The 57,960-nt window shown below is 35.6% G+C and overlaps 4 protein-coding genes and 2 non-coding genes across 6 annotated transcripts; all 6 read left to right on the top strand.

Annotated features, from left to right (window-relative positions):
• The first annotated feature begins 8,664 nt into the window (after positions 1-8,664).
• On the top strand, positions 8,665-18,727 carry LOC132281652 (uncharacterized). The gene is made up of 6 exons (XM_059783336.1): positions 8,665-8,802; positions 8,917-9,311; positions 16,307-16,443; positions 16,620-17,909; positions 18,029-18,292; positions 18,411-18,727. Exons 1-6 carry the CDS (start codon positions 8,665-8,667, stop codon positions 18,725-18,727), a joined length of 2,541 nt encoding a protein of 846 aa, XP_059639319.1.
• A 197-nt stretch (positions 18,728-18,924) lies between these two features.
• Positions 18,925-26,068, top strand: LOC132286700 (uncharacterized). The gene is made up of 4 exons (XM_059789066.1): positions 18,925-19,367; positions 21,832-22,276; positions 22,660-22,775; positions 25,443-26,068. The coding sequence occupies exons 1-4, from the start codon at positions 19,058-19,060 to the stop codon at positions 25,862-25,864; spliced, it is 1,293 nt and encodes a 430-aa protein (XP_059645049.1). The 5' UTR covers positions 18,925-19,057; the 3' UTR covers positions 25,865-26,068.
• A 2,103-nt stretch (positions 26,069-28,171) lies between these two features.
• Positions 28,172-28,253, top strand: TRNAS-CGA (transfer RNA serine (anticodon CGA)). Its single transcript has one exon. It is a non-coding gene; the product is annotated as a tRNA-Ser (tRNA).
• Positions 28,254-29,336: 1,083 nt separating this feature from the next.
• Positions 29,337-36,367, top strand: LOC132286701 (peroxisome biogenesis protein 2). The gene is made up of 8 exons (XM_059789067.1): positions 29,337-29,614; positions 30,268-30,381; positions 30,501-30,654; positions 31,709-31,845; positions 32,005-32,105; positions 33,130-33,247; positions 33,542-33,708; positions 35,931-36,367. The coding sequence occupies exons 1-8, from the start codon at positions 29,477-29,479 to the stop codon at positions 36,058-36,060; spliced, it is 1,059 nt and encodes a 352-aa protein (XP_059645050.1). The 5' UTR covers positions 29,337-29,476; the 3' UTR covers positions 36,061-36,367.
• A 3,398-nt stretch (positions 36,368-39,765) lies between these two features.
• On the top strand, positions 39,766-43,870 carry LOC132286702 (transcription factor bHLH68-like). Its single transcript, XM_059789068.1, has 9 exons — positions 39,766-40,311; positions 40,897-41,239; positions 41,517-41,594; positions 41,788-41,853; positions 42,102-42,167; positions 42,329-42,385; positions 42,583-42,627; positions 42,938-42,982; positions 43,396-43,870. Exons 1-9 carry the CDS (start codon positions 40,118-40,120, stop codon positions 43,528-43,530), a joined length of 1,029 nt encoding a protein of 342 aa, XP_059645051.1. The 5' UTR covers positions 39,766-40,117; the 3' UTR covers positions 43,531-43,870.
• Positions 43,871-57,362: 13,492 nt separating this feature from the next.
• Positions 57,363-57,469, top strand: LOC132287345 (small nucleolar RNA R71). The gene has a single exon (XR_009473001.1). It is a non-coding gene; the product is annotated as a small nucleolar RNA R71 (small nucleolar RNA).
• Positions 57,470-57,960: the final 491 nt, after the last annotated feature.

Here is a 57,960-nt window from a genome sequence, read left to right as displayed (position 1 = left end):
ATATTGAGAAGAGGGCTGATTTTGCCGCCCTTAGTTTTGGAATTGGGAATTTTGTGGGGCTTGTTGCCGCCACGAGAAATTCGGATGATCTCGCCAACCCGGATTGTAGGTGTTGGAATATGGATTATTCCCGGGCCGCGAGAACATGGCATTAGCTTGCTCTTGGTTGGGATTGGGAAATTGCTCCGGTGTGGGGCAATCTTCCGAGAGATGGAATGGACTAGTACATGAAGCACAAACTGAACTTGCCGAATTTTGAGACAATGAAGGAGGAAGATGTGGTGCCATCAGTTGGTAGAATTTATGAGTGATGGCATCCACTTGAGATGATTCCTCCCTTATTGATTTTGGTTGACAAGGGTTGGTGTTGTTTGGAGTGGTTGAGGTCGGAGCCCTACGAGAATTGTGCTGAAGTGAATTTTCACTCAAATTCTCAAGTAAGGTCCAAGCCTCATCCGCATTCTTGGACATGAACATCCCACCACACGAAGAGTCAACCATGAATCTATGGGTTTTGGTCAAGCCAGCATAGAAAGCTTGCACTAATTGCCATTTTGGGATCAAATGATGAGGACAATTTCGAAGAAGATCTTGTAGCCTTTCCCAAGTCTCATGGAGTGGTTCTCCATCAACTTGAGAAAAACTTAGAATGGAACGCCTCATTTGGTTGGTTTTACTCAACGGATAATACTTCTTAAGAAATTCTTGTTGCAATTGAGCCCAAGAAGTAATAGAGTTGGGAGCGAGGGAGTTCAACCAATATTTTGCCCTATCCTTTAGGGAGAATGGGAAAAGATGGAGATGAAGTGCATTGTCCGGAAAACCTCTCAACCGGATGGTCGAGCAGATTTCAAGGAACTCATCAAGATGCTTGTATGGATCTTTATTATCAAAGCCATGAAATGATGGAAGCATTTGAATGGTACTAGACTTGATCTCATATTGAGCTGCATCGATGTTTGGCATCACTATACAAGAAGGAGAAGCATAGGTGGTAGGAATGAAATGATCTCTAAGAGTCATTGGTTCTACATTAGGAATTTCAGCCCTTTCATTCCCCGGATTTCCTACGTTATCCCCCATTATATGGAATTCAGTTTCAAGATCCCTTGTAAGAGTGGGTTCCCTAAGGTTCCGTCTAAGAGTTCTTTCAAGTGAATTTATATCAATAGGCGAGTCAAGTGTGGGTAGAGAGAGTGACCTACAGCCAAACATCAACAATTCACAACAACATCATCACAACAAATCTTTATTATTAACTCCACATACGATGTTCCCTTTCTCCTCAATTATCAAGACAGATAATAAATGGCCACGACAAGGACCGATGCTTGGAATTGAAACTACACAATTGAAATAGCCCCGACAAGGGCTTGCAATTTATCTACTTCTAAGCTTAACACATGCACGATATTCACAATTCGAAACTAGAAGTCACGAGACTTACCTGGGGTCCTCTAGACTTACAATTTGCTAGCAATCCCACGGCGAGCTTCGAGTCCCTAGAATCTTACAACATGAAGATGATCAAAACACACAAGGAATATTCACAAGACACAATATGCACAATCAAACTAAAATTAACCCTAGAAACTTCGGTTGCTAAACCGTTTGCAGTCCCAGTGGTTCGACTTACCCGACCAATAGCCCTATTTTACAATGATTCGTGCTATTGCGAAGGTTGATGTTTAATTGACCAACCGATCAATTTTTGGCGCCGTTGCCGGGGATCGAACCCGGGTCACCCGCGCCAAAAATTGATCGGTTGGTCAATTAAACATCAACCTTCGCAATAGCACGAATCATTGTAAAATAGGGCTATTGGTCGGGTAAGTCGAACCACTGGGACTGCGCTAGTCTATGGCAACCTAAGTGTCTAGAATTGTTCTTAGAATGATAAGGGGTTTATAGAGGTTTTGTTGGATGTCACTTAAGCTAGGAAAGTAAAAGTGCATAAAACAATAAATTGCAAGAATTCAAGGGAGTGAAGTACAAGTAAAGAAGGCTAGGGAAATGATTCCACCTCCATCCCTATACACATGCTAGGTTAAGATTAATTTAAGGGAAAAACAACATATATGATAGTCATGATACATAACAATACTAGGTTACTATAATATCCTCAAGAAGTTCATTTAAATAGGAAGGCAAGAATAAACCATCAAAGGTTCACATGATCAACTACCTAAACTAAAATGTAGCTTAGAACATGCTTACTAAGTCAAGGATTATCAAGCCCTAATTTAAATGGTGAATGCACATAAAGCAAAGAATCAAGTATAGACCATCAAAGGGAAACCCTAAGCCATGAACTATCTAGGTTCTCCAACTCCATGCCATTAAAACCATTCCATGATCTAACTTCCATTGTCACCATGGAAGTGCAAGCAATATGATTAAGAAAAGTAACCATCCAAGACAAGATGAATAACTCATAATAATCATTTATAAACATTCAACATTCATTACAACAAAAATGAGGCTCTTGATCATGGAAAGACTATCAAAAATACATTGTAATCCCCAAAAATAAACTATACTAACACATGCTTACAAGGGAGGGGTTTCATCACCTCCCTAGATGAGGTTTAGTTGCCCATTGGTGAGCTAGAAGAAGGAAGAAGCATCATCCTCATCTTCATTTTCGTGCACCCTCTTTGGAGCTTGAAGAACCCCTCTCTCTTGCTCTCTTCTCTCTCCTCTCACTTGCTAGAATATATGATATTGTTTTGTGTGGTCCTTCCTCTCTCTTATCAAGCTCAAGTCAAGGCTCTCTCTCCTCCAAGGAACACCTCCAACCACTTCATAAAGAAGGAAGATGGCATTGAGGAAACCAATGTGCAAGTGGCTGAAATTGAGCCATTTCCGAGTGCAATCTGCCTGATTTTCGAGCACTCAAAGAGTGGTCTCAAGCACTCTAAATTAGTGTAATGTGTAACATGCTCTTCTTGCTCAGCACTGACCTACTTTGGTAAAACTGATATAACTTTGTGCCCCGAACTCCGAATGATCATCTGTTTGAAGATTTGGAGAGCTAATTCAGTGCTTTAAAAACTTCATGTTTTGATAAAGACCCAATTCTCAAGTCTAGTTGGTCAAAAATGGGGAGAAAGGCAGTACTTCAGTGCTGCCAGGCAGTTCTGCGCACCTCTGTTAAGAAGATCATAACTCTCTGCTCCGAACTCCGAATGATGAACCGCTTGAAGATTTGGAAATTTGATTCAGAGCTCTAAATCTTTCATGTTATGATGGAAGTCCAATTCTTGAGTTTACTAGGTCGAAAATGGCGACAAAAGTCAGGATCTACTGCTGCCAGAAATTCAGAATTGGCACCCTTTTTGTTCAAAATTCCACAAGGCATCATTTTTGCTTCCTTTTTGCACTTTAACCTGAAAATGCACAAAAACATGCAAATGGAGTTAATCTACATAAAATAATCACTTAATGGACTTTGTTAATGTAATTTAGGGCGCTTGAATATACAGTATTCAGCGTTTATCAAGTCTCAGACTCGTCGGTTAGGGTGCGTATATGCAGTGGATGCGTAGCCGGCTATAGTAGGTTAAGGTGTACTGTGATACCCCTCGGATCCGAGACACGGGTTGATCAGGCCCAGGCCCAAACCCGAGGGATGTCAAACAATTAATATGTAATCGAACACAGAATTCCAGATAAAATAAGAATTAAAAATAATAAGCTGAAAGAATGCTAATTGAAAATCCTTAAAATAATATAATTATTTAAAATCCGTTAAATCAAACCCCATAGGTTTACAACTTGGGAATCCATCCATTGGACCCCTTATTAAAGATTCTCAAACCGGAACTAAAAATAATAGAAATAAAGACCAAAGCTAACATAAAGGAGATTCCTACGTAGTCGGAGGAATGAATATCTGTATCTGCCCTGCACGTCCAAGCTCTAACCCTGGAATTGACGAACACCTGAAAAATAAAGAAATGGGTCTGGCTCACATGCAAGTCCTGATCTACTACAATCCAAACAGTAATCCGATACGCAGATACATCCTAGGAAGACTCAACAATAACTAGAGTAGTCCATATAAGTATATAGTACACACTATAGGACGTTCGCTAGTCCAGTAGGTCTGTCTCAGCCTGAATAGAAGGCAATTTGCGAATACGCACCTGAAGGTGGGCATGAGTACCTAGACCTACCAGGGAACAACACCTATGTCCAGTTATCCATCCTAGGCGATATACGCCCCCTAACCATGGTCCTGAGACTCAAGCTCATACCATGGTACATATAATATATATATAAAGTCCGTACTCCTAATACAAAATATCATCCATCTGCATAGTGGTTTGATATATGTATAACAAATCCATCCTGAAACCATAATAGGTCATTCAATTTATTTGATTGACATGACACAAGTAGGTGATGGACTTAACCTTTATGGTTAATCCATACCTTAATCCAAATTAGGGAGGACTTAGTGTTTTGAACTAATCCATTCCCAATATAGGTAGGTCTTAGTGTTTTGAACTAAGCCAGCCCTAATATGACACCGTCCCGTACCGGTTCATATATATCCATATAAGTAGGACTTAACCTTTTTATGGTTAATCCAACTCATTCCAAATTAGGTAGGATTTAGTGCTTGAACTAATCCATACTAGTATGTTACCGTCCCATACCGGTACATACAATCCTCCAGTTAACATAGTTGACAAAACAATATTAAATAGTCATCAACCACATCCCATAGTATGCACAAGATAAGTTAATCTATATACATAAATATTAGGTATTCAATACCGAGCCTAAAATCCAACTCCAACAATGTAAATTGCTACATAATTTGCACACATTTACATTTTCCAGCATAATCCATGAATTGATACAATTTAGTACAATTTAAGTATCAAATAAACCCAAGTTAAGCATAGGGAAAACTCAGTTAATTCACTAGACTTCAAGTACTATAGAATTATGATTTAGACATATATTTAAATCATACACAACAACCTTGCCAAGCTCCGGTATATCAACTTAGCAAATTCTCCAATATAGTCCCCGAATTGATACAGTTAAAAGAAATTTAAGTATCAATTAAATCTAACTAAGCATGGTTAAAATAAAATTAATTTACCATCCTTAACATACTGAATAAATATATGATTATATATAATTAAATTATATATAAAAACCTTATTCCGTTCCAGTATACAAAACTAATAAAAACAGAGAGCAAACTAACCATGTTCTCTTAGGTTCATCTTGCTCTAACTTTTAATCCAGCTATGAATTTATATTTTTGCACCATAAATCTAGCCTTGAATAGTCCCACACATCATTTAAACCAATTTAAATTAATTGCAAAAATCCTGAAAAACCAACAGTTTTAACAAAATGCACGTTACAGTGTTTTTCAAGAAGAGCAGGCTCTAGAAAAATGAGAGCCTGCTCCATATTTGCACCTAGAGCCGGCTCTAGGATCTTAGAGCCGGCTCCATGATACATAGAGCCAGCTCTCCCCTTTGGGAGCCGGCTCTAAGAGGTTTGGAGCCCTCTCTCCTTCCTCTTAGCAGCCCTCTCTTCGTTCTAGCTTCATCTGCTTCAACTCCGGTGTTTCCCTAGACCCTCTGTGATGTTTTTAGTCCTTGTTCTAGGTTCCAACTCAATCCTAGACACACCTTAAACCACTAACATACAACCATAACATGTATTGAACACAACCTTTTAAAGCGACGATTACAAAAACTCAGTTATAAACTTAAGCGATTCAAAACAGATTTCTTATGTGAAAATTGAATACTGTTTTTTTTTAATACTTATTTCAGAGTTCAATCTTAACCCCAGATTGATATCTAGTCCTCAATACATAATCATGATCCCCATTTAATCAAAGCTTAACATAAACACCGAGAAGAAACAAACAACAGAAACAACAAGGATTAGGCAAACCAGATTATCAACGAGACTAAATAAAAATCATATATGCATAAAAGACTTGTTATTACTTTTATTTAAGTCCGTTTTAATCTTTATTTAAATCCCTGGAGTCCAACTAGGCATGCATAGAACACGAATTAATGGGAAAGTGAAGAACAGAGACTTGCCTGCAATTCCAGATTTTGAAACTGAAATCCTCTGTCTCTGAATGTTCCGTTAAAATCTTAGACTGTAGTTCCACCTCCGTTGCTATTGGTTTCACCTATAAGCAGCCTCTCCTTCCTCCTTCTTGGTCCAACCTAGCCTTCCTCTCCTATCTCTCTTTCTTTCTCTCTGTTGCTCTCTCTGTATCGTGAACAGAGTTTTGTATTTTCTAAAACCCACATAAGATTATATTTATAGGCTTAATACTCCAACCCTAATCCTTGTATAATTAGAGCCCTAACGCAACTCTTAGTCAGCCCAAGAAAACCTTTTAATAACCTATGTCGGTTAAAACCAAAACCCTAAATTCTTAAATAGTGAATTCACATAAGCACGTAATTAATTAAACTTGAGAACACATTTAAATTAATGAAACAAGCCAAAATACAATTTAAGCAATTGATTAAAGAAAACACAATTAATTGAATTAAAAATAAAATAAATCAAATAAGCAAATAATTTATTTATCAAAACAAACAAATAATCAATTAATTTAATAAAAATACAATAAATAATTAAATTAAATTCCAGGACTGTCCTTTTAAAATTAGGGGTATTACATGTACCCTGTTAGGTCTAGGTACTCATGCCCACCTTTGGGTGCGTTTTCGAATGTTGCCTTCTATTCAGGTTGAGACCCCTACTATAGACCAGTGAATGTCCCTTAGTGTGGATATATCTATATGTATGGATTATATAGCTATTGTTGAGATATCTATGGTGTATCTGTGTATCGAGTCACTGTTTGGATTGTAGTTAGAAAAGAATTTGCATGTGGGCCTGACCCACTCTTATTTTTACCGGTGTTCGTTAGTTCCAGACTTAGAGCTGGATCGTGCTGAGCAGATACAGTCTTCACTCCACCGATGACCAGGATTTTATTTCATATTTTAGACTTGGGTTTCATTTCCAATCTTTTGAGTTCAGTGAGATGTTTTAGGGGTCCACTAGATGGATTCCCAAGTTGTAATAGAAATGGAGAAGTAGGATGTATCAGAATTATTTTTTTTTTGTTAATAAAATTTTATTCTGAGATTTTTGGATTATTATTCTAGTTTCTTTTCAGCAATTTAATTATTCTTGTTTTCTTATTTGTATTCTGTGTTCGATTATTGCTAATTGATTTAATATCCTCGGGTTATCGGGCGTGGGCCTGGCCAACCCGCATCCGAAAATCCGGGGGTATCACAGGCAGCACCATCACCACCACCACCGATCTAATGAGATGATGTGTCAACAATAGAAGTAAGAAGGGGTTTCAGTCTTCAATGGATGATCAGCAGTATTTGATAGCAATTTGAGGTGGTAAAGAGAAAAAGAGAAATGAGCTGGTGTGGCGTCGGTTTTGGTGATAGGAGAGGATGATGGGTTAGAGGAAGAAAGAGGGGGAGTACAGTAATTTTGGTGGGAGAAGTGGAGAAAGTAATTTTTGTCTACAATGGAGAAAATAAAGAAAGTATCAAATTGTCACTTTCTCTTTTCTTCATTAAAAGATAAAGTACTTTCTTGAAGTTGAAAAAGTGAAATTACTTTATTAAATATGATTTTTACTTTTGCTTCCTTATTTTAGGAATTGGCAGTAAAAAACATGAATTATTCCCATTAGTAAACAGGCCCTTAACCATGTTCGGTTGAGTAATTTAACCTCTGTAACCCGTTTATGATCCATTTAACTCAACATGTTATAATCGAGAATATGACCTATGTAAAATGTTACATGTTGAAACCCAATTACTATCAATAGTTAAGTCATTTCAACATAAACATTGTCTATGCCTTATGATTTTTCTTTTTATTTTGAATATTTGAGTTAATTATGACAATTTTTTTTCTATTAGTTAATATTTGATTAAATAGTAAATGTCTCATTTTGATAAACAAATCAACGGATTAACACATTTACTTGTTTAATAAACGAATTGGAAACGGGTTGGGTTAGTGTCGAAGATTTTTGATACGATTATTAAATGGATTAGATTTGAGTTTACGTATTTATTATAATACCCTTAGGGCTAGTTTGGTATGGGGGAATGAAATAAGGTAGGAATGGAATAAACCAAGGCTAGTTTGGTTATGCATAGCTTAAAAAGGAAAACTAATCTATATTTATACCTAAATATATATTTTCGATGTATATTTGGAAATTGAGAAGGAAATATCAAGAAAAAGTTGACTTTTATGAGATGTCGTTGTTTGAAAAAAGTGTATTAGCAATCACATTGTTGAAATAAAGTGATTTTTAATATTATTTTTACTTCGTATTTTTTTAAGTGGGAAAGAGAGCAGGGAACAACTGAAGGAAGAATACGAAAGCTAGGTTAGAGAGAGAAAGTTAGAGAGAGGTGGGAGCGTCTTTGTAATTGGTATAGAGTGTCTAACAAAAGAAATGGTGCAACAAATATTCAAGAACGGTTGGATCGTGCATTAGCTACGGAGGACTGGTGCTTTGCTTTTCCTCGTTCTACCCTGCTACATCTTTTGGTTGTGGGATCTGATCATCATGCCTTGCTTCTGGATCTTTTTCCTAGTTCCCAACTGATGAAGAAGCAGTTCCATTTTGATGCCCGCTGGATTTTGGAGGATCAATGTTGTGATATTATTGCCCGTGCATGGTGTTTTCCTGCTTGTGGCTCTCATCAATTTTGTTGGGTTTCAAAGTTGAAATCTTGTAAGCAGGCATTATCTTAGTGGGCTCGTAGTCGTCCATCAAATTCTAAAGTTAAAATCCAGGCAGCCGAACATAATTTGCAATGTCTGAAGGAGAACATTTCTGATTATGATCATTCTCAGTTGCAGAGGGCAGAATCTCTTTTATCTTCCTGTTGGCTTGAAGAGGAGCTATATTGGAAACAGAAGTCTCGAAATCAATGGTTGCAATTTGGTGATCGTAATTCAAAATTTTTTCATGCAACTACCAAGCGTCGTCGTGCAAAAAATGCGATCATTGGTATTCGGGATGATTTGGGGTTTTGGCAAGAAAAGGAAACAACAATTCATTCTACTTTCTTGAACTATTTTCAGAATCTTTTTCAGACCTCTAGTCCAATGGCGGTTGATTCTTTTCTTCAACATGTGCCGTGTAGAATTTCAACAGAGATGAACAATGCTCTTTTGGGTCAACAGACAAAGCTGGAGATTAAACAGACAGTATTCAGTATGGCTCCTCTTAAGGCTCCGGCCAAATGGTATGACCCCACTTTTCTGATGGTAAAATATATGCTTCATGTGACATTTAAGATATAACAAACCTTATACTAATATGTCATGAGATAATTAACAATATGCTAAGAAATCATTAATTAAATATGCAACTCTATATTTAATTAAATATGCAAAATAAATTAATGAAATAATAATTATAAATAAAGAACCTGGACCGAGGCTAGTACTGGATACTATGTCCTTAAGACAGATTTGCCCTGCTATGGTGCTAACGGATTCAGTGGCGTCTATCTCCCAGGATACAACGGTCTACATCCACCAGTAACAGCACTACAAACTCGTGGATACAGCAAACCTTCTCCGTGTAATACTCTCTGTGACTCAAAAATGCATTTATGTTATATAAATGCTGAATTGGGTGCAATTCGAATCAAATAGTTCGGACCAATCTTAATATGGCTCGATCAAATTGGATTAGGGTCTAAGTGGCTCAAACCACTTAACCTATGGTTTGAACCCACTTAGGTTGGGTTCAAGTCTAGAGAGGGAGATAGAAGAAAATGAAAATGAACAACTTGCAAATGATCCAAAGGGGGGTATTTATAGAAACAGAAATGCCTTTTCGGATTGGGTGTATCTCTTCATTATTGGACACAACCATTGCAATAGGTTACAATGGTTCACATGGTGTCTGTTCACTACTAGACACATCTATTCCAATAGGTTGCAATGGTTCACATAGTGTCTGTTCACCAATCGACACATCCATTCCAATAGGTTGCAATGTGCCTTTTCGAGTGGGTGCAACCATGGATTATGATGGTTCGGAAAAATGTGTAACCCTTTGAAAAAACTAAAAAGTGGTTTTTTAATTTAAAAGGTGTAACCCTTTAGAAAAACTAAAATATGGTTTTTTAATTTAAAAGGTGTAACCTTTTAGAAAAACTAAAAAGTAGTTTTTTTAATTCAAAAAACCAACCACCCAAAAAACCCACCCATTTGTGAAACTCATTTAAATAAGCCCAGCCTAAAATTAGGCCCAATCTAAAATTCCAAAAAAGAATAATCTGGACTTTACAATTAGGCCCAAGCCCAAATCCTAAACTCAGCTTATTTAAATTTTAATTTGTTTCAACATTTTTTTTTTTCTTCATGTGGGACAAACACTTCCCACTTTTGCATACCCATTTAAGCTTATCAAAACACCACACTTTTGAGCTAATTTCTCATTCACCCGGAAACGGATTTCAGAAAGTAAATATACCACGTTCATCTCCTTACGGAGAGAAATGCGCTCGTCTAGAGATCTGTAAAAAATTATTAGCGGAATCTATTCCAAATCTCATCCAAAGTTTATGTTTTTAATGTTCCCGTTTCCAACAATCCCCCACATGAATGGAAATTTGCGTACAATGTAAAAGATGATCATGCAGACACTAGAGAGAGTATAATCGGAAAGTTACTGCATCAGGATAGATAGCTTTTGGTTTTGAACCTTCCCTAGTGTATTGCTATCGGATTTACTGGCTAACTAGTGAACGCAATGTCTTGAACTATTCAGCCGTTTATGTAAACCAAGACAATAACAAACACACAGTACCTTTCCTCACAAAATTGGTTCTCATTGTTGTGTTCATTTTGGCCCTGAACAACTCCTGGTATTCAATGAGTGCTCCAAAAAACTTAGCCTTTATAGTTCTCATAAAAGCGGCCCCACTTCACACTCATATAGGTGACTTCTTATTAAGAGTATCCTACCATACCCCACTTGAATTTTCAAGGTATAAGAGTCATTAAAAGCGTAGCTTATCCTAATCCTCGCTGTAGGTAGAACTGTCTCATCATAGAAATGGGCAGAAGATTTATATCTTCCCAGTGCTTTTGGTGAGTCACTCAGATTTTCTGTTGTCCCTTTGAACCTAGATCTTGGGATCTCCAGTCAATTAGGTTGGGTTTCCATTAAGGTGACTCGTTAGCTTTCGGCTTTTAATCCCATTCCCCTCGATGATCTGTACAATTGCTCTCTAGTACAACCCTCAATTTTATATGTGGCCACAAGGTTGTGTTTAAAATATTACACTCTGTAGAGATTTCTCCAGGTGAGAGCAACTGTATACTTTATGCCCTAAAATTGCTTATTGTTAGCAATATCATTTTCTTTAGTGGCACAGAGTAGACTTACATTGAAATGTCCTCTAGGTGAAGTCTATTGACTTTCCTATTTGATTTATTCAAAGTTTCTAACTTTGAGTTATATTAAGAATATACAATTACACCTTTAATATAAAAGACATATCCACTCTTGGATTTGAAGTCTTTAATATCCCATATCCAAATTACATTACTGTTACACCTCCAATTTAGTTAGATACCTCGATCTATGCAATATTGGATTTAGGGTGTATTTCAACTACCCAATTTATTATTTTTCAGTGACCGATCCTGGATTGAAAATGTGCAATTAAACACAGTTATTAAGATGCCTTGCAATCTCAACCAATGATGTATTTTGACTAGTATTTATATTTGAGATTTATATCTACAAAAGTTAGCTAGGTTTTTGTTATCATAACTAGTATTATCTCAATATCACTCTATTGAGAATATACTATATTATCAGATGTTAAATCTTTCATATCAAATATACCAATCAGTATATCATTTATTTTTTAAGGCATACAATGACTTACGCATCACATTTATATCATTGTCTCGGTAGTAGCTTTAATCCATTCAAGGACTTGTAAGCTTGCACACTTGACTTTTCAACTGGAACAAATAACTCAGCACTTCAACTGAAAAAAGAACTCTTCTAGTTGTTCCACAATATTTTCCTCGTAGGAAATAATATGTACTATTGTTATAATAATATAAATGATTTTTGGTTCTATCCTAAAGCTCTTAGGACTTGGAACCCCCCACATTTATAAGTATTTCTGTTAAGATGAGTGACTCGTAACAAATTTCATCTATGGATAATATCTCCCCACAACTTAGGAATAATCCTGAAATTTTATCTCTAATGTATTTATTATGATTTTTCAACTATGAAAGTACCATATATTAAATACTTCACCTCATCTATCTTTTCAAGGTTCCATATTCGTTTCTCAACAAGTATGCATAACAGTCTCTAGTGCATATGTATTCACTTTATCTATAGCTTGTTCTTATAATATGTCACAGACGTTATTGTGAATTAATACTAGAAATATTAATTACAATGGGTTTTAATTAATATTTGTTTCTACATCTCTTGTATTTATGAATTGAGTTATTCATGTTTAGGTTCATGTTAAGTCAGTCATCTTAACATGTCATAACCTTTCATGTGTCACACATCACATAACTCAACCATTTAAGCAAATAACTCACTTATTGTTTAAGCTTTGGATACATCACCATAAAGTGAGCACTCACTTCTCAACTATTATTACTAGTTAAAAGTGAGTTTTTTTTTAAGCTCTCATTACTAGCTTAGATTAAGCACACTCTTCTCATTAATTACTACTAGTTTATAATGAGAACCCACTTCTCTGCTATTACAACTAGCTTGGAGTTAAGTTTGCTCAGTTATCAATTCTAGTAGCTCTTAACTTTAGTACACACTTGACTAAGTAGTTTACCTTAGTAGTAGAGTAATTTGTTTTGAAAAATATTCTTCAAAAACTACTACTTTACAAGTAGTATTATTCACTCCTACATGAGCAGATATGATGTATAGCTCAAATAGCTTATGGCTAAAATGGCTACTCATCACCCTCGTGTTTTTTTACTACCAAGTAGAGAGCAAGAACCAACTAACAGATTTTCATCTTCCTCTTAGGTTCTGTGCATCTCATTAATTATTTTAACTTATGGCTAAGCTAACTAGTTTGCAACTCAGTAACATTTTAGCTTTCAGCTAAATTGTACATTATAGCTAACTAGCTTGATTTAGCTTGTCTCAGTGTACTTGCTTACTGTATCCATAAAATTTTCCATTAAACACTTTAAAATTATCGAAAAATCTTATCTTATTCAGCACATTCATAGCTATACGTGTCTTTAAACACTAGTATAGATCTTTTTCCCTTGACTATCGGGAGAATTGATATAGCTAGACTAGTCAATTTTTGTCTGTTGTATTAAATACACAAACCAGTCACTCATACAAAATTAATAATAATCAACTATATTGTAAAATTAAATTACTATGCACATTAAGTAATATTATAATCTCAATTGAAAGTAAGCACTTATATAAATAATATTGAACTCACATAAATAATATTATACTACATGATTAATTATATCACATAACTAATCTAAGAAATAATAATATTTAGGAGAAAACTTTGCTTTTTCAAAGCTTTGTGCCACATTCTCCAATAAACATGGTAGAAAATCAGGACCAAAAGATGTAAACGTTCTAGCCCACAAGAAAATGATATACACTGATGTTATGAGCATAACCTATCAAAGGTTTTATGTAACGATCCACTTCACTACATAGTATGATATTGTCTGCTTTGGGATCAAGCCTGCACGATTTTGTTATTGGGTTTTATCTTAAAAGGCCTCATACCAATTGGAGATAATACCACTACATAAAATTACTTTACCTTTCCCTTACGTAGATGGTGTGGGACTGTGCACCTGTAACTTGCTCAGTGTGATAGCATGACAGTGCCTCTTGCACCCGCCCACGGCACACCCACCCACAAGGTTGCCATATTATAGGTCCCACTTTAACTTTTTTAGAAATAGGAACTGCAAACTTAGTTAGACACCCCCACACTTCTAGAATTTATAGGAAGGTTTTTTTTTTTTTTTTTTAACCTTTCCATAATTCATATGATATCACATTAGTTTCTTTTGAGGTATTTTATTGATAACATAATTTGTGGAAAGCAAAACTTTCCCCCACAAATTCTGAGTTAAACCAGAACTTGTCAACATAGCATTCATCATTTCTTCGTGAATGATATAATGTTCTGAATAAATATCAGCAAATGATGATTCGTATTCACGAACTCTATCATTTCTTAACACCTTATCAAGTTGATTCTCAACCTCATTTTTGTAATGTTTAAACATTTCTAAGGCTTTATCTTTGCTTCGTAACAGATATAGATAACATCATCTTGTGCAATCATTGATAAAAAGAATGAAATACCTTTTTCTTATCTCTAGTTGGCACAAATTTAAGATAATATAATATACTACATAATATTATATTACAAAATTAAAATAATTCAACCAATATTGAATTATATAAATAATTCAATAATTTAGTAATGTAACATGCTTCAATTTCACATAATATTGAACACATCAATATTTAGCATATTATCATATATAACATTATTTTATTATATCTCATTTATTAGTATAATCTCTACTTGTTTATATCTTAAATAAAAGCATACAATAAAACATACGCAATGGGCGAATCTGTTTTAAGAATGATGGTAAAATATATACTTCATGTGACATTTAAGATATAACAAATCTTATACTAATATGTTATGAGATAATTAACAATATGCTAAGAAATCATTAATTAAATATGCAACTCTATATTTAATTAAATATGCAAAATAAATTAATGAAATAATAATTATAAATAAAGACCTGGACCGAGGCTAATATTGGATACTATGTCCTTAAGACAGATTTGCCCCGCTATGGTGCTAACGGACTCAATGGCGTCTATCTTCCAGGATACAACGGTCTATATCCACCAGTAGCAGCACTACAAACTCGTAGATACGGCGAACCTTCTCCGTGTAATACTCTCTCTGACTCAAAAATGCATCTATGCTATATAAATGCTGAGTTGGGTGCAATTCGAATCAAATGGTTCGGACTAATCTTAATATGGCTCGATGAAATTGGATTAGGGTCTAAGTGGTTCGGACCACTTAACCTATGGTTTGAACCCACTTAGGTTGGGTTCAAGTCTAGAGAGGGAGATAGAAGAAAATGAAAATGAACAACTTGCAAATGATCCAAAGGGAGGTATTTATAGAAACAGAAATGCCTTTTCGGATTGGGTGTATCTCTTCATTATTGGACACAACCATTGCAATAGGTTGCAATAGTTCACATGGTGTCTGTTCACCACTAGACACATCTATTCCAATAGGTTGCAATGGTTCACATAGTGTCTGTTCACCAATAGACACATCCATTCCAATAGGTTGCAATGTGCTTTTTCGAGTGGGTGCAACCATGGGTTATGATGGTTCGGAAAAAGGTGTAACCCTTTGAAAAAACTAAAAAGTGGTTTTTTAATTTAAAAGGTGTAACCCTTTAGAAAAACTAAAATATGGTTTTTTAATTTAAAATGTGTAACCTTTTAGAAAAACTAAAAAGTAGTTTTTTTAATTCAAAAAACTAACCACCCAAAAAACACACCCATTTGTGAAACCCATTTAAATAAGCCCAGCCTAAAATTAGGCCCAATCCAAAATTCCAAAAAAGAATAATCTGGACTTTACAATTAGGCTCAAGCCTAAACCCAAATCCTAAACTCAGCTTATTTAAATTTTAATTTGTTTCAACTTTTTTTTTTTTTTTTTTTTTTTTTTCATGTGGGACAAACACTTTCTACATTTTGCATACCCATTTAAGCTTATCAAAACATCACACTTTGGAGCTAATTTTTCATTCACCCGGAAATGGATTTGAGAAAGTAAATATACCACGTTCATTTCCTTACAGAGAGAAATGCACTCGTCTAGAGATCCGCAAAAAATTATTAGCGGAATCTATTCCAAATCTCATCCAAAGTTTATATTTTTAATACTCCCGTTTCCAACATTTTCTATCAAAAATTATGGACTTTAATTAAAAATGAGGTGGTGGGATTTGTTTGTAGTTTTTTTCATTCTGGTTATTTATTATCTTGTATTAATCATACAAATATTGCTCTAGTTCTTAAAACTGCTTCTCCCACCGTGGTTTCTGACTTTTATCCTATTGCTCTTTGTAATGTTGCTTATAAGATTATTTCAAAAGTCATGACTAACAGGCTCAAGAGTATTATTCTGATCACTCATGAGGTCTTGCATTACTTGAAGAATAAGAGGAAAGGTGAAAAAGCCTTCATGGCTCTTAAGCTTGATATGAGTAAAGCCTACGACAGGATCGAATGGCCTTTCTCACTCCGTATGCTTGAAAAATTGGGTTTGATGCCCATTGGATTCAATTGATTTCTACTTGTATTTCCACTGTATCTTACTCAATTGTTGTGAATGGCACTCTGGTGGGATTCTTTAAGCCTTCTCGGGGACTCCGCCAAGGCAATCCTCTATCCTCATATCTTTTCATTCTATATGCGGAAGCTTTATCATTGGCTCTTCATCGTGCTCAGCAGGCAAGAGTTCTCACTGGCTTGTCTATTCGTTGGGATGCTCCTGTTCTCTCGCACTTGTTTTTCGCCGATGACTCCATTATTTTTTATCAAGCCTCCATTGAAGAAGTTCAATCATTGAAACATATCCTTAATTGTTATAAACAGGCGTTTGGTCAAATGATTAATTTTTCGAAGTCTGCCATTTTCTTCTCTAAAAATACTAGTCGATTTATAAGATCTATCATCAGCCATTTGCTGGGGATTTCAGTGGAGGGTTTCCATGCTCGTTATCTGGGAGTGCCTGCCTTAGTGGGGCGTTCTAAGCGAGATGTTTTCCAGTTTGTTCTTCATCATATGCAAGATAGACTTGCATTTTGGAATAAACATTGTCTTTCAGCTGGTGTTAAGGAAATTTTAATCAAGGCAGTGCTTAGTGCCCTCCTTACATATCTTATATCTTCTTTTCGGTTGCCTCGCTCTTTATGTTTGGATCTTTCTAAATGTGTACGTAATTTCTGGTGGTGTAAAAAACAGCAATCCTGTTTAGTGCATTGGGTAAATTGGGAAGATTTGTGTGCTAGTAAAAATAGTGGGGGCCTGTGCTTTCGTAATTTTGAAGCTTTTAACTCTGCTCTCATGGCTAAACACGCCTGGAATTTTCAAGTTACTCAACGAGGTATTGCTTTTCATCTCCTTAAAGCCAAATATTTTCCATCTTATTCTTTCTTGGAGGCTTCTTTGGGATCTAACCCGTCTTGGGGATGGCAGAGTATTTGGTTCACACAAGAGCTTTTTCGTAAGGGCTTAATGTGGTCCGTCGGAAATGGTCAATCCATTGATATTTGGAATGATAGATGGATTCCAGGTTTTTCTAAGACACATCCATTCCAACCTGCTGGAGCTTATTTATTCAAGGTTGCTGACCTTATTGATATGCAACAGGCCTCGTGGAATAGAGATATTTTAACTTTAGTTTTCTTGCCCCATGAAGTGGTAGTAATTTCTAAATGTCAATTTAGCCTCCGTAATAAAACTGATTCTTATATTTGGGCTCTTGAGACATCGGGTCGCTTCACTGTTAAATCTGCTTATCATTTAGCTATGTCTTTGCATTGTCCTACTCTAGTTGGTGTGGGGAAAATTTGGAAAGAAATTTGGCACTGTAAAACTCTTTCTAAAATTAATCATTTCTTATGGCGCTGTTGTCATGATGTTCTTTCATTGGGTTCCACACGTCTTCATAGACGTTTCACTAATGATGCAATGTGCCCTCATTGTGGTATGGAGGAGGAGACTATTCTCCACTTTTTTTTTTTAAATGTTATCACTCCTTGCAGACTTGGAAGCTAACTCCACTTTGCTTGGATTTTTCTAATTTGGTTGTGAATTCTTTTTCAGAGTGGTTGTTGAGTCTTCCTACTCTTGCCTCTGGGCGTATGGAGTGCACTTCTTTGATGAGCTTGGTTTCCTTTTGCTGTTGGTTTTTATGGAAAGCTTGCAACATGTTGATTTTTGAAGGTGCTCTTTGGAATCCTTCTTTTGTGGCCTCTAAGGCAGTCCAAAGCTTCTGGGAGTTTTTTGATTCGCAGAAATGTTGGTTGAATGTGCATTTGACTCCTAAACCTTCTGTTTCCCCTGTTTCTTGGTCTCCTCCCCCTTTCGGCAAAATCAAATACAATGTTGATGCATCTTTTTTTAACCGGCCTTGGGGAATGGGGAGCTATTTTTAGAAATTCGGAAGGCTTGGTTCTTCAGACAGTAGTTTTTAAACAATTTTCAGCTTCATCTCCATTGGTGGCTGAAGTTTTCGCTTTTAGACTTGCTGTCATGTGGGCTCGGGTTTTTGATTTTCGGCACGTCTGGTTTGAATGTGATACTAAAAATCTTGTGGAAGCTTTGCAAGTAGCTTCTCGGTACCCTTCTATCATCGCCCCATGTATCTATGATATTCGCACTGATCTGGACCTCTTCTCGTGGGTTAAGGTGTCCCATGTGCGGTGGCAAGGTAATCGAGCAGCCCATGCCCTTGCATCACTCTCTTCTTCGTGCTTGTGTGCTGATTCTGTCATCTCTCAACTTTCGGTAGAGGTGCTTTAGTTGGTGGAGTTGGATTAGTATAATTTTATCTGTTAGTTTTTATTCTATTTGCTAGGAGGACCAAGAAAAAAAAAAAAAAAAAAAAATCAAATATTCGTATATTCGTGTTCAATTTTGCCAAGGTAAAAAAACAAAGCCCAACATACAGTTCAATCAAGCCCAACCAAGTATGAGAAAAACACTCTCCACGGCCCACACATAACTTGCTTAATCCCACCGCCATCACGATCAGAAGCCAACGTTTCTTCTTCACATTCATACTTCTTCTAGAGTCATCACTCATCATCAGTCAGTTCACTGAGAGACAGCACAAAGAAAGAAGAAAAGAAAATGATGCCAGACATGATGGTGCTCTCTGCGCGCAGGACGGCGCAAGTTAGCGAGGAAGGAGACGAAGACGACGAGTCCAAGACCAAAAAGCACATATCACTCGCACTGAGATTCACCAACTACTTCACCCGAACCGGTTACCTATGGCCCTCTCTCTCCCTCTCTGTCCTCTTCCTCTTCCTCTTCTCTCTCATCCTTCACACTCGCAATCTCGTCTGCATTTCTCCCTCCTCTGACCCAATTTCTCGCATGCGATTCTTTGGCCTCGACGGACTCGAATCCGATTTCGGATCTCTCGGCGTGCCCTGGTGTAAGTTTTTTACTCTCTCTCCCTCCCCCTTCTCTCTATACATATATTTATTTGTATATATTTCTGTTGGTGTATGTAATTTTAGCATTTAGTTTTGTAATTCAGGGTTTGTTAGATCTGAATTAACTATGTACCACATGCATATGACATGCACAAGTCGATGGAATTGCTGCTTAATTTAAAACTGTTCGACTACTGGGAAAATGGAGTGAAATGAAACAACGAGATAATTATATATTATGATGGGTGTGTGTTTCACCTCCCTCTTTTATGAAAGCTTAAATCAACAGAGATGGATTGTTGTATCTAGGTTCGCCTCTGCAGTTGTTTATGGATTGCTATGTAGTTTTTTTTTTTGGGGTTAGGTAAAGTGCTCACACGCACAAGCACGAGGTCACCATCATCATATCATCACTGCCTTTGTCTCATCCATGAATTGTATTTTTCCATCCTTTTTCTCATGATTCTTATTAAATTTAAAGGTTTTTAAAATCATTTGTAATTACTTCATCCTATTTGAGTTTCGGCCCGCCTCTTTGTCTTTTAAGTACCCTTGTAAATATATATCATTTTTCTTAATGGTATATGACCATACCACCTATGCGTCACTCGTAATTTCTCCTCACATGTACATGTTGATTGTTAATTCTAGCTTTTGTAGTTACTCCAATTGTCCATCTTAACATTCCCGTTTCAGTTATGTGAATGCGTTCTCTTGTTTCTTTTTTAATGCTAGATATTCTGCTCTATATAATGTAGCTGACCTTATAACTTTCATATAGAATTTGATATTCATTTTTTCATATATGAGACAACTAGTTGACCATATAACTGTCATATAGAATTTGATATTCCATTTTCATATATGAGACAACTAATTTGTCTCCATTTTGTCCACCCTGCTCCGATCCTTCTTATTACATCACCATCTTGTTGTTTATGGACCCTAAATATTGAAAATGGTTATTTCAAGTAACCCTTTGCTCTTAAAGTATGATAGTCATATTTTCATTCTCTACTACTTTGTTAAACTTACATTTCATGTATTCTGTCTCCATCCTACTTATTTTTTAGGTTTTTTCGCTTCTGAAGCATTTATCCATGTTTCTAATTTTATTGCAAAGACTTAGAACTATCCAATAGATTATGTCATCAGCAAATAACATGCATCATGGGATGTCTTCTTGGGTATCCTTGGTTATTTCATCTAAATACTGTAAATAAATATGGATATGAAAGATTTAAAGCTCAGATTTTAATATGTTTCTGTGTACTTATCAAATATATATATAACCCAAACTACCCAAATACAATATTATATTGTTCTCCCGTATCTCAGATGTAATTATTTTTGGTAATTATTATTATTATTTTTTTTTTTGTTGTTGTTGTGGTTTAGTATGTTGCTTTTTTACCATACGGGACAAAGGCAATAATGGTGATGATGATGATGATGGCAGCTCTGTTAAAAAAAAAATTAGTGATTTGGTGAGGCGACTATTAACATTGCAGTTATTGTACATGGGGTATAAAAGTGTGCTTGTACATTTTGTGGACTTTGAATTTTAAAATTTGTTCTATAAATAGATTTATGTGAATATCCATAATGATAAATGGCAGTCATTATTATAGATTATTGAAATGGCAGCTGCGTTTTTGTTCCACAAACTGGTTCTGTTCCATTGTAGTGTTGATGACTTCAGTTTTTCTTTAATGTCCAATTCAAGATATGTTATTCCTTCAAATACCATGTGAAACACAACGGTAGAATTCAGTATCCTCAGGACATTCAAATATGCCCGTCATTTTATTATTCTGAAATATTTTGTTTTGTTCAGTTCAATTTAATGCGCATTTTGGTTTTCTGGATCTGCATCTTCTTTTTAATTTTTTTTTATGGGAATGCTGCCATTGCTTCTATTTTATGCTTTTCATGTTGCCGATTATTTGGAGTGAACCCCCCCACCCCAACCCACTCCACCCAACACACACACACATACAGACACAAAGAGGGAAAAAAAAAAAAAAACAACCTACTATATTTCGTATAAGAAGTGGGCAGCCGAAGATATAGTACTGATGAGCAACTTTTCAGCAGTGCTGAAAATTTGCATTGCACATGATTTCACTATTGATTTTGTTAGCATAATCTGGCATTTCTTACCGGCCAGTGGCCACTTGGTTTGCTTCACAGTTCTATCTGTTTGATTTTTTTTTTGGGATGCTCAGTTTTCTTGAGTGTTTCTTAATGGATTTTTATACCCTTTTTCCCCATCATTTTTGTTCTATTTTGTATGTATTTGATTGGATATCGTCAAATTTGGTATTTTTAATAGGATCTTAATTAGTGAATGTTGTACCTTCAACTTGAAAAGTTAAGTCATCACTTTGAAAATTTGAGTTGAGCATGAAATCATTAAGTTTTTACAGGCCATGTTCATATAATTGTTATCTTTGGCAAAAGGCAGATCGAAACATGGAAAAACTGTTGAATGGACATCCAAGGATCTACTAAAGGGCCTGCAAGAGTTCGTACCTATATATGAAACACGACCCATCAAGAACAACATGTATGGGATGGGCTTCGACCACAGCTTTGGGCTTTGGTTCATTACTCGATGGCTGAGACCAGATTTAATGATTGAGAGCGGTGCTTTCAAGGGACATTCTACTTGGGTTTTACGGCAAGCAATGCCAGATAAGCCAATTGTGTCACTTTCACCACGTCATCCTGAGAAATACCTTAGGAAGGGTCCTGCTTATGTTGATGGCAATTGCACGTACTTTGCTGGAAAGGATTTTGTGGATTTTGGGAGCATTGACTGGGGGAATATAATGAAGAAACACGGAATTACAGATCTCAGTCGGGTTCTTATCTTCTTTGATGATCATCAGAATGAATTAAAAAGGTAATTGATTTTACTGTTTTTCCTGGTTTATAAACAGTTTCTTGTTCATTTACTACTTATACCAGTGCTTGCATGTGTTTCCAGGGTAGTGAAACTACAATTGGCTATTTACTATTTATTTTTCCTAGTTGATACTCACCCCTCCCCACCCCCACAAAAAAAAAAAAAAAAAAAAAAAAACCAAGGAATTGTTTGCAACCAAGAGAAGTCGAACCTTAGACTTGATGCTTCATGAGGCACAATAGCCAAGTGACTTAACCACTTGAGCTAGCCCATTGGGGTATTGGGTATTTACTATTTGTATGCTATTGCATTTCACTTCACCAAATTTGCTAATTGGTAATTCAATTTTCTTTTCTTCTGTTTCAATCTTTAATGGGTAGGCTAAAACAGGCACTAAAAGCTGGCTTTAAACATCTTGTCTTTGAAGACAACTATGATACTGGAACTGGCGACCATTATTCCTTCAGGCAGATGTGTGATCAATCTTATATAAGAGGTGCATGCCCTCTTGATCTACCTTCTATTAATGTAGGTGATATATGAACTGCAATTACCTTGCATTCTTAACTATAGCCATGATTTGAAGTGCATAGCTTGCCTTGTGAAAGTGAGAACTTTTTCATTTCTTTTTTTTTTTTCGTTATTTTTTTTATTTTTATTTTTATTTTCCTAGGAAATATTTTAAAACAAAGAAGATATATTCTAATATCATCCCTCTGAAAAAATCTCTGTAGTTATCAGTTTTGACCGAGAAATTGAGCAAATGGATCACTGGTGAGGGGCTTAAGATACACACTTTTCAGAGCACTTCATATGTAGTCCATCCACAAGTAGTGGGCCTGTTTGGTTTTGCTCTTTGAAAACAGTTTCTAACAACACTGAAAACAGAAAGCAATTTTAACCTTTCAGAGACAAAAAGTGTTCTCTGAAATTGTCTTTTCTTTTTCTTCTTTAAACATTGATTTCAAACAGTAGTTGTCAGAAAAAGTCAACGAAATGCATTTTAAATTCTAGGCAATCTAGGAGCTTAAACTTAGCATAGATGATTTGCATTTGTGTACTTTGACGGTCACTCCAGTATATAGTTTTCCATTTCAACTACAATCCGTGTATGCCCAAATCTTTATATCGGTAGACATGGTCTCAGCCTTAGAACCATCCTGCAAAACTGACAGGTGAGCATTAATTACACTCTAAAAGTACTTCTGATCTTCATATACTGTTCCTCCTTTTATGGGAAAGTCCTCTACAATTAACGCAACACGATGATAATGGTATCTCTTGATTCTTCCTTTTACATCCTTCTTTCTTACTAAGTGTCCTACATTTACTTACTAATATTAAAAGAGAAATGATCTTCAGTACTCCTAAAACATCATATATGTGTTTGTCCTTGCGCAAAAATGAATGTGATGTTGATGATTACATCACCTTTATGAAGGATTTGAGGCAATTGGTATTTTACCGAAGTACCTCTTCTTTGTTAGCATTTGGGACAGAATGAAACTTTTAGTTATATTTCTAATCCTTTTGGTCCTTTCTGGATTATATAATAATTCAATATTTGTTGTTAGTAACTTAGTGTTGAGTGCTTGCTCCTTGTCGCCCTTGCAAAAACATGTTTCTACTTTCTGCCATCTTTGATTCATTCTATCTTGAAAGGCAGATGTCCGTTCATGTAAAAGGGTAGCAATTTTTTTAGGAACATTGAATCAAATTGTGTTTTTTAATTTAATCCAGATTATTGGGACAATCTTTATTCTGTTTACAGGGTTGTGCGCGTTTGTATTTATATCATTTTAACATTAGGCACTATTTATGGAGTAATAAAGTTGATGTCATAAAATTCCCAGCAGCCTCTAACATAGGCACCTTATCCTTCTAATTAGGGCTGCCTTGCATTTTTAGCATGTGAATTTGCAGAGTTGTAGTCATATAGGATCCAGGTTCTAGTGAAACCTGTGACTATGATTTAGCATGTTCTCAGCTGTAGGTGGTTTCCATAAATTGGTTTCTTCTTTATTATTTTATAGAAAGTAGAAGCACAAAAAAGGCCAATAACCTTTGTGGTCAATATAGGTGCTTGTACGGTTGGACCTCACAAATTTTTAGCATTATATGCAACAAATTACTGCCCCTGGACTACCATTGGACCAAGCAATGCTCCTATATACACATAGATGCTACAATTGTTTTCTATATGCACTATCAAAGTGCTTTTGCTTCAAAGGTATTTTAATAATTGATAGTGTCATGGTGTCGCTTTCAGTATTGCCCTCATTCTTATTCCACAATCTGGTCACTTAGCCTTGACCTGCTGGCCAATGAAACGCTCCTCTTTCTGGTTGGTGATTGGTCTGGTGTGCAAGCATAGTTGCATCTCCACGGTGCATGTTCTTCATCATATCATGTTTTTGGTTGTTTCTTTCATCACGTCATCATCATCATCGTCATTATATATGTTCCATTGTTTGGCACCCATATGCAACCTATAAGGAAGGAGCCTTTAAGATTTTCCTTTTACAGTTTAATAAAAGCCATATGACCCTTTCTTCTTTTCCCTAAACCTCTTCGTCAGTATCTAAATAAATCTTATATTATTCTGTTGCTAAATCTTTGTTATGAATTTATAAAGTTTTATTTTTGCCGAAGAATATCAGCTTCCTGCTGTTTTTTTTTAGAAAAACCAAATATCTGTTTCATTACCTGTACTTGTGGGTCCTTGAATTGAGTTCTCATAACCTTTCACATATACCAATTATTGTCTAAATTTTATTAGACTGTGTGAGCATAAGTGTTGGTATTGTCTTGATTAAGAAAAACAGTAATAGAAAAGAATAGAAAAACTTGATATTTTCAGTTTTTGGTAATCTTATAATACAACTGTAAATGTCTGAGTTTTTCATAATTGTTATGAGATTGTACTTATTAATGTATTAGATATAATTGTCTTACCAAGGATCTTTGTCATTTACTTAGGGAAAAAAAAAAAAAAAAAACAAAAGAACAAAAACAGTTCTGTAACAACAACAATAAAAGAAAAAGTTTTGCTGTATCAATCACTATTATTGTTTGAACAAGTCGCCAGGTCATTTGAATATAATTATTATCTTGATATGGGAATGTGTAGATTCACATAATTTATTATGGCTATTTTATCCAGGAGGTGGTCACAGCTGCTTTAAAGATAGTGATGAAGCTAGGATTAGATCAAGAAGGAATAAGTTCTGGGAGAAGGCAGTTGATATAGAAGAACTATGTGGGCCAGGTGAAGTGTGGTGGGGTGTAAGAGGTGTGATGCGCGATGACTTTAATCACAGTAATAAGGCAATTACCTATGCAGAACATTTTCAGAACAGCAGGTTTGTAGAATCAGTGCTTGATGTTTATTGGGAGCTTCCTCCTGTTGCTGGCCCTTCACTTACTCATCAAACTAGATACGATCCTGCTCGTGTACCCTATCCCATCGTTGAAGATGGCAGGTTTGGTTTGTTCCACAGGCTTGGCTTGACTAGACTCGGTACTTCTGTATTTAACGGGTATACTCAAATGGTATATCTTCAAATATCCGAACAAGAATCTTAATGCTGTTGCAAATAGATGTGACATGAACTAACCCGCTACATCATGAAACCTTGAGGTCATGTCAATATTATGTATGCACTCTCCTTTCCTTGTAGGCTCGTAGTTGTTTAACATGTTCATTTGATATATTTAATAACTTTTTTATAAGTTTGATATTTAGAATCAATTTCTGTGATATGTTAATATATTGTTTTTGAGAAATTAGTGATTTGGCTTTCAATCTAATTTACTGCGACTGCTGTGGACGATTTGTTAATATGCACTTGTGATCTTTCTAGCAATAACATTCCTTAACGTAGTCCATGCCTCCAAAGTCCGAGAGTATCAAGTAAGTTGCATCTGTCTGCAATGTATGGGTGAACGGAAAAATGGCTCTGGATTTCATTGCATCTCTTTTGCTTTTGGCATTTGATTGCGCATGTAAGGTGTAGCGCATATGCATGTCATCATTGTCCCCATAAGGTATACCCAAAATGGGAGACACAAATGCAAAATAATATAGTGGTTCGTTAATCATGAGTTGGTGATCCGAAAACGACAACATAACCATTGGGGATTACTCATTTCTTGGATACGAGTGTGATTTGTAGGGTGGAAAAATGAAGGAAGAAAGGGTACAAAGAAATGCCCTTAATTCCTCCCTTTTCCTTTTGGCAGAAGAAAAAGGAGGGAAGTCTTTTTCGTGGTTATTCTCTAGTGGGAGGAAAAAACAAAAGTCAGGCCCAGAGGAATCGATCACTGCTCATGTGAAGCTTACGTGAAGTGCACACCCATAAATTTCTTGAAAATACCTCTTTGCTTTTATTGAAACAAAACAAATGAATCAAGACTACAAGGGATGATTTTCATAACTCGTTAGGATATTGTAGATTTGGAAAGAAAAGTAAGAAAATTACTCAGCTTGAATTTTGGATATGTTATTTTTTTCTCTTTTAACTGAAAATAGTATAAAGAGGGAGTGATTGACCTTGAATACACGGGAAGTTGAATAAAGTTTGCCTGGAAATCTTGGAAATGTAGCACACTGAAAGCAGATTTGTGGAGCTCTTGATGTTAGAGATTTTTGAGAAATTATATGGGAATCTTGATAGTTGAGGGGAATGCTAAAACAGTCATCTTCATTATCTTGGATGTAAGTGATGGAGATGACTTCTTGGATTTCTTCGTTGTCGTCGTCGTCGTCTGATGCTATTTCTCGGAGCTTTTTAGTTTGTAGGCTTTCTTGCATTGGATTGAAGCAAAACTTGAGAGAGAGACCGGAACATGAAGATGTAGAAATAAAAACTTTGCACTTGCTTGATTTAGGGTGTATTGGGTTGTGGCTGATTCCTTGAAATAGGATGTATTTTGCGCTGAATAACTGCCTATTTTAGCTCCAACTGAAACAGGATGTATTTCAATGATGATGGCACTTTCACACACACACACACACACAAAACAGTTCAATGCAGCCATAATTGCATCTTCTTGTAGCTTAAAGAAAAGATTTATATACAAAAGCCAGTCAATTTGACTCAATTAGGAATTAGAACTTAGAAATAATGAACCAAATACTTATGTTTTTATATAATTGAACCAAAACAAGAAAACCATTGTTATAATTGGGGGAGGTCCGTATTGCATCATTCAATACTGGTTGCAATTGTGGGGTCATCATCCTATGGGACTGTAACGACTGTCTAAGCCTCTCAGCAAGGAAATGGGGTTGGTAGGTCCCATTCCCGTAGGTGACCTGCACTGTCAGGCTTTTTATTACAATGAAAAACATAAATTATATAACTTCCGTTTTCTCAACCGAGACTCAGTGAGGCTACAATTAATTTGAATTGTGTATAAATTGCACATTTGGTACCGTTGTTGGCTCCATTTCATGTAGTAAAAGTTTGTTTCTGGTACTGATTCCATTGCCGGACTTAATTTTTTACATTAATGTCAGTTCTTACCCCAAACTCACAAAAGGTATTAATATACTTGCACTTTAAGCTGCAATTTTAGCAAGGAATGCACCTGATCCAATTTCATGTCATTGCAACAATATAGATGACGCATTAATGTTTAGAATATATATATAAAATATGTTTCCAGAATAATGACCTTAACAAGACAATCCTTGATGCACCCACCCAAAACTTTGAGTTAGGGAAATGTGCAAATGGATATGCAACGAATTCAAAACAATTTTTAAGTTGCAGGTAGCGTTAGCTGGAACATGTTGAATGATTGAACTCTCTTCAAAAAAATTATATATATATATCCGAATTTTTTTATTTATATAATATATACTTCTTCGCCCAGAGAATAAGGCGTGTCGATATGTCCGAGTGGTTAAGGAGACAGACTCGAAATCTGTTGGGCTTTGCCTGCGCAGGTTCGAATCCTGCTGTCGACGCTCTTTTCTTTTCTATACAGCACAAAACAGTCTCCAAAACATTATTCATGATGTGTGAGGTATCTTTTGCAAACCATGCATTTCTTCTTTTATCCATGCTAGAGAAGCAAACACGTTTTTTTTTTTTTTGGGTAATGATAGCTACTTTGGACTCTTAAATTATTTGTAATAAGTGAATATAAGCCTATAAAATCTTTATTCAAAGAAAAAATCTTTATTTTTATTTTTTTTAACCAAAAAATCTTTATTATTAGGGCACGTTTGTCATGCGCTTTATTTTTGGTTGAAACAGAAACAATATTTTTACTGTAAGAGTATTTTGTAAAAAAATTGGAAGCATGTTTGTGAACGATGTTTTGCAGAGAAAATGTCGGGTCCGTGTTGCACTACTGTTATGGTTTTGGACCATGAACAGTTGTCAAAACAAGAATAATCAACTTTTTGGTGTTTTAGTTTTGGACCACTTTTCATGAAGTGTTTTAGTAATGTGTAAAATAAAATAAGGTCGCACCAAACATACTTTTATTGCCAAAAGCGACCCTATAACTACTAAAAAAAGTAGCAGAAACAAAACGCATACTTAGACGAGACTTGAGTAATAATGTAACTTTTGACATTTTAAAATTATTTTATTTTTTAATAGAAATTAAAATTGTCAGTAAAAAAACTCATAAAATTGAATACTATATTTGAAATCACCTAATAAATAATTTAATTTTAAAATTTTAAAAAATACTGTATGATTAAAACCTTTTTTTATGTATAAATTCAAAGACAATCATTCGGTGTTCCAAACACACAAAATAAATTTTCCGCTTGAATTCTTATGTAACCAAGCAAACCGAAGTAGTAGTCATTCTCGTTCATCCTCCCAATATGCATTGGAAAGCGGGAAAAATAAGAGCTAAATATTGCAGCCGCAATTTTAATACCGTGATAGTTTTTGTTTTTATGAAAAAGAATATCTGACACGCCCCTCTCTCTCTCTCTCCTCCAAAATTGCATTCTCTCACTATTCTCTGTCTCTCTCTACTCAATTCTCTCCTCCTGTGTCCCCTCCCTCTCACTTCCCCCCCCCCCCCCCCCCCCCCCCCCCTCTCTACTCTGTGATTAATGAGTTACGGAGTAATTTTTACCATTATTGCGGGCACCTAGAGAGAGAGAAAAAAAAAAAAGCAGAGCAAGAGCAATCTCTCTCCAGTCATCAATTTGATTAAAAAGAAATGCCGAGAGAAACCCTAGCTTTAGCTTCATCTTCATCTAGCAATACCAATATTCCACCTCCCGAAGATGATTGGGTTAAAACCTACCAAAGGTTACTTCCCCAATGGCAATCTCTCACTCTCTCTCACTCTCACCAGGTATTATTTGCTATCCCTCCTCAATCACACCCCCTTATACATATATATGTGTGTGCTTCCATTTCATCTTCTTCTGTATCCCTCAATTCTAAATTTTCCTTGAAATTCGCTTTGTATCTAGGGGTTAGGGTTTGCTTTTATCCGTTTCTTAGTTCCCTGATTGTTTCTATGGTTAATATTACTCTGCAGAAATCTTTTTTTTTGGGTTAACAATTCAAATTCTAAACGTAAACTGTGAAGAATTTTATTCTCGAAGCTAAGCATATTAAAATCTTAACTCCACGATTAAATGAGGAATAATTGAAACCATAAAAGGGAAAAAAAAACAACAACCTTCTCTCTCTTGGCTGAAAATTGTACTGAAAACGATGTCCCTAACTACTATTATGCATCTGAAGGTATGTGGCTGTGTGTGTGGGTGGATTAAGTATAAGGCTTTCTGAATTTGAATGCTCACTTGGGTTTTTCTGTGCTAATTCTACAAAATTGCTAGGTTTGTACTAGTTTGGACGTTCTTTTTCTTTATATATATGGCTTGGGTTTTGAGTTGCTGATACAGTGCTCATGTCATTTGCTTCCTTGTGGAAGTGGTCAGGATTACACTTGTCCAGCTGAAAATTTAAAACTTCCTTTTTGTTGGCTTTCTCTGGCAGTCTACAATTCCGATTACAATATCAAGAGTTAATCAGGTGGATGCAGGACGACTGGATATTGAAATGTCTGCCATGTTGAAAGAGCAGTTGGTTAAGGTTTTTACTTTAATGAAGGTACGTATCATGTTGTTATTTGGGTATTTGCAATTCATCAAAGAGATTAGTTGTATAGCCCATTTGTTAATTTTTTGGTTGTTGTTTAATCTGTTTTACCTCTTTTTCTTTGGGATTAGCCAGGATTGTTATTTCAATATGAACCAGAACTTGATGCTTTCCTCGAGTTTCTCATTTGGCGATTCTCTATTTGGGTTGATAAGCCTACTCCGGGAAATGCTCTCATGAATTTGAGGTATAGAGATGAACGAGTGATTGAAACGAGAGGAAAAGGTAAGAAGTTCTGGACGTGCTTTACTTATGCTTCTAGTTAACTTATATTGTGATTAAGGCTTGTAATACTTGATTACAGTTGTAATACTCTCACACTTAAAGATGAGCCATCACTCTATTGCAGAATCCCTCGTTGTATTTCATTGGCAATTTGGCATTAAACTAGTTCTCACAATTTATGGAGGCTTTCAATTCTATTTTATTTTTTGTCATTCTTCATTGTTTTGTATGTCTGAACAAATCAAATTTTCACATTAATTATATGGAAAATTCTCAGTCAGTCAATTGTAAAATTCTCAGTATGACTCAAATCTAATAACTTGTTCTTAGAGTTAATCTTTTCTTCTTATTGGAACTGAAGCTAGACTTCTGAGTCAACTTTAGATTTGCATCAGTCAGGCTTAAACAAGTTAATTTTTTGAAGTTGTAAAGATTTTCCTCTTACTGATGTTAGTTTCATACAAAAGGTGGTGATTCATTTCTAGCTCTGAATTTTGGAGGTTTGTTGACCCCTAAAGCTGACCTAGAGGATAAATTATATATGTATAATGGTTACATGAAAGTGTAAAATCCTGTGGTCGTATATGATTTATATGGTAATCCAAGAGTACTGGAACAAGGAGATTTTATTTTTCTTAGACCATTTTTGAACTCCCTAATATTAAATGTATATTACCTCTGAGTTTGACTAGCGGTATTCTCTGCATATGTTCTCGCTGTCTGATCTCTTGTTGAGAAATGGTTGAAGAGGAAGTTCTTCCTACAATTTGTAATAAATGATGCAATTTCTAGGAATTCTTTGTGAATGCCAAAAATTGTTGGAAGAAACTTTCTTTTGTAGGACTTCGATACAGAAGTATAGGTTAGTTTTGTGGTGCAAAATAGAAAAAGGCCCCAAAGTGAGTCTGATGTAGCTACCTGATAGCTGATTATATTCAAATTGATTTGCTTGACAACCCATATTTGGATTTTTTCATTGAATCTCATATGAATCCAACCTTATCTATTTACATTTTAAGTTTTTTTGTTCTGTCTTTTGTATGTTATCCTCCAGTCAGGATGGGTTTGGAGGGACCTGGACTCACTGTTGCTCAGAAGCTTTGGTATTGTGTTGCTACTGTTGGTGGTCAGTATATCTGGTCCCGTCTACAATCCTTTTCCGCTTTCCGTAGATGGGGTGATTCTGAACAGGTAGTAGATTTTAGTTCCATCCAAACATAGTCAGATCTCTCTCTCTGTCTATGTGTGTGTGTGTGTATATATATAATATCCCTTCTCTCTCTCCCCATATGTGTGTACTTCTTTTAGGAACTTTAAGAAGGGATTGATCTGCCTTTCTATATTCTTCAGAGGTCACTTGCGCGCCGAGCATGGATTTTGATACAACGTATAGAAGGAATTTATAAAGCGGCCTCATTTAGCAACCTTCTCATATTTCTTTACACAGGAAGGTATGTTTTTTAACACTAAGCATTTTCATGTCCCCAGGTGGTTCTTTGAATGCATTCTGTCAATAAAATACTACCAATCTTTGAGTTTGAAATCACGAATTGGTTTTTTATACAAGATAAAAAGATAATCTCAAATGCTATATATATCTCATTAACTGGTTTGTGTGAGGCTGGACATTTAATAAAATTGAACGATGCAGAAGAAATGCAGTACAACTTAAAGCACGGGAACATAAAATAGTAAGTTTGAAGTTCCCAAAGGTTGACCAATTTGCTTGAGTTTCAGTGTGATGATAAACATTGTGGTTGGGTTCTTAATGCATTGCCTTTACGTTTTAATTCTAAAGAAAAAAGAACTCGTACATATCATTCACCAATACTTAACCTGTTACTGGTACCATAAAACAACGGAACCATGGATACTCAACTGGGAAGAATTCCAATTTCATTAAATGCATGTGCTGTGTGTATCATGCCATCTACCCAAACAATCAATTTTTCAACTGGGCTGCTATAATAGCATTACTGGTAATCATGTGGCTGTCCATGTTTTTCCTAGATGCAGTTAAGCTGACATCGTGTAGCCTGGTGAATTTTGAGTGTGCAAGATTAAGAAGGTGAACGAGGGTAAGATAGTGGGCTTATCTAAGAATGCACAACTTCTTTATGGTATTGCTTGGACTAGTGTGCAAGTGTTCCATATCACGAGTTAGCGTCAAATAGTTTGCCACGTTTTCATGCTTACATCTTAGCAATGTTTGAAGGCCATTTTGTTCTGAGAGATGCGTGTATGACTAAAAGATGTTTTACCGAGATGGGACTTTAAACGGAACAAGTCTGTTTTTTATCCAAAACCACATGTCGTGCTACTTGACCGAGTAATCTATATTTGATACTAGTAGATGTTACTAGAATTCTAAAGCTTCAGAAAGTCTTAAAAGTGACCTGGAAATTGGAATGGGTCTTTTTTTTGGTCATATACCATATAATATTTCTTCCTTTTGCTCCTGGCATACTGATGCAGGTATAGGAATCTAATTGAGAGAGCTCTACGTGCAAGACTTGTCTATGGGAGCCCCCATATGAATCGAGCTGTTAGCTTTGAGTACATGAACCGCCAGTTAGTGTGGAATGAGTTCTCGGTAATTGTTATTGCTTATTGTTGAATTCAACAATTGAATGTTGGGAAAATTATTAGAGTCCAGTTATAAAGTACTTAATATTGTATTAGGTAAAAGAAATATATTTTAATATTATAATTACATTAGTTGTAGATTTTCAATTATTTATTAGATGATTGTGTTTCAGAGAAATTTAGTGCTTTGGATAATTTTGTGTACCAATTAAAGTGCATCACTCTTTGAGTACATTGCACAAAGATCCATCTCGATTGCTTAATATATTCTTAAACCTTTTTTTTTTTTTTTCATGTGCAGGAAATGTTGTTGTTGCTTCTTCCTCTTCTTAATTCATCATCCATCAAAAATTTTCTTCGTCCATTCTCAAAGGATACGTCATCAAGTTCTGCAGAGGATGAAACTGTCTGCCCCATTTGCCAAGCGAGTCCAACCATTCCTTTTTTAGCTCTCCCCTGTCAACACAGGTACTTTACCATGCATTCCTTTTTCTCCATTGATTATTCATAGTTTAACTAAGTCCAAACAACATGGATAGAAGTGGTGTTTTTAATCTCGTACCATAGGTCTAACTGAAAGGGACTATTTCATGGTGAAGGCAATTATCTTGTAGTACTGTTCTGTCGATTGCACATTCCATTGACACAAACATGTAATAAAAATGTTGAAGGATATAATTTAATATGAATATCTGCTAATATCTTATTCAAAATTTAGTGCTTAAAGTGTAAACTGTACTTTGAGGCAGCAAACCTAAGATTTCTAGGTATTCCTTAAGGTTTCTAAATGCAGTGCTGCTGACCTCATCAACAATATAGCATGAGAAGTAGGCAATGGAGGCGATATTGTTGACGGAGGTAATTGGTGGGCCTCATTTCAAATGGATGGTTGGGGAGCTAAATTTTTTTGAGGGAGATGTGAAGAAGAGGCTTGAGATTTAATCTTAATCACGCTCTTCATCATTTTGGAGATTTTATCTCTATGTCTGTCTAGTCGTTGCACCTGGGTTTCATCACTTCTCTCTCTCACTCCCCCCGGCCCCCGACTGTGTAACTCTTTTTTTTTTCTTTCTATAAGTGACACCCACCATTAACATTTGCTTCCTTTCAAGACACATAACCTTCGGTCAGTGATTCTTTCCTTCTTTAGGAAGAGCCATCTTAGGTCAGTTCCTTCAGTTTGGTCAATAAGTGAGAATAAAACTATCCTGGCTGGCTGAAGTCATTCTCTTCAGGTCAGTCAGGTCTTCTCTCTCTAGCCAGTTGTGAAAATCCCCATCTGATCTATGTCTGGGTCAACTTTCAAGCCAGTAGGGTAAGTTCAAACTTCTTTCTTGTATGATTTTTCCTGAGTTTAGAGATTCCTATTTCATAGAATCGAGGCATAAACTCCTGTGAAAACAGTGGATTAGCTGAACTAGATTAAAATTCAATGGGATTCACTAGTTTGTTCAGTCAAATGCTTGAATTCCTCAGTGGAATTCGACTTGTTTTGTTTGGCTGTTATATTCATGCAAAGGAATAACATTGATTTTGTGTTTGTTAAGTGTTGAACATTACTTTTAACACAATGGGGGTTTCCTTACAGCATCACTATTGTTAATTTTCTTGCAACACCTTCAATTCCCACAACCCACTGCTGGTTAGTTTGTTTTTGTCATTCAACATTGTTGGTACTTGGCAATAATCATCAATGTCATGGGGGGCGAAATCACCATGGTTATTCGTTGAATAGTGTTTTTCACATTTCTTGCACTTGAGTTATTTACCTTTCAATATCAATTCTCTCTCTCTCTCTCTCTCTCTCTTGAAAAGTTCTTTTTTTCTTTGGGGAGAGTTCTCTATATTTGTAAGTCTCTCTCACCAAGATCTCTCATCCCTTTTGTAAGTTTCATTTTTAGTATGTTACTTCGTTGTAAGAGCAGAAGGAACCTGGAAGAATGGAGGGAGAGGAAGAAAGAAACACTGGTAAAATAGTTGTTCTTATTTGGCATTGAATTGAGTAAAATTATGTTCGTTCTTAGGTCAGGGAACGGAATGTCCAACATTCCTGCTCTCCTTTCTCACTCATTCGCTGCGCTCTCTCATTCTTTTGCTTCACTTGGTGAACCTCACTTCGCGCACTCGCTCAATAACACTCAAAATAGTCATGTGCTAGTCACTTGATTTTCAGTATCTTTACTGAAGTCCATTTATGGGAAGGGGTTAGGTGAAACATGCTCAAGTTTAAGGGGGAGCTTTGGTGCATTTTAAAGTTCAGGAGGGTGATTATTGATACTGATCCTACCTACAGGGGTGAGAATGTATATTTGTTCCTTCGAACAATATTTTAGAGGCCAACAGGTTACTATATAGTGAAATTTGAAATCAGGATCAGTTGATGATTCAGAGCTTCGACCATACCAGGTCTAAAAAGACTGAGTCAAAGCTCTGCAGCTTTTATATTATTGAATTTTTTATTGGATTTTCACTAGTATAATTTTATGCCAACTCAAAGACTGGGAATGATGGACCCTTCAGTTCGCCGTCTACTTGGATGGTTTGTGTGAAGATTGTATGAATACGACAATGTTTTACATGCTCCCCTTTCTTTTGGAAACACATTTGCAAACCCTGTTTGTTTTCCTTCTCTTTTTTTCTTTTTGGCAGATGGTTTGCTGAAAAACATTTTTGATTTGTTTCACTGCCAGGTACTGTTACTACTGCCTTCGAACACGGTGTTCTGCAGCTCCATCGTTCCGGTGCTCCAGATGCGGTGAACCAGTTATTGCCTTGCGACGGCATGGTGGCTTAACCAACAATAATACTCAACAACAATGATAATTCCACAGGGTAGGAAATGGGAAAAAAAAGAAGGAAAGTACTATACAAATGATGTATAAAAAATGCGTGAAATTGGCATTACTATTGATTATTGAATTAAGGAATCAAGATTCCTTGAAAAAGCATTTATATTCCTTTCTATATAGATTAGCTCCATTCTTTATCAACTTTATGTAACTCATTCAATGTGGCTATTTTTCCCCCTGGGCTGTTTCTTACTCTCTTCAACTCTTCTCCTTGCTTTATTCTATCATATGTCACTCAGCTCATTAAAAAAATAATTTTGAGCTTTTTCTTTGTCCGATGACTCAGTAGTGGTCCCTCTTTGGGCTGTGACAAAAAGAAATTTGTGTCAAGTCCTATGTCCTTTGGAGGTTGACCATTTTTCGTCATGGAACAAATTAGCTTTTATTGATGGTTTTGATTTGTATTTAGTTTGACTTATAATGAGGTTTAGTATGGTTAAATTGTGTACTTTAAAGCTCAATGCATACAATGCCACACTATTCCTACTAACACATTAATCAGTTGGGTGCACGTGCAAAACATGATTTGATCTGTTTTCTCTCTAATAAGCACCAACTTTACAGAAAGCAAATTGTGTTGGTCATTGGAGATGGCAAACTATCATGTTAACCTTTTCATTTTAATGTCATAACCTCCAATTTATAATTATATTTGTATATTGGGTTCTGTCAAGTGGGTCAGCTCTATCAGCTCCAATAACTTTACAGTTATATGGCCATCCTTCAATTGAATAAAGGTAGTCTATGTGCAATGGATGTAGGGGACTATATTTGACGTCCTAATAATTAGGGCTTTGACTCAATTTATTTGAATGATGATTTTTGTTTAGGTCTATATGATTCTCGAGTGTGCGTGAAACATGAGGCACTCCCTCACGAAACAAATCACTGGTGTTACTATGTACTGCTGTAATTAACGTTGTACCAGCAAAACTATCGAAAATCAAATTAGAACAGTTCAGTGCACAGGAAAGGTAGAAAACGTCTTATCGTGGTTTTGAACACTTCGTGTGTAACAAAAAAAAAACAAAAAGTCTAATATACAGAAAAAAATAAAAATTATTTCATATGAAATGATATCCATCATTTCTTGTGCACCAAATACTTAAAGTTTCCAAATGCACATGAGATGATGTAATTCCTACTTTACTATGCATGAGACAATTTTAGTGCGGTTCATAGCCCATAAGATGCCAAGATGGCAATGTTATATAGCAATGTGACAGCATGTCTGGAGGCTGTGCTTGGTCATAGTGCAAAAGCAATGGTGTTCAACTATATACACACACACTAAATATATATTTTTTCATTGGTAAAAAATACGCACACTTAAATTGTTTCTTTAGAGATTTGAATTCTTAACCTTTTATTTTGAAAGACGATGAAATACTACTAGACTGCAACATTTGTTCTTGCACATTTATATTCATATATATTGCACATTTATATTCATATATATTTATATATTTATATTTGTGTTATTTAATAGAGTGAACTAATCCTCTTTAAGTAAACTCTGAGTGTATTAACCTTTTAAATAAAATAAACTAAAATAAAATAAAAAATAGTTTATGTTGAACTAGAAAATTATATGTGGAACTTGAAGCTGCTTGTACAGCAGTCCAAAGACGTGTAACGGATGAAGCTTAGAACCACTGATAGCTCCTGAATTTCAACATTTCTTGACTTTTTTTTCCCCTTCCGGTGTGTAATTAATTCATTATAACCATAACTAGTGTAATTCATCCACTTTAGGGCAACAATGGTATGAAAGTGGATGTCTTTTTGAATAAATTATGCTAGTGTTTGCTGATGTAATATTTTTTTCCATCTTTTCTTTCAATTTTATATGATATATTTATCTGGACATGCTTCTTTATGATCCCTAGATAATTGCTTTAAGAACATTAATAATCCTCAGGATATAGACCTTAGGGTAGCCACAAATATATAATATGAACCACTTGTTCTTCAGAGTAATCAAGCACAATGAAGCCTCTCTCTCTCTCTCTCACACACACACACACACACACACACACACACACACACACCAATTCACAATGTTTAATACGGTAATGGACAAAGCATAAAGTTGATACACTGATAATTTGTCAGGTGTGAATGTTTTTAGGAGTTTCGTGCCTAACCCAGTTCTATTTTATAGCTAGAGACACCGAATTAATGTTAACAGAGTCGACTCATAATTGTTGTCAACTTTCATACAAGTTATCACATTTCAGGTTCTAGTAACGAGTATGATGTTGATATGAACAAGTTGTATGGTTAGAGACTGTTTTGGTTATCTTACAAATTAATTCGATTATACTATAGAGATCTATATCCTCTAGTTATTTTATACTTTTTCTTTTTTTAAGGACATTATAAATACCCAGCTCTGATGAGGCTTTTACTAGATCATGTGATGGACTTTGAGAGACAAACAATATTTTAAATTTGGGATGTCAACTCTTAAAAAGAGTTACAATATTTTTACGAAGAATTGTAATCTTTTGATAAAATTGTCAAAAAAATTCCAATGACAAGAACCTAATGAATCGAATGAAAATTTTCTAAATTCTTTTCTTTTATATTGAAAGCACACACAATTCATGGTATTGTGAGCTGTACAATGTTATTCTATTGATCATAGCAACACATTTTATTTGCATTTCGGCATGATTAGGGGAAGATAAGGTGAGTTCGATCACTGAGAGAAGTTGATCATCTTGAGGTGATTGCATTGACCTAAATTAGTAGGATGAGGTGATTGCATTGACGTGTTGTTTATGATTACCAAGGCAATTGGAGTAGGAGGACGTGATTGGGTTGACGTAGATTAGTGTTTTGGTGATTAATTAGGAAGATATTGAATGAGGTAAAACTAGAGCATGTGATTCTCAAGACAATTGAATCATAAATTTAAAAAGAAATACCGAATGTACAGAAATCGTTACACTCTTCTCATAATAGTGGATTGTTATGTCTTTGTATTTTGTTTTGGAGATCTTTATGGTTTTATGCATTAAAAATATATATAAAAATAAATCTTGGTATCATCCCTCTTTTTTTCTTTTTCTTTTTCTTTTTTTTTGGTCTTTATTTTTTAATTGCTTATGTGTGATTAATATACTGTGTTTTAATTATTAAAAACAAAATAATCTAAAAATCAATCCGACCAAACTAAACTAATTCACCCCTTCTAAATGTTTTTACCAAGATTCAACTTTCACCCCACTTCCACACAAGGCAACTCATATTCATCACATCATATGATATATATAATTTTATTACATTTAGAAGAGCCATTACGTAGTGTAGACCCAATGAGAGAAATGAACTAGATAAGACCTATTCAGAAAAACAAAAACAAAAAAAAAAAACAAAAAAAAAAAAACAAAAAACACAAAAACAAAAAAAACAAAACTAGATAAGACCTCAGAATTCATTACAACAGAGCAACCTATTCCACACCATAGTCCCTATAATTATTTTGTCAGTGATACAATTTGGGCATGCCATCTCAAAAATTTGGTCCAATTCATGCAGACCTAAACTAACCCCAACTCTAAACTAATACCTAGCTAGTTAACACCCCAAATCAAGGAATGAAGCTGCACAAACCATTTGTTTTTTTTGTCCTGAAAACACTGCCCACCAGCTTTTTCTCTCCACTTTACAATAAAGCTAAAGCAAGAATAAAAAGAACAATAAACAAATGAAAGAAGATGGAAAGATAGGAAAGAAATACAAAGCTTCCCAACCCCACGATTAACTATGAAATATTTTGTTGACACAGACATGGGTTTGTTCAACCTCATCTGAGAAAGCAGACACTGCCTGAAAGCTTCAACAAGGCCTTGTTTTGGTGCATAAACAAGGAAAGATAACAAAGTGAAGAGCAAAAAAGCAAACAAGAGAGAGAAAAGGAATTGTTTTTTTCTTTTTCTTTTAAAGACTGAAAGGCAAGAGGTGCTGGTTGAGTTTAGGTGTTTCTGAATAAAGAGAGAGAGAGAGATTCAGTGCAGCAAATGATGGCAGGAAACCCTAACTGGTGGAGCATGAATAGCATGCAGCCACCATCTCAGCAGCCTTCTAATTTCTCATCACCTCCTCCTCCTTCCCTATTTACTCCTCAATACGTCACTGAATCTTCTGCAGTACTGGCTTTGAACTCCTTAGGTGATAACCAAGACTTTCCACAATCATGGAGCCAACTACTTCTGTAAATCTCTCTCTCTCTCTCTGTGCTGTTCTACTCTATTTGTCAAACTTGCTTCCCATGGTTTCATGGGGATTTTTATCTAAAAATAAGACCTTTGTTTGTTTGTTTTTTTTTTTTTTTTTGCTCACTCCACAGCATCACACTGTAATTGATATATATTCTTTGTCTTAGTTATTTTCTTTAATTTAAAGCCTTCATAAACTCAGTGAGATGCTGTGGTTTATGGTTTTCTTCCCTAGATTTGATCTCTCTCTGTGTCTTTCTACTCATGTATCTTTCCCCATATATAGTACTTTCATAAGAAAATTCTAATAACTAATCTCACTATTTGATATTCATATTTTGTCCCCTAAAAATATGTGTGTGTTTGTGTTTGTGTGTGTGTGTGTGTCCACCCATAAATACCTCACAAGTTTTTCTAATAATTAACCTAGCTATCTGTGTTACAATAAATTTTTCCCCCTAGTTTGTGTTACAATAATTAGCCAGCCTTTTTAGCTCAATTTAAAAAGCTTTTCAGTACTAATGGTAATGGAATATTTGTGGGGTTTTGATGAATGATTGTTACTCTCTTTTTCTGATCAGGGGTGGACTGCCTAGTGAGGAAGATAGGTTTGGCGGGCGGAGTAGTCATTTTCAGTCAAAGAGTAGTTCGGAAAATTGGGAAGACAAAATCTTGAATCCATCTTTAAGGGTTCCTGTTGCTGATGTAAAGCAAGAGGTTGGCCAAAGAAGCCAACTGTTTGGTCATGGAGATGCTGAATTTCAAGCATGTAGTAGATCTTATAATAATTGGTCTCAACAAGTCATGCCTGCAGTTTCATCCCCTAAGCCTTGTGTAGCAAGTTTATGCAGCAACAACATCTTGGACTTCTCTAATAACAATGCAGATGGGAGGAATCAACATCCAAATCATTCATCTCATGAGGTGAGACCGTGAGAGCGAAAAAGTCTTAACAAATTTTATTTTATATATTATTCTAAACTTAGTAAATTTCATGATTTCAGTGGAAAACTAGCCAACCAACAAAAATCTAGCTTATATATCTAAAGAAAACTGTAACTTTACTCAATTATTCTTTCCACTGAAATCATCTAATATTACTGGATATACAAACAGCATGATATGATTAACTAATATGATCACTTCTTTTCATCTTATGTCATTAATCAATTCTCTCTCTCTTTTTATTCTTTTCTACCAGTGTAATAATAGCACAGCCACTGGTGTGGTATCTAAGAAGGCCAAGGTTCAAGCCTCATCAACCCAACCACCTCTAAAGGTAAACAAATTTCTCTCTCTCTCACACACACACACAGAGGATGGAGAATGTTGTTTTCTTGACTATTGTACAATATTTCTTCTTTTACCCACCTCAGCCATCAAATGAAAAGAAGGAAACTAATGAAATATTGTAGATTTCTATTTAAAAAGTTAATTATATTTCATGTTCATAAATATTTTGAATCACACAGGTCAGAAAGGAGAAGCTAGGTGATAGAATAACAGCCCTCCACCAAATTGTTTCTCCATTTGGAAAGGTAATTAAACCAAGCTCTCCACTTCATTAGGCTCACTCTGATGATCCACTGAACATGAACAGAAAGAATTATACACAATTAGGCAATTATTTTATGATGAAACCCATACTGATAATATATATATATATATATATAAACAGCTCTTGTATTTTCCCATCTTGGGTTGTCTTTATTTTAACATTATAACTATGATACAAAGAAAAATAATGACTATGGGGGTGTTTTGGTGTACATGTTGTCTTTTGCAGACTGACACAGCTTCTGTGTTATTTGAAGCGATTGAATATATCAGATTCCTTCAGGGTCAAATTGAGGTGATGTTTCTTCCACATCTATGCTCTGCCAAGCAACTAAAGAAATTAATCATTGAGAGCATGAAGTTAAAGTTTCATCTTTTCATGCTTTCTAAAAATTCTTTTTAGCTATTCAAGTTGTTTCTGCATATATATTCTCTACTTTTCCACCTTCAATGCAGGCACTTAGCTCCCCATACTTGGGCAATGTATCAGGAAACAAGAGGCATCAACACTATGTAAGTCCCCCCGTATCCATTTCCCAATGCAAGACACCATATCCTCTCTCTCTCTCTCTCTATATATATATATATACATACATACATATATTTATATGAAGCATACATACATGTGAGACCAACCACATAATAAGCATATATATATGCAAGTACTAATTAATGATATTAATTGACTGATGAGGAGGATTTTTGTTTAGGTTGAGGGAGAAAGAAATTGTATATTTCCTGAAGAGCCTGGTCAGGTATATGCTTTATTGGATCCATCACTTCTTGCTCAAAAGCAACTAGAGCTAGGGAGCTTTATATTTCCTAAAGCATCTAAGCTATCATTCTATTCTATATATATATATATATATATATTCATAAAGTTGAGTACTGAAAGAACAATTAATTAGGTCCCCAGCTTTAATATACTTTAATACTAGTTTATGTTGATTAATAGCACAACTTGGGGACCTCTTTAATTAGTTTGAACATGGAATTAGAAAAAGGGTTGAAACCTGGACATAAAATACTAATACTTTCCTTTTTCTTTTCCCATTATTCACCTAGCTGCTGAATGATAATTGCCTGAAAAGAAGAGCAGCTTCTAAGCAGGTGAACTTTTCTTATTTCTCATTGTAATTTACCACAAATAATAATAATATCTTATTGTAAAATACCTCTGTAATGAAATTTGTCTCCCATTATCACACCTAATAATGATACGGTAATGATAACACATAGTACTGTGGCATTAATTTAATTATGCACACTATTTATTCATTGTATTGCAAGATAATACGTAGCAAAATTTATGATCTTGCATGTTTCAGTTTTCTGGGAACAAATAACTAAAAAAAAAAAAAAAAAAAAAAAAACGAAAAAAAAGAAAAAAATACGGGTATAGTCTTTGGTTAATGGTTTATTGATAGCTGTTTTCCTAAAACTGAATTAAAAGAAGGCTTGGGTATAGATAAGACGAGCATTGTGTAATTGCTTTATTTGGATTTGTGTTTTGATAATTTTAGGATATTGAGGATGCACCAAAGGACTTAAGGAATAGAGGGTTGTGTTTGGTTCCTGTGTCCTGCACTAATGCTGTTGGAAGTCATGATGAAAATGGAGCTGATTATTGGGCTCCGGCACCGGGAGGATTTTGTTAGGCATTGTTTGGCTGCAGATCAATACTGCTGATCGAAGTTTTCAGGGAGTGATATAACATGATGAGCAGTAAGTCTGCTAATCCAAGGCTGATTGCTCATGATGTTATATATAATATATGCATTCTAGCTAAGACTGGAAGTACAAAGTGTCATTAACTGGGCTTTTGTTTTGTAGTCCCTGGGCGCATGTATCTCATGATTATTATTTTGAATAACTTGTATGATTTCTATATCTATTCCAAGTTCAAGCTTAGAATCAACTTTCACAGAAGATTAATATATCTATTTGTTGACTTTATATTTTTATAAGGGTACTATTAATTCCAGTTAGTGATGAAAAGGAATCATTCCAAAGTCTCATGTTGCATCATCCTATAGAATCTTTAATTTGTTTGGTGTACGTAGTCCTCTGAAAATATCTTCTTGGAACATATTCTACTTATTTTTAGTTTTTGAAAAGATCAATTTAAATATATATATATATATATCATGACGTACTAGCAAATATTTGTTGAAGAAGTTTGGACCAATAATGCAGTGTCCTCTTCAACATTCTGGATGTCTGTGTCCCAGGAAGACCTATCGTACCAATCTCTCCATATATATATACACACACGATATATGTATATACACATATACACCCACATATATCCTCTGCCATCTTAAATATAAGTCTCAAGTAATTATAGCAGACGCTCAAGTGGGGTGGTAGCTGAACTGAATATGCCAATATGGACCCCATTATTTTGGTCTATATATATTCTGCACTGACTACTTTCATTGATTAATTGTACTACTCAAATTTATACGCTCCTCACTTTATCTGTTATGCTCTTGCAATCGTGAAGGTATATATTGCATCACAAATACAATGTCTCAAAATTATTTTTCTTCTATATAAGGTGTGTTTGATTAATTACAAAATATACATAAATGTATAATATATTGGCCTGTCAACAACTACATGCCACTTCAATATATATATATATGAATTTTTAGGATTTTTCATGCGCAAATCATAATTAAGTACGGATTTTTTAGAATTTATCATGCGCAAATCATAATTAAGTAATTGTTGACCATGAATGTTCTAAGTATGTTTTGTAATTAACAGGTATGCACAGCTCGACTCCATACAATTGGAGGCTTAAGCCGAAAACTCTAAACATGCCTCCAACACCACAACTTCTTTCGTCACTATTTTTTTTAACTTTTATTTTAGGTAATTTCATATTTACCACCATACCATCATAGCTTCTTCTTACACATTATGTCGCAGATTCATAGTATACACTTCCACATTTTCATCACTCCCTCCACATAATAGCCGTTTACAGCATTTAAACAAAAAATATTTATTATAAGCACTAGCGAGTAAAAAAAAATTACAATGCAGGAAAGAAGTAGCAAAAGCCCTTTTTCGCTATTATTAATTTTTTTTATAAAATATGTAATTCAATATATTATTACATTATATTTATTTAAAATGATCCACACATAAATTGGAGAAAGTATAAATTAAATTAAAAAACTTATAATGAGACTCGTGTTAAGAAAAGTCACTTAAAAAGGAACAAAAAAAAAAATGGAGGTTAAAAATTAATGCAATATTCTAGTAATTTCTTGAAGAAGAGAAACTTAATATCAACACAATAAAATCTAGATAGATTTTTCTACAACTTGTGAAAATATGTCTATAAGTAACTCAAGAATAATTTATAAAAACAAAGGATGTGGGAGTGAGCTATAAATACCCTGATGTCAAGTTAGCGAGATAAGCCTTTCAAAATGCAAGTTATTCTACTCAAACAGCAACCGACCAAACATTCTAACCATTTTAGCTATAAATTTGATGCTGCTTTATTAGTCGGTCGAATGTTACTCGTCTGCGCATATTTTTACATTTGTTGAATTACTATATAGAATATGAATTAGGGTAAAGTGCATTAAACCCCTCTAAATTATTAAGGTATGTACAAGAAATCCCCCTGAAGTATTAAAGTTGCAAAAAACCCCCCTGAACTATTGGAGTATGTGCAAGAAACCCCTCTGAACTATATATTTTTTTGCAATTTACCCCATCCGCGCGAATTGATTGACTGAAAGGGACGATAAAGCAGAGGAATTTGTGACTGGAATCGGAGTGGTAGATGTCGTCTGAGGAGTGTTTAGATAAGCCAAGAAATCTGTTGCTGGGATCGGTGGGTTTCCTGTCATAGCTCCATCATAGCCGTTGCACCACCCGCCAGATCCGTCGGCCATATATATCGCACTTCTCTGCACCGTTGCATTAGCCCATCGCCGTCACCGCCTTGCCCGCCGTTCAGCTCACCTTGCTCGCCGGTCCATTCCATCGTCAATTCCAAGCTCGTCGGCCCATTCCGCCATCTCCATAGCCGAGCATACCGTCGTCCGTGTTTCGAGCACACAGTCGTCCACAGTTCACCGCCGAGCCCCCTTGAGCTCGCCACCACCTCCACAGTTCACAGCCGAGTCAACCGAGCTCTCATCACAGCCGAGTCCTCTGCGCACAAGCCCCGGATTTCTTTGGTCTCTTCTCTCTCTAGCTCTCTGTTTTGGGTTGTGTTGGGTGAAAAACATCTTTTGGCAGAAAAAAAAATATAAGAAGTGTATAAGTTAAAACAACGCGGTGTGTTATAAAGGTAAACTGGCCTTTCAAAATTTTCGGTGCCGGGAGCTGATGTCACGGGGGTAAATTGCAACAAAATCATAGTTCAGGGGGGTAAATTGCAACAAAATCAAAGTTCAGGGGGGTTTTTTGTAGTTCAGGGGGGTTTCTTACAAATGACCAATAGTTCAATGGGGTAAATTGCAACAAAATCATAGTTCAGGGGTTTTTTTTGTAGTTCAGGGGGGTTTCTTGCAAATGACCAATAGTTCAAGGGGGTAAATTGCAACAAAATCATAGTTCAGGGGTTTTTTTTGTAGTTCAGGGGGGTTTCTTGCAAATGACCAATAGTTCAAGGGGGTTTAATGCACTTTACCCTATGAATTATACTCCCACATGTGAAAGAGAAATAATTAATGATTTAAGGTTCATTATATCATTTTGTAGTCATTCCTCAATATAATTCTTCTTATTAATTTTTTTATGGTAGTTTAAAAAGTGTGTGTATATATATATATATATATATATATATATATATATATAATTTTTTTTTTCCTCTCAATTTTCAAAAAGTACTTAAGTAGCACAGGTTACAACAATGGTTGGGTTATGAGGACATAACTGACTTGGATTTGTTTGGGTGGGTTAATAATAGTAATAATTTTTATTTTTAATTGGGTTAAAATTGTCTATATATATATATATATTTTTTTTTTGAAGTCCACCAAAATTCACCACTAGATCTGTCCCTGTCTAAAGGGGAAGGATTATGGTGCGACCGAGCGTGTGCACAAAATAATGCACAACACTTTAGGTTTAGAAATAATGTCAAGTGGACACCATATTTTAAAATTTATAAAACCACTAAACACTTATACTATGGAGTATGAAGTGAGCAGGGATCGTCCCAAGAGATCTAAACAATTATAGGTTTTCCAGAATTGAATTATACTTTAGTGCTTCTGTGATTGCCAAAAGGGTTTTGTTTGTGATTAAAACTAATTTTAAACTAAATGATTGCAATAAAGAAATAGAGTTTAAGAGATTGGAAAGAGACTTAGGGTGTAGGATTCACCACTAAGCACATTCCCTAACTCACTCACTTTCAACTAATTGGGGAAATAATACTATGTAATCTATATGTGGCTAACAAGAGCAATGAAAAGTGTAAACCATCAATTTCAAGCATGAATCAACTACCTAATGACAATTAAACTAAGTGTAGTGCAATTCACCCATTCAAAGCATGATTTATCAATCCAAGTTACAAATTTAACACACATTAATCTAGAAGATAATGCAATTGTGACAAAAAGTATGGAATTCAAACATAAGTATGGATGGTCTACTTACCTAATAATTGAATTGCAATTAAATTAATTAAACTTAAATTAAACTAATTAAACATGAATTTAAAACTAATTAAACAACAAATTAACCTAAACATGTAGTACCATCCATCAAATGTAAGCATTTTTCATCAATTTGAAACACAATTACAACTAAGCAATACCATGCATAGCCATCACAAGAATCAATTAACAAAGAATTCGTGTGTAAAATTTGTTTATCAATCAACCGCACATAAGACAATATGAGATTAATACAGATAATCAATTGGAAGAATTTAATTCATAATATTCAAGACTATACACTAATTACATAAATTAATCCCCAAAAAGTATGAAAAGAGAGAGAGAATAGGTTACATGCTTAGGGTTTATCCAACCCTAAGTAGAAGAATCAGCCACTCATGGTTGATGGAGTCGAAGATAGGACAATCCCCATCATTTGCTTCATCTTCTCTGAACTTTTCTTCCAAACCCTAGCCTGTTCTTCTTTTTCCCTTTCTTCGCGTGTTTTTCCAGAGAGAAAATACGATACTACGATACAGAAAAAAAAAAAATAATAAATAAAACTTTTCTTTTTTTTTTTTCTCTAATAATCTTTTACCTAAATAAAAACTAAAACTAACCCTAATCTAATGGCTCACTGGGCCTTAAGTAACAATCTCATTAAAGCCCAACAGTTCCCAAAATGAGCCCAAAAATTAAATAAAAACTGTAATGTTGCTAAGTCCTGGGGGATCGATCCCCCACCCTGGGGATCGATCCCCCCAGAGTTAACAAATTCCTTTAAGCCTTATTCAGCTCCATTTTTGCCCCGGGCTATTTGGTTTGCTTCTCCATCTTTGGGAACATCATCAAAGGCCCGAAATTGACCGCTTTGTGCCATTGTCTGAAAATCTTTGCTTAACTCCAAAAAGGCTTAATTGGACCGTTCTTAGCTCATTTTAACTTTATTGCCCTGAAATACACATAAACATAAATTAGGACTAAAATATAAAATTAAGATAGATGCAAAGACTAAAATACCTTAGCTTAGGTGCTGAAATGTGCAACATTTAAGCACTTATCACGCCCCCAAACTTAGATATTGCTAGTCCCTAGCAATAAACTACAGCATGGAAATGAAACAAACATATATACGATTATGAACTAATAAAGCAAATAAAGATAACACCACTTTCGTAGGGATCACGGTTGCATTTAGCATATGCAACAAGCCTTTTAAACCCCTAGGTTACCCCTAGTGGACGAGTGAAGTCTCGTGAGGGTTTACAGAAATGGTACCCACAAACATCAACAGCTCTTTCTCACTTGAGAAGTAACGACACATATTAAACAAGTGTTGAAAGTAGACTACCTCAAGTATGCAAATTTCTGCCATTTCTAAGCTATTATCAACGTTTCAACATCATGTAAGCAAAAACGGTCCTCCACACATAAATTAATTAATCATGCAAATTGAATCAATTATATCATCCTTTTAAGTGAACCGGCATCAAAATGTGTTGTTATCCTAGCAAATCAAAGTAATGGCATAGCCTTACCCTCAAACTAGCATGCAGATATAGTACCAGACATCAAGACATTGAATGAACCTTGTTATTTAATCAAACATTCTTTTTTTTTTTTTTTTTTTTTTTTTTTTTTTTTTTATTGATTTCATTTTTTATTTTTATGTATGACCATGTGCAATGTCCAAGTTCCTTAAGCTCTCTAATCACCCCATGTAACAAGCGTTGAGCCAACGACTCCCAGACCAGATAGTCTTAGGGCGTTAAGTGTAAAGACACTCCTAAGGGCGTAATGACTCGGAATGGCTAGGCTACGAACTCAAACTAATCATACATCTTACATTCTTCCCTTGTCTTCCTTTTTAATCAGTTGACATGTTGAAAGAATGCAGTTTTTTTTTTTTAATTTATTTCTTTTCTTTCCTTTGCAAGGTCATTTTATCAAGAATGAAAGCTTTCAAAGCATACTAGCTCAATTGGAACAAACCAAAACAATAATCAACTAAGCATGTACCCCACAAATTGAATGCTAGTGTGCGCAAGTGCAAATGTAGAATTCTAGAATCAACTCTCAAAGCATTTTCAACCAACAAGATGATGTGTACCACAAAAGCAAACATGATGTCAAAAATTAAAATTTACCCCTAAATGGCATCCTAGAGCATACAAGAAGTATTAGACTCTAACAACTTGTTTTTTAAAGGCACTATGCTTCAAAAGTTCAAAATCATTGCCAAATATATCTCAAATCTCAATCATGCATTTAAAACTCAACTTAAAGTAGAATGTAACAAGGCTACTTTACCCCCAAACTTAAACTGCACATTGTCCTCAATGTGCAATGAGAACAATGAAAGAAATGGAAAGAGTATACCGTGATGGCAAAAGTTAATGACGTCCAATAATGATCCATGACGAAAGAGGTCTTCCCCAAACTTGGATGCAAAAACCTACTAGAAAAGCCACACTAGCAACTCACATCAAATATCAAATGGAATAAGTAAAGCATACATTCCAAAACAATATAGAATAAGATGTAAAGAGATATGATATCAAGCCCTTTGTAAAAGATGAAAACATGCATAACTAAGCAGAAGGGCATAACGGGGACACATATTTTTGAAATTTTAGTGATATGTTTTTTTTTTTTTTTTTTTTAATTTCAAGAATGGGATTGATTTCCCAGTTTTTTTTTTTTTTTTTTTTTTTTTTTAACACAAAGAAAAATATTCTAAACTAAAAAGAAAAAATATATATTAAACTAAAAAGAAATAAATATATACTAAAATAAATCAATTCAAGTTTTTTTTTTTTTTTTTGTTTTTTTTTGTTTTTTTTACAAAGGAAAAGAACATGTATATACAACCAACAAAATAAAATAAGAAAAATGGGCTAAGTTTAACGTCTCTAGCAAGACGGAATGTTACTGAAATTTTATTTTATTTTTATCAAAAATAAATAAAGAAATAAATAACTAAAAACACTACTACAAATTCTACTTAGCCTTTTTTTTTTTTTTTTTTAAACATCAATGCTACTCTTTTTTTTTTTATTTTTTTTTATCTATTTTTTTTTTTAATAAATCAATTCAAAAAAATATATATATATAATACTTTTTAATTATTAAAATTTTTATGTTATGTTTTTATTTTTTTATTTTTTATTATTTTATTATTTTAATTTTTTTCTTTTCTTTTTCTTTTTCTTTTTTTTTTTTATTTTTTTAAATTTTTATGTATCAATTGGAACGGCGAAGCCAAAAGCTCGCCGGAGAAGATGAACAGCCGCGACCGCTGTTGGAAGAACCAACCGCCGGAAATTGTGGCCGGAGAAGAACCAGCCTTGTTCGCCGGCGAAACCAAGCCGAGATCGCCAGAGAGAAACGAACCCGCGACGCCGGAAAAATGAATCCAGTTGTGACGCCGGAAAAATAGCTCAGACCCATGGCGCCGGAAAAATAAAGGCCGAAACAGCCTTGATCGCCGGAGAACGAGACAGATGTGAAAGGATGCAACGCCGAGATCGCTGGAGAACTGCGAACAGATGCGAAGCCTGAAAAACGATGTCCCAGATCCGACGCCGTTTGACCCTCAACCCAGATGCGACCACCGTTGATCAGGGACACTGGAAATAAACTCAGCCGGCGCCGGAAAAGAACCTAGAAAACGGCGCTGCAGATGACGACGCATAAGCTCACCGGAAAGACGACCCACCAGAAAGAACCCAGCCACGAATCACTGCACAAGCCCAGTCAAAATCGCCGGAATATGAAGCAGCCGTGACCCATATCCGACGCCGGAATATGAACAGATTTGATCGCCGGAAAGATGATCAGATGGTGCGACCAAAGAAGAACAGAACAGACGCGATCAGAAAAGAACAGCGTCCTAGCCGAGATCGCAACGCCGGAAAAATAAAGGGCGAGTCTCAAACAGCGCTGGAATTAAAGCCCAGCCGGAATCATTCTGTTGCGGGAGATCTCGGTTCGTGTTCCACTCGAACGCCAGAAAGAAAATTGGGTGAAGAAATTTATGGGGAGGAATAGAAATTTGAAAAAACAGACAAGAGGAATGTATTCATGGTTTCAAAGGCTAAGGGGCGATCGATCTGCTTTGACGGGGGATCGACAATTTTAGGCAAAAAGTGTCCCCTTCACTGTTTAATGAGAAGGGAGAAACATAAGTAAAATGGGATCGATCCCTTTGGACGGGGGATCGATCCACTTGGCCTATGTTTTTGTTGTTCTCTGCCAAGAAAATGGGATCGATCTCCTACCCATTTTGGGGATCGATCTTTCTTTTTTCCTTTTTTTTCAATTTTTCAATTTTTTTTAAAATAATAATAATAATAATAATAAAAATAAACAAAAAATAAATAAAAAAAATAAAAAAAATAAAACAAAACAAAACTAAAAAGAATATATACACTAAAATGAAAAATAGATAAAAAATAAAATAAAAATAATAATAAATAAAATTGAAATAAAATCACTTATCAACCTATACTAATTAATACTTTTTAATTTTTTTTTTTTTTTTTTTTTATGTTTTTGAATAAATCAAAATTAACATGAAATATATACAAAAATAATAAAAATAATAATAATAAAATAGAAATAAAATCAAACACCAACCTACATTACTCATTTACAATTTTTTTTTTTTTTTTAATTTTTTTTTTAATTTAAAAATGCATAAATGTACAAAAGGAAAAATAGAAATAAAATAATAATAAAATGAAAATTAAAATGCAACGAAGGAGAAACTCGATACAACTAGTGGTTAACGTCGCTAGAAAGACGTGAGATGTTCTCAATCTTCAAAATAAATGGGATCTACCAAGAGGGCAGATTCCACATTTCTTTGAAAATTTTGTCCATCAATGTATGGTTTAAGCCTTTGACCATTAACTTTGAAGGTCCCTTCATCTTTTAGATTTTTAAGTTCAACAGCCCCATGAGGTGAGACGGAGATAATTTGATAAGGGCCTTCCCATTTGGTTCGAAGCTTTCCAGGGAAAAATTTGAGCCTAGAGTTGAATAACCAAGCCTTTTGACCGGCTTCAAAGGACTTTTTCACAATATGTTTATCATGAAATGCTTTTGTCCTTGCCTTGTAAATTTTTGAACTATCATAGGCATCATTTCTCAATTCCTCTAGCTCATTGAGTTGGAGTAAACGGTCCTTTCCAGCCTTATCAAGATCAAAGTTGAGCCTTTTTATTGCCCAAAGTGCTTTGTGTTCTACCTCAACCGGAAGATGACAAGGCTTCCCATAAACAAGTCTATATGGAGACATGCCTATTGGAGTCTTGTAAGCTGTCCGGTAAGCCCACAAAGCATCGTTCAATTTTCTTGACCAATCTTTTCGGGTCGGATTGACAGTTTTCTCAAGAATATGCTTGATTTCCCTATTTGACACCTCGACTTGCCCACTTGTTTGGGGATGGTAGGGAGTGGCCACTTTATGTATGACGGAGTATTTCAAGAAAAGTTGCTTCAAGAATTGATTACAGAAATGTTTTCCTCCATCACTTATCATAGCCCTTGGCATACCAAAACGAGCAAAGATATTTGATTTAACGAATGCAATTACCACGGAGTGGTCATTCGTTTTGGTAGCACAAGCCTCAACCCACTTTGAAACATAATCAACGGCAACGAGGATATATTGAAAACCATAAGACATTGGGAATGGTCCCATAAAGTCTATGCCCCATACATCGAAGATTTCAACTACAAAGATTGAAGTTAAGGGCATCATGTCTCTCTTTGACATTGATCCCAACTTTTGACACCGAACACACACCTTACAAAAGTTATAGGCATCTCGGTGGATAGTGGGCCAGAAGAGCCCACTTTGAAGAACCTTCAACGCGGTCTTTTTTCCACTAAAATGCCCACCACAAGCAAGTGTGTGACAAAACGCAAGGACGCTCGGAACTTCACTTTCCGGCACACATCTCCTGATGATTTGATCCGGGCAATAACGAAACAGAATGGGATCTTCCCAATAGTATTTCCGGATGTTAGCAAAGAATCGGTCCTTTTCTTGTTTTGACCAATTAATGGAAAGTTTGCTGGTTGCAAGATAGTTAACAATGTCGGCGAACCAAGGCAACGTCCCATTTGAGATTTGAAAGAGTTGTTCATCCGGAAATGATTCATGAATTTCAAGATTTGGAGAAGATTCAACCACTAATCTAGACAGATGATCGGCAACGACATTGTCGGAGCCCTTTTTATCCTTGATTTCAAAGTCAAATTCTTGAAGAAGTAGAATCCATCTTATCAAGCGAGGTTTGGTTTCCTTTTTCATTAAAAGATGCCTAAGAGCGGCATGATCGGAAAACACAATTACCTTGGATCCTAAGAGATATGACCGAAATTTATCAAGGGCATATACTACGGCAAGTAACTCTTTCTCGGTGGTAGAATAGTTCAATTGGGCACCTGAGAAAGTCTTACTCGCATAGTATATAGCATATGGTAGTTTACCTATCCTTTGCCCCAAAACAGCACCCATTGCGAAGTCGGAAGCATCACACATAATCTCAAATGGTAAGGACCAATTTGGAGGTTGCATGATAGGAGCGGATGATAGAAGAGTGCGAAGTTGATGAAAAGCATTTAGGCATGCTTCATCAAAGACAAATGGAGTCTCCTTGGCAAGAAGGTTACACAAGGGTCTAGCAATTTTGCTAAAGTCTTTGATGAATCGGCGATAAAAACCGGCATGTCCTAGAAAGGAGCGGATTTCTCTCACCGTAGTAGGTGGAGACAATTCAGAAATTAGCTCAACTTTCGCTCTATCTACTTCTATTCCTCTTTTAGAGATGACATGTCCAAGCACGATTCCTTCTTGAACCATGAAATGGCTCTTTTCCCAACTTAACACAAGATTAGTCTCACGACATCTTTGAAGCACTTTTTTGAGATTTTGGAGACACGAATCAAATGAGGACCCAAAAACCGAGAAGTCATCCATGAAGACTTCTAAATACTTCTCCACCATGTCCGAAAAAATTGACATCATACACCTTTGGAAAGTGGCAGGAGCATTGCACAATCCGAAAGGCATCCGTCGATAAGCAAATGTACCGAAAGGACATGTGAATGTGGTCTTTTCTTGATCCAATGGATCTAAGGCCACTTGATTGTACCCCGAGTAACCATCTAGGAAGCAATAGTATTGTTGCCCAGCCAATCTTTCCAAGATTTGGTCAATGAAAGGCAATGGAAAATGGTCCTTCCTAGTGGCAGAATTCAGCTTTCGGTAATCTATACAAACACGCCATGAAGTGGCGGTGCGTTTCGAAATAAGATCACCCTTAGCATTTTCAACAACTGTGATTCCCGACTTTTTAGGAACCACTTGAGTTGGACTAACCCACTTGGAATCAGAGATAGGATAAATGATTCCCGCATCTAGAAGTTTCACAACCTCCTTCATGACCACTTCCTTCATATTTGGGTTCAATCTCCTTTGAGCATCCCTCAATGGCCTTTCATCCTCTTCCATGTGTATGCGATGCATACAAATAGAAGGGTCAATGCCTTTTAGGTCAGCCACACTCCATCCAATGGCTTCTTTGTTAGCTTTAAGCACTTCCAAAAGATCATTCTCTTGGTCATTTTCAAGATTGGAAGCAATGATGACCGGAAGAGTCCCTTTTGGGCCTAAGAAGGCGTATTTCAGATTTGATGGAAGAGGCTTAAGCTCAAGAATAGGAGGAGAGATGAGAGATGGAACTGGTGGAGTACTAGAGAGTGAAGGAAGAGGTTCTTTCTTGCTTTTCCAAGGTGGGTAATCCAAAGTGGCCACAGAGTCCATCAAAGCATTCACCTCACTTATGGATCCTTCTGTGTCAAAACCACAACTTTCAAACATTTCGCAAAGGCACGCCTCAAGAGGGTCCTTAGATAAAATAGAGGGAAGAGTCTCCTCTATGGTTTCATCCAAGACATCTACTAGGAAACACTCGTCTTCATCTGTGGGATGTTGACTTGCATTGAATACATTAAGCTTAACCATCATGTTGCCAAAAGAGATGTCCATAATGCCGGATCTACAATTAATGGTGGCATTGGCAGTGGCAAGGAATGGCCTTCCTAGGATGACTGGAATGTGATTGGTGAGATTAGGGACTGGCTCAGTATCTAGTACCACAAAATCAACCGGGAAATAAAATTTATCAACCTTAATTAGAATATCCTCAACAATCCCCCTTGGTTTCTTAATTGATCTATCGGCTAGTTGGATTACTACCGATGTTGGCTTCAAGTCCCCTAACCCTAACTGCAAGTAAACAGAGTATGGAATGAGATTGATACTTGCACCTAAATCAAGGAGAGCTCTACGAACTTCTTGGTTTCCAATAACACAAGAAATAGTCGGAGCACCTGGATCCTTGAACTTAGGAGGAGTGTTAGAAAGAATGATGGAACTCACTTGTTCTGTTAAAAGCACTTTCTTAAGGTCCCTTCCCTTGCTCTTCCTCTTTTGTGTGCACAAGTCCTTCAAGAACTTTGCATATGGTGGAATTTGCCTAATTGCATCTAGAAGAGGAAGATTGATTTTCACTTGTTTAAACACTTCCATCATATCATGAATTTTTCCTTCTTGTCTCCCAAATGATGAAGTCTCTCTCAAAGCTTGAGGAAATGGAGCTTTTGGCTCATAAGGCTTCTCTAATTGGGGAGATGATGATGAAGATAATGGAATGTCCTTTTTGGAACCACTAGCATCCAAGGAAATTGGAATAGAATTTGGAATGGGATGGATGCAATCACTTGGTTGTGCCAATTCATTATCCTCCTTAGGTACCTCTACCTTATTATCCACTTTCCTACCACTCCTCAAGGTAGTAATTGCTTGAACTTGCTCATTTCCAGAAAATTCTGATGAAGGACTTGCTTGCGCCATAAATTGCCCTTTAGGATTGGTCTCAGTTTGACTAGGCAACTTACCTTTCTCTCTCACATTTAAAGAATTAGCTAATTGCCCAATTTGAGCTTCAAGCTTTGCAATTGATTGAGAGTGAGAATGAAACAGTTGATTATCTTTTTGAAGATTACCTAAAGCCTGCAAGACTTTGTCCTCAAAAGCTGAACTTTTAGGAGGCGCTTGATTTGGATTAGAGTAAGATTGAGAATTTGATGCTTGAGGATGAGAGTAGGACTGAGGATTTGATGCTTGAGGTTGAGAGTATTGATTCACATTCTGAGGATAGAATGAAGGACGGTAACCTTGAGAATTCTGATTTTGATTTTGGAGATGTGGGGGAACATACTTTGCTTGGTAACCTTGATTTTGAGGAGGGTTTGCACCGTCTCCTTGATTTCTCCATGCAAAGTTTGGATGATTTTTCCATCCCGGATTGTAAGTATTGGAATAAGGGTTGTTCCCTTGATGAATGAAAGCAGCATTTGCTTGTTCTTGAGACTCAATTGGTATAATTTGTCCAAGAGGGCAATTTGAAGTATGGTGAGTGTAACTAGAACAAGTCATGCACATTTCATTGGAATGGTGAGGATATGATTGAGTTGCCGGACCTTGATTCAAAAGGAATGTATCAAACCTTTGAGTAAGATTTTTGACCTCAGCGGCAATTTCCATGGAAGAGTCTATTTGATTTATAGCTTTCTTTCCTCCCATATGTGCTAGGTGACTACCCCTAGAAGATGAAGATCTATGCATTGAGTTTTCACTCATTTTTTCGAAAAGTTGCCAAATTTCATCTTCATTTCTTTCAATGTAGCTTCCGCCACAAGAAGCATCAACAATGCCCTTATTGGCATCGGATAAACTTGAAAAGAAACATTGAACTAATTGCCACTTAGGAATGTCATGATGTGGACACTTCCGTAGCAAGTCATTCAAACGTTCCCATGCTTCATGAAGGGGTTCTCCTTCTTGTTGTTTAAATTCACGAATGGAAGTTCTCATGGCATCAGTTCGACTTGCGGGGTAATACTTTTTTAAGAACTCTTGTTGCAATTGTGCCCAAGAGGTGATTGTATTTGGCCGCAAGTTGTTGAACCAATATTTAGCTTTATCCCGAAGAGTGAAAGGGAAAAGCTTCATTTTTAGGACTTCTTCCGGAACATCCGTGATTTTCACGGTGGAACAAACTTCCAAGAACTCATCTAAATGTTTATAAGGCTCTTCATTGCTCAACCCATAGAAAAGGGGGCACATGTTAATGGTGGAAGCCTTAATCTCATAATGATGAGCACGAAAATTTGGCAATTGAATGCAAGTAGGTGCATTATATTGATTTGGAGTGTAACGATCCCTAAGGACCATTGGAGGATTGAGAGGATTGAGAGGAGGATATGGCATTTGACCTTGTTGATGATATGCCATTTGACCTTGTTGAGGGTATGCCATTTGAACATATTGTTGTTGTTGCTCACCAATTGGGGGAACAACATTTGGCC

Source organism: Cornus florida, unplaced genomic scaffold, assembly GCF_030987335.1.
Source record: "Cornus florida cultivar Cherokee Brave unplaced genomic scaffold, ASM3098733v1 CherokeeBrave_3.0.0_Hap2_Chr11, whole genome shotgun sequence".
Taxonomy (NCBI): domain Eukaryota; kingdom Viridiplantae; phylum Streptophyta; class Magnoliopsida; order Cornales; family Cornaceae; genus Cornus; species Cornus florida.
The sequence above is the reverse complement of the archived record's forward strand: the minus strand, read 5'-3'. Positions and strand labels throughout refer to the sequence as shown.

Coding starts and splice junctions, on each gene's coding strand:
- LOC132281652 (XM_059783336.1), top strand. CDS start 8,665: ATGAAGAAGCAGTTCCATTTTGATGCCCGCTGGATTTTGGAGGATCAA. Junction 9,312..16,306: donor CTTAAGGCTCCGGCCAAATG/GTATGACCCCAC, acceptor CATGACTAACAG/GCTCAAGAGTATTATTCTGA. Junction 16,444..16,619: donor CGAATGGCCTTTCTCACTCC/GTATGCTTGAAA, acceptor TATATGCGGAAG/CTTTATCATTGGCTCTTCAT.
- LOC132286700 (XM_059789066.1), top strand. CDS start 19,058: ATGATGCCAGACATGATGGTGCTCTCTGCGCGCAGGACGGCGCAAGTT. Junction 19,368..21,831: donor ATCTCTCGGCGTGCCCTGGT/GTAAGTTTTTTA, acceptor CTTTGGCAAAAG/GCAGATCGAAACATGGAAAA. Junction 22,776..25,442: donor TGATCAATCTTATATAAGAG/GTGCATGCCCTC, acceptor TATTTTATCCAG/GAGGTGGTCACAGCTGCTTT.
- LOC132286701 (XM_059789067.1), top strand. CDS start 29,477: ATGCCGAGAGAAACCCTAGCTTTAGCTTCATCTTCATCTAGCAATACC. Junction 30,382..30,500: donor AGGTTTTTACTTTAATGAAG/GTACGTATCATG, acceptor CTTTGGGATTAG/CCAGGATTGTTATTTCAATA. Junction 30,655..31,708: donor GATTGAAACGAGAGGAAAAG/GTAAGAAGTTCT, acceptor GTTATCCTCCAG/TCAGGATGGGTTTGGAGGGA.
- LOC132286702 (XM_059789068.1), top strand. CDS start 40,118: ATGATGGCAGGAAACCCTAACTGGTGGAGCATGAATAGCATGCAGCCA. Junction 41,854..42,101: donor TTGTTTCTCCATTTGGAAAG/GTAATTAAACCA, acceptor TGTCTTTTGCAG/ACTGACACAGCTTCTGTGTT. Junction 42,983..43,395: donor GAAGAGCAGCTTCTAAGCAG/GTGAACTTTTCT, acceptor TGATAATTTTAG/GATATTGAGGATGCACCAAA.